This window comes from Erithacus rubecula (assembly GCF_903797595.1).
Source record: "Erithacus rubecula genome assembly, chromosome: 2".
In the NCBI taxonomy this organism is placed as follows: Eukaryota; Metazoa; Chordata; class Aves; order Passeriformes; family Muscicapidae; genus Erithacus; species Erithacus rubecula.
Genome location: NC_136685.1, coordinates 60,639,145 through 60,711,233, shown reverse-complemented (window position 1 = coordinate 60,711,233; position 72,089 = coordinate 60,639,145). Strand labels below are relative to the sequence as shown.

The 72,089-nt window shown below is 38.5% G+C and overlaps 1 long non-coding RNA gene across 1 annotated transcript; it reads left to right on the top strand.

Moving 5' to 3' along the window:
• Window positions 1-41,321: 41,321 nt before the first annotated feature.
• Window positions 41,322-41,797, top strand: LOC306798932. Its single transcript, XR_013773512.1, has 2 exons — window positions 41,322-41,445; window positions 41,538-41,797. It is a non-coding gene; the product is annotated as an uncharacterized lncRNA (long non-coding RNA).
• The last annotated feature ends 30,292 nt before the right edge of the window (window positions 41,798-72,089 follow it).

Below are 72,089 nucleotides of genomic sequence, written 5' to 3'. Positions count from 1 at the left end.
TAAGCCTTGAGGACATGTCTTTTTGATTCCTTTCTTGAAAAATATCCACCATTCCTAGACTACTTTACCTCAGGACTGCCTCCCAAGGGACTCTCTCAACCAGTTTCCTAGACAGGCCAAAGTCTGCCCTTCAGAAATCTGGGGCAGCAGTTCTGCTGATGCCCTTCTTATTTCTGCAAGAAACAAAAACTTTAATAATTTTGTCCAAGATCGCCACCACCCATCCACATCACTCACCAGTCCTTCTCTACAAAAACCAGCAGGTGAGTAGGAAGCCATGCCTAGTTGGCTCCCTCACCAGCTGTATCAGGAAATTACTTCCAGACTCCAGGAACCTCCTAGACTGTATCCTCTCCACTGTGCTGTGTGTGCAAAGGACATCCAGTCAGTTGATGCCCCCCACAGTATCACAAGCTAGCAATGGTGACACTTCTCCCAGATACTGAATATTTTGTCTACCTCTTATCTGGGCTGGGTGGTCTGTAACAGGCTCCTGCCAGGACATCTGCCTTGTTGGTCTTCCTCCTGACTCTGTACCCATAGACACTTACCCTATTGTCACCATCGTTAAGCTCTAGACATTCAAACCTCTCCCTGGCACACAGGGCTACTCCATCACCTCCCCTTCCTTGCCTACACTTCTAAGAGTTTAATCATCCACTGCAGCACTCCAGTAATGCAGGTCAACCCACCATGTTTTCATTATGCCAACTGTGTCATAGTTGTCCTGGTGTGCAATGACTTCCAGCTCCTGTTTGCTGTCCATGCTGTGGGCACTGCTGTAGATGCCTTTCAGTTGGCCAATTCCTTCCAGTACATTTTCAGAGGGAGAAACTCTAAATTCTACATGACCATTCTCAGGGACTTCGCTGATTCTTGACATATTCTCTGTGTCTTTGCAGTGCCTATGCCTCCATCTCTTACCTCCACTGAGTTCAGACTGTAGGATCTTGCCAGCACACTGTCCCTCAAACACTGGTGTGCTGACCCCAGGCTTATCTCTACTGAGCCTGGTTTTATCCTTCCCCCCCTCCAAATCTAGTTTCAAGCCCTTTCAATGTATCTTGCTAGCTCCTGAATGAGAAGCATTGTTTAATATATTTAATTTCTCTCTCTTTTGTTAGCACAGGAGAGTCAGGGGGATGACTGCTTTGTCTGACCTCCTCTCCATGGGAATAGTAACTATAATGGGTTTAATTAACTATGTGGTATTGACGTAATTAGTTATCCCAGTGATTAGACTTCTTTAATAAAAGCACTTCATTTGGGATGCACTTCTCTTCTGCATATGCAGAGCCCTACACCTATATTTCATAACTGTCTAGACATCAGAACTCTGTGCATATTTTAGCATCTGCCCTTGAGAGAGGGGTTATCTGGTATGGCTTGAAATAATTGGGAAGAAATTATTTTGCCCCCTGGTTTCAGATCCACTTGCCTACTGAGAGTAATAGAGATGGGCAGAGGGACAGTAGTTCAGTTTGGGGAAACCAAAATGGTGAGAGGGGAAGTGCTGGGTTTGGAAACTGCATTCCCAGTCACTGGCTCTTTCTAACTTCTCAAGTCCAGAGTCAGTAACACTAAAGGGAATGGAGAAAGTTTAACTTCTAGCAAAGTAAATGCTGTATATCGGGTTTATTTATATGTATTTATGTACATAGAACTATTACTGTAGATGTTTATGACATAAAGCTACATCCATTGTTAAATTTACAAATGCCAAGTCTCAGTAACTCTGTTATTGCTATCACACAGCCAAGTCAACAATAAGGAATGAATTTTAGTTTTCAGTTCAGTTTTGCCTTTTGTTGGCTTTTTTTTTTGCTTTCCTGGGAAGTCACCGTTCTTTGTGTTTCATCCCTCTGGCTAATCTTGAAGAGCAATGCTACAAGGAGGAGAGATTACCATATGAAAATGTCATTTTGTATCATATGAATACTGAAAGAAAAAAAAAAACCCACAACCCAAAGGTATAAGGTCTAAGGGAGGAGATTAATTCACTGTTCATGAATCAATCTACCACAAAATGCTATGAGTGAACTCCTTTAGCTTACATCTCAGTTCATAGCTGGGGGGAGGGATTCCTATCTGATAAAATATACTCAAAGATTAATGCATTCTGCACACAGCCTACTTCATAGGTAGGAGGTGTTATTCCTGTTGCTGTTGCTGTGTTTTATCTAACATTTTAAAAGTTTTTTCCTCTCTCTCTCCCTATCTGCTCTTCTTCATCTCTTTAGTTTACAGAACTGTGCTGCAATCCCTTCAGTCATTCTTGCTTTCCCTGTTGAGAGAGACAGACTGAAATCACTGCAGGCATTTGAATGCTTCATGCAGCACAGGAGTGAACTCTGTGGGTCATTTTAACAGCCAAATACATAAACAAATTCTCAAGAAATGGGGAAAGCCAAGCAAATGAGGAAGAGCTGGTTGTAAGACCTGCAAATATGGCTTGTTCTCTAATCATAAGGAATGCTCCACTGAAACCTCCATCCCTCATTAAATCAATAAAATCATGTGTCCTTTATTTTAATCCTGTATTCAAGAACCAAGGATAGAGACTGAGGCTTTTCATTTCATTGTTTCTAAAAAATCACTGAGATGATATTGACAAAGGTTGATTCTTTTACCTTGGCGTTTCAGAAAATGTCAGTATGGAGGCAGGTGCTGGGCATTCAGCCACTTCTTTCAAAAGCAGAGAAGGGGATCTGTGACAGCCTCATTGCAAATACTGTAGCTTTCTGAGACATTTTGTTTGGTTTGATGTTGTGCTGCAATGACGAGAGAGGAAGGATCTGTTATGTACAGCTGCATGAATCTCTGGATTGAAGTTTTTACAGCCTCAGATCCTCTTTTATACAGTAAAGGAGAGATGAAAGCAAATAACTCACATGCCATGAAGCAGGTACTATGGGATTCTGAAAGGCTTAGCATTCCTGGTAAGCATTTGATCAAAATTCAGACAAGGGAACTTTGCACTGTCATTTGGTGGAGTGACAAACATGGTAAAAATACCTCCAAAATCTTCATTATTTTGTCAGCTCCATCTTGATTGAATTAGCAAAGAATGAGTCACAGCTAAAAAAAGAGCCATTCTCCCCTGAAATGTATTAAAGTTTGGGTGGTAAAGAAACACATGTTTATTTCCTAAATGAAATGCAGGCAAGAATATGTATCAAGCCATGGAAACAGTAGTGCTACTTTCCTATGCAAGGCATGTTCAAAAATTATCTTTTTCTTAGATCATAAAATGGCTCCAAATCTCACTGTAAATGGGGCTTCTGTTCCCCACAGTTATTTATCCAGTGTCAGATCTTGTATATCTTACATGAAAAAATGCTTGGGTGAAATGCTGAATAATGTAAATACAGTCTGGTTGTTTACTGAAGATTGTTCATCTTCAGGGAGAGGTTTTGGGTTTTTTCTGAAAACTGTTCTGTATGTATTTCTTTTTTGAAAGATGCCACCAACACTATTTCTCTGGTCAGTTTAGGTAGGACTTAACCAATATATATGTTAGTCATGAATCTGATACAACATGTGATGTTACTTGTGGCAGCTTCAGACATTTTCTGAGGTTATTGTTCTAGTCTGCTGCTTACCTAATTTTTAAGAATGTTACATGGTAATAGACTAAAAAAAGAAAAAAAAGCCCCACATTCAGGGAATGGATTTACTGATTCTTGGATAATGCTGGGTAATAATAATGAAAGCAAAACAAACAAACACACAATAAAAAGCATCAAAGAAGAGCCCCTTAGAATACTGTGCATCATTCTCACCTTCAAATAACACATGCCACCACACAGCCTTTCACTTGATCGATGAGTAATTGTAGTTTGAAGTCAATAAGACCCTAGTGAAAATCCTTGAAATGTTCTACATGTGCCATGTTCACAATTGCAGACCTATTAGACACTTAAATAAACTAAAGTAACATGAGTCAGCAGAATGCTTTGCCCACAGATTAGCTTTAATTAGTAATTTGCTTCCAAAAAGTCATTTAGAAAAGTGCTTATGATACATTAATTAAGTTAGAACTCATGCAGTCAAAGCTGATTGCTGTAGCACTAATGTGTGAAACAAAAGTGCAGTTTTACCTGTAGAAGTAGTGACAACCCACAAAGATGATGATGGGTCCAGGGCATCTGTTGTATAAAGAGTGTCTGAGAGAGCTGGGACTGTTCAGCCCCTGCTCTCAGGAGAAGAGGAGGCTCAAGGGGGTCTTACCAAAGTCTATAAATACCTCAGGTAGAGACTAAAGATGAAGGACCTAGGCCCTTTTCAGCACTGCTTATGGCAAGAGGCAATGTGCACGAATTAAAACATGGAATTCCATCTTAACACAATGGGACACAATGCTTTCACTGTGAAGGTCTTCAAACACAGGAACAGGGTGTCCAGAGAGGCTGTGGAGTCTCCAGCTGAGGAGATACTCAAAATTCACCCATGACTGGTCCTAGGCAACCTGCTCTAAAGAGACCCTGCTTGAGAAGTGGGGTTGGGTGAGTACAACCTCAGGAGGTCCCTCTTTACCTATTGAGTTTTCAAAGTATGATTTTAAATGCTTAGCATAAAATTAAAAAAAAAAAAAATTAAAAATGGACGTTGGAGCAGAAGCTCCTATGCAATATTCTTAAGCAAACCAGACCAATATGATACCATGAAGAGATATGTCATTATTTGCAGACCCTAACATATTGAAAGATCACCTTTCTTTAAATCAATATAATACGGTACTCAGGGATATTTGTTTCTGCTTATGATAAACCCATTTAGTATGTTGTACCTCATGGTAAGTCACTGTCTTCCTGTTCTGTTGTCTCCTTTCTGGGGATATTAACTAGGGATGGCTGGAAGAGCTCTGGTTGAATAACCAGAAAATGTTAACCGCTTATCACAACTCAGTATTTCTTTGAAAATTTTTGAAACTCCACTTTGAAGAAAAAGGAAATGGCAAAGTTGTGATGGTCTCAGACTGTCTTGTTTTTGATAGTGTCGAAATATAGTTCAATGTCTTCACTCTTAAATACTTTACATGTGCATTGTAGACATTATTAAGCCAAATTTAAATTATTTAATTAAATCAGTATTTATTTTATTTTCAGTAGTTTAAGTTCTGATTTGTCTGAAAGGTGCAGAATATTTAGATAATCCCAGTGAATTATCTGAATGAATTGAAAACAAATTCAAAATTCTCTAAGGACTGGAAATCCCCATCTTCAGAGAGCGCACAGAATGCCTTCTATATGCATGAATCAAATCAGCAAATCAGTTTAATAAGGCTAAGCTGCATGTTGGCTGTGGAAGATATACAGGACTCTGATGCATTTCAGATTGTGAAAGATGTGAATATGAATAGTGTGAAAGATGTCACATAACAGCAAGGATGATACAAGTAACAAAAGACTGCAGATATGGTTATGCAATACAGTCTAAAGCATAACTGAAATAGATATCTACTGTGCCAGACTCTAACTATTGATAGTCATAGATTTGCATGAGTTAACTATAATCTATGTTCCATTAAAGATTATGGGAGGAAAATATTATAAAAGTTAACGCTGCTTAAACGATGTAATTGCAGGCTTCAGTCATGCAACTCTTTTACTAGCATCACTATCAGTGATGTGAAAGTCATCACTGCAGAAGGATAGAAGTGGGAAACCATATTATTATCACCCTCATTACTTCTGTATTTTTGGTTAAGAATCATGGGAGCATTCCATTCTGGAGAATTTCAAGATCTGTTTCACTATTTAAATGGTATTTTCTTATTCAACCTGTTTGAGCCTTGACTTTAGTCCATTCTGTTAATTCACATTACTGGCATAGAAATAAATCTGTATCTCTATCTCCTCTCTCTAGCCTTGAAGAGCCATTATAACTGTTACAGAGAGACCCTAACTTTTCCTGTTAAGCCTATGATCAGAAAAGCTAATGGATTTATTTTGTCTTTTGGCTCTGCCAAGGAAGGAGTAGCCTTGCACTGGTGTAAGACACTAACATTTGGCTGCAAACCCTTACAGTGGACTAGGAGCCAAGAGTCCCAAAAGACACTCCTGATAGTCAGAACCAAAGTTAAGTTGGAAAAGCTGCCTGTTTAAAAATGTGTCTTTTTGAAACGAGAGAACAAATGTGGCTTGGCAGTTCAGAGGCTTTGGTGACACAGCACCAGAATATGTACACTCATCTGGTTAGAGCAGCATGCAGAATTAATATACATTATTTTTTGGAAACTGAATTAGAATCACCTGAAATATAGGAAAGAGACTGATCCTGTCCTGTGCAGCTGTAACCATAAGTACAGGAAAGTGCAGCAAAAACCCTCTTCTAAATTTTCAAAACTAGCACTGATACTTCAGTCAAATTTTTCCTGTATCTGCATCATGGGTGAGAAGTAGTAACAGGAATCTTTTGATGTGAATTGCTTGGTCCATGCAAATCCCTGGCTGTGTTTTCAACACAGGTACTAAATTAATATCTAAAACAATGTTTTGCAGACCAAACACCAAAGTTTGGTGAGCTTTACAGAGTTTGTCAAATCCTGTCATGAATGATTTGTCAAATACTTTAAGGCCCAAAACAAAACAAATAATCAAATAAATCATAGAAATATTATCCAATGAACTCTGCCTTTATGAATTAGTGTCATTCTGTTATGCTTCAAAGCAGCCAAGCTTCATGAACTATTTAAAGAGACCAGAAGTGAGGGGAGTTCAGTGGGAGCAGAGAATGGTGATCTGCCCAGTCTAAGGGTACATCCCAGCTGGGCACAGTTCTAATAGAGGAACAAGGATCTTATAACCAATACAATCCCAGTCAAATATAATGCAAAACACTCTGGAGCCATCAATATAGTAAAAAGAAAATAAAAAATTCTTCAGTAGCCTGGGAAATGATGATGCACAATTAAAGATGAAAAGAAAATAAATGAACTTTGGAGGCTTTTGGCTGTATCAGCTTTGACTGCATGAACATCTTCTAATTACTTTTAATATGCCCTCAATGCTAAATTACACTAAAGAGCATTAGGAATGCAAAAGTTGCATGCTAAGAGTTGCAACCACTGATTCAAATATGTTATATTAAACAGGAAAGATATATCAATAAATACTCAGAGAACTCATAGACTCGCTAAGGGACTAAAAGACTGGGATCATGAAAGTTTCTAGACAGATCACAGGCCTCTGAATTGTGTACCTCTTACTCCCTGTACTGAGCCTATAAAACTCAATGTTATCTTTCCCTGACTTGAGCAGTTAGCCAGAAATCCAGATTCCATTGAGTAGTTTAAGTCAGAAGGAAAGAGAAGTTGATGTTAAAATCCTATTTATATAAAAAAAACCCACAAAAGCTTCTTTTCTTCAGTACAACAAATATCAAATGTGGCAAGATGCTATCTTTCCTTGAAGCTCTGAGCTCTTTTCTAATCAGCACTTATCCCATGCAACTCTCTCTAGGCTTGGCAGTGGGCTGTGTTCCCAGTTTGTGTTCTGGCTTTGTCTGCTGCTCTTTTAGTCTGGTTTTTTTTTTTTTTTTCCCACCTAAATTTCAGACACATACTAATTCATAGATGTCATTAAGTCACCGTTGCACCAAACTATCTAATAAAAAGTTAGCTGATTTGTTCTAATAATTTTTTTTTTTTTTTAGTTTGTATCTTCCAAAGAGAGAGCTACATTTTCCAGAAGGTACCATGATATGAAGACATCAGGAGACTGAGTATTTTTCTTCTCTTGGCAGGTTGTTTATATGGTTGATCACCTTCACTAGCAAATATCTGTGCTTGATTCATCACTTGATTTTTTTTCTTGAGAACAGTTTTCAGCTTCTGATGTTTTTATTCTTTCTTTGCTACATTTAAAGGCCTTCAGTAACTGCTGAGTCCTTCTTATGAAAGTACTTATACACTATGATTAATTAATTAATCTCTTGGCATGCTTTTTGATGAACTAAATAGAATAAGCTCTTTAACTCTCACTGTAAAACATTTCCCTCAGTACTCAGACAGTTTCTGTGACTTCCTTGTACCTTTGCCAGTTCATCAATGTTGCAAAATGTGGACACCAGAATTGAAAAATAAGTATTATTTCTATTGGTATCCTATATTGAGCTCAATTACTTGTCTCTGCTCTGCTTTTCTGCATTAGTTTTCTAGTTATACATGCAAGAGCAGAATTAACTTCTTTGCAGGAGCTCTGGGATTCATGCTGAGTTACTTATCTGGTGTAGGTTTTACAGTCTTTTGGAAGGCTTCTGTTTTGAGTGATGTCATGACAATTCTAGAGTAATGATGTTCTAAAGCTTGAAGGGTTGGGAGAAAAAATGAAAATAACAGTCTGCTTAAGTTATGACTGGTAAGTGGTATAAATGAGCAAGTGCACAGTGCTGAGTTTCCCAGTAACTGTGTGCAGTGAGCAGCTGTGCACTGAAATGGTCTGGTCTGTGCTGCATGCAAAACTGGGGAGCTTAGATGCCCTACAGAAGGCCTTGACACAAATATCCACGGCTGGGAATTGTGGTCTAAGCAAAATCTTATTCCATTGCAGAGGCTTTAAAGAAACTGTTCTGAATAATCAGCCTGCTCAATCACCAACTAGAGAAAATTCTTGACTTCAGGGTCATGACATAATTTGCATTATTTTTTGAAGTTCGATTAAGAGTAAAGGGAACACATCTCTCACTACCACCAAGGAAAATATACAGCACTACACAACAAAGTGGCCAAAGGATAACATAAATTGGAAAACCAGAAGATTACTCCCCAGGGACCTAATTTTTTCAGTGGGTTATTACAGCAAGAAAAGCTAGTTTGTTGCTTTTAAATATCTATTAAACATCTGGAGAACTCATGTGCCAGGTGTGGCCTAGATGTAAGTTAAAATGTTGAGGGGAAGATATGGTCCCAAAGTTTGTATTACCAGCTCCATTGTGCTAACTGAGAAAACAGAGTCCACTATTTCCACCTCTGGTCTGGAAATACAAGCCCACAAATCTGAGTAATATGCTTTTTGCTGAGGTCTTCCACTTATCCATATTAGGTTTTAGTTTTTTCATTCTGTATTCTGGACTATCTCATGCAAAATAGGGCTAGGTAAAAAAGATAACCTATACAAAGATTTGATGTCTATTTTGTCACATTTTCAATATGTAATCCAGAATGTGCAACTGGTCCTCTTCACAGAACTTTCAGGCTAACTCCATTATATTAATTTGAATAGGAAATCCTCTTAAGCATTGCAATTACTATTCAGCTGTACCTATATTTTAACAGAAGTAATAATTCTATTACTGATTGTGTGATGAAATACACACAGGACCATTTTTTTTTTTTTCCACAGGGAGAGATCAGAGATACATATAAAGCTAAGTTAAAGCAAAGCTAAAAATGAAGCTAAGTATATGGCCCTTCATCTGAAAGCTGCTTTATCCACATCCTCAATCCCCATTTTATTTCTGACAGAGCCTCTCTGAAATCCATGGCTTTGGCAGAATTGAAGGAATCCAGGTTAGACTCAGTTTGAGGTATGTATTTAGCCATTCTTTTTTAAAAAAATAGTTGGTTCTTGATGTATTATCTTTTTGTAGAATGTGTGTTGGAAAACAAAAAGATTTACAACAATTTTTAAAGTGGAAGTTCATGAGATTTACAGACTGAATACACTGATTAGCATTTGAGCTTATTTAAAAGGGATTCCACAGGCTTTGCCAGTATCATATATTTTGAAAAATCCATATCAAAGTACTGTTATTAATACCTTGGATTTTTTTTTAAAGCGTACTACAGTTTACAATTAAAAATAGAGTAAATTTCCACACTTGAACAGGCAAAGCTATTTTGGCAATATCAGAATCAGGGTTGAAAAGGGTAAGATACATCAAGTTAGTTTCAAACATGCAATAGATAAAAAATACTTCCTCAATTAACTTTGTATAGATGGGTGAATTTTTTTTTTTGGCATATCATACTGATATGGTTGACAAATATTCACGTTTTGCTAAATTTGTAAAATTACTTTGAAAAAAAAATAGAAAAATTATTAAAATGAAGACTTTTTACTTCTGAAGCATTACCTGGCCCTGGTTTCCTGCAGTGGGCACGATCCTGAGCCCACCTAAATGTTCCTGTTCCATGTCAGCTTCATCCCATCCTTTTCCCCAGGGAGGTGACTGGTGCAGGGTCTCAGCCTGCCCTGGTGCCCCCAGCTGTTCTCCTCCTGACTGGGATGCTGGGACAGCACCCTGGCTCTCAGGGCTGTGCCCACCCCAGGGCTGGAAAACAAAGGTGGCAAGAAAATTAGGGGAGGAAAAAGTTGTTTCTGACCAAACTCAGCCACAGAAAGGAAGGAGGTGGGAGCAGGGCAGGTTACCCAGGAGAAATACAGAGACATTGTCCAGGCATTCAGGGGTGGGCTTAGAGAAACCAAAGCCCACCTGAGGCTGAACCTGCAGGCAATGTGGAGGGCCACAGGAGGGGCTGCCACGAGTAAAGCAGCAGGTCTTTACTGCTGAGGTTTGCCAGTAAAACCATCATTCTGACTGGGTACATGAATTAATAAAAATAATTTTAATAGGGTTTTACAAGGAGGGCTAATTTTTTTCCCTATTCCTACAGAAAAATATAGAAAAACTACAGAAAAGCTTTTTATAACATATCTTTAAAGTATACAATGGCTTATGAGACAGGTAAAATAGAGTCTAATGCATCTTTCTAGATTATGCTATAACAAAACTGCCCAAGCTGGCAGACATTCAAATAGAAATATTAGAAGCTATTTCCAGATTGCTAGAATCATTTTTTAAAATGATATGGTATACATGGGCAATTTTTAGGCATGATTCTATAAAGGATACATTATTCCAAGCAGTTGAAAAAATTTAAGCTAGAAGTTACAGTGAGATCTCTTGCAGAGATGGCGTCCTGTTTGTGCAAAAGAATAAACCTTACACAAAAATCCAAATGTCTGACAGGTGTACATAAAACAGGGAAGTCTAAGGAAAACAATGTTACAATTAAGGAAGTATTCCAAATGCCAGCATTTTTTTTTGCTGCAGGTTCCTTAGCTCCTTAGTTTTTTTGATGAATGACTCATGCAGTGTTCTCCTTTAGGCCTGGATAACTCTTTGTAAGATACAAAATTATATCTATCTAGTCTAGGATTCAGATGGACATGGCAATAACAAAAGTTCTTATGTTTTTTAATAATATGTTGTTCTTTTTCACTTATGAAAAAATACAGGTATTTTTCACAGACATGATATAAAGTCTTGCTTAGATTTATGGTGTGCATATTGAAGCTATTTTTATTTGAAGAATTTTCTTCCTGTGGCTCCCAGAGTAACTGAAGTGCATGTTTTCATTGCAACACATACTATGCATTCCTTTCTTGGTGAGTTAACAGTGAATGACATTATCTGTGACTCTCCAAAACATGTTTATTCCAAAAGAGTGGGTTTTCATAAGTGAATAGTTAGTTTGTGCCATGCTCAAAGGACAAATGTTTTATCATGCTTGTGTGAAATACTGCTTGGGTTCACAGATCTTTATTAAAAGAGTGATTCTCTGTTGGAATGTACAGATACAATGGCAGTGATTAAAATAATTATCTTTATTCAGAAAATAATAAAAATAATTATTTTTCAGAAGCAGTAGCAGTTGCCTTACACTGTGCCCAAGACTCCAAGGGAAGATCTGTAAGAAGCCTACACTACAAGTAAGTGAAACCAAATTGCTGGAGAAAAATAGAAGAATCTACAACGCAGTAAGGCAGACCTGTACAACAGCTTCATCTTACTGGTACCTAAACCCTTAACAATTCTTTCTGGGAACTGAATGGCAAAAGAGATTATTTAGAAAGAATTAAAACTGTATAATAAAATGTATTTTTTAGCTGAAAACTTCTCACAAACAGAAAGAAAACTATGGGAGAAAATGTGAAGATTTTAGTGAATTTATAAGGGCAGTATTATTGGAATGGGAAAGAGCAAAAGATATAAATATAGAATAGAATACATTAATATAGGAATAGTGTCTCTAAATAGTGCTATACTGTCCAAATTCCTGGGCTGCTTTCAGTATAGAGATACTGTAATGCAATCTCATGCACTTGCTTTATCTGTGTAAGCAGATATCTGCAATGTAACACTGGCCCTGGAGATGTTAGAATTTGAGAGATTTAAATATACCCTGCAAATGAAGACCTAGGGAGTGATATGAGCTGCAGATACTTTACACATGCAGAATGGTGGTCCAGTGTGCATGGAGGAAACTGTGCTTGAGTGAACAAAGAGTCAATGTGGGCCTCCTGTTTGACCTAAAAAAGATAGACATATAGCAAAGAGACTGCTTTGTGAGGTGCTTGCTCAGAGATAGAAACTGAAAGAATGTTTGCTTAAGTGATTACCCAGGCTATAGGTGGTAGCTGAGTTAATGTTTGCAGAGGAGATTACCCCGAAATATGGTAGGTGTAGTAGGATGGCTATTTTTGCAGTTTAACATTTTAATTTTAGAAAATGCTACCTTGTAAAAAGACCAATGTTTTATAGAGGAAATTATTGTTCAGTGTCAAGAATCTGACTGGTAAGGATTACAGGAATTTTGACATATGAGAACTGAATTTTAGTTGATTTACCAGGATTATATTTGGAGAATATCTGGCAAGAAATATACTTTTTTACTATTCTACTTCTGAATGCAAAAATTATTAAGATCTCAGTGAAGTAGAAATCTTGGTTCTTATCTAGGCTGGACTCTGTGGACCCTGTGCTGACATGAAGGTGTTTCCTGTGTTGGAAATGTCAGTCCATACATGGAAAATATGGAAGAAGTGGTGGTTGTTGGACAAGGAAGAGATTATTTCAGATTTTATTGAGTGATTTCCACTGAATGGATTCTCTGTTGTGTGTCAGTGCAAGGAAAAGATGATTGGATTGAAAACAAGGTCATGTCTCATGGACAAAATCAGTAGGACTCTGTGAGACCACACAGACAATGCAGCTGCTTTAATCCCTATGAATACTGATTTCAGCTGCCCCTTACAAAACCAAATAAGGAATCATATTTGGCTGGGTAACTTCATGAAACCTATGCCAACCTCTATTTAATCTCAGCCAGCAAAGGCAGTAACAGTATTTGGATATAAAGAGGGCAGAACCCTTTCATGCTGGGTTCTACCTGTTCTTTGCTAACCAGGGTATGTGTAGGAGCTTTTCTTGAGTCCATGCAGGTTTCTGGTAGCTCTGCTGAACTTCAAAGCAGAGCTGGAACTGGGTATCACTGCTCCACCTCCATTTTTCCTGCCCAGAGGAAGAAATGGAATAAACAGGGTTGATATGCAGACATACCACAGCTTTCTAAAATATACAGTTTTCTCGTATTATACTCAATTCTACTTGAGTATTATTTTATTTTAGCTAATTCTTGATGTTTTCATTTTTACATAAAGTTGTACAGCAGATGTGATGGGAAAAGACAAATCATATGCTGAGTAAATACTGGAGGAATGGTGCAAGCTCTCTGTTTTGTGATCACTAGAAGCATGCAAATTTGTCCTAACTCAGCTCTTGCTAGCCAGCTTTCATACTGAAAATCATAATCATATGAGCTGCTCATGGTACAATCACGAGAAAATCGTTTGTGTGTGAACAGCTGAGTGTGCTCACAGGGGGAAGAATTCAGCCCAGCAATGCTATGCATTTAATAGCTTTATCCATTCAGCTTTATAGCTTGCCATTGGGTGCAGATGTTTTATGACTTGTAACAGTTTAATGTGTCCTGGTGGATTACCCTCCAAGTTTCTCTTCATCAAAGCACTTGCTCCAGGTAACTGGAATGTCAGGTATAAATGAAGTGCGATGCGAGAATGGGGATTGTCAGATTTTAAATGAAGCACACAGTGGTGCTAGCTAAAGTTTTAAGCATGGTATGACATTTCCATGGCCTGTCTCACGGGCTCTCTACACCTCTTCTTTCAGTGTGCAAATTATTGTAGAGAAGGAGGTAGAACAGTCATATACTGCATTCTAGTACAGCAAACTGCCAAGTTAAAAAATATCTGAAAAGAGTTAAAGTTTCTTTTGAATTCAAAGTCAGACAAAAGGTGCAACAGACAGGGCAGCACCGTTTCATTCCCCAAGATAACCAGACCCCTGATGGGCACACTGCTCTTTACAGTAATGGTGAGCATTTGCCCCACTCCTCCTCTGCTCCTCCTCCTGTTACCATGTCCCTTGAGGCCACTGATATGCCCAGCCCTGTCTTTCCAGACATTTCTTCCATCGTGATCTTCCAAGCAGGCATCCTTTTCCTTCCCATCTGACCCCACCCCCTTCATTGCTCATCCCAGTTGCTCTGGTTTAGCACTGGTGAAAAAACAGAGTCCTCTGGAATGCTTTTGTAGCTACACAGAACTGGGTGGTCAGGGGATCCTTGCTGGCAGTCCCTAGGGTCTTCCAGTGCCTTCTTTTTTTCTTTTTGCAGAAATTTACTGAAGCAATAAATCTAGTGCAATGATGGAGAAAAACTAAGGCTGGGGAACTCTGGAGACAGGGAGAGGAAAGAAGAACAGTAACAGTGTAATAGGGGTTGTGCTTTTGCCTGCCTCACATCTTACTGTTGTGTTTTTCTATAAAGCTTATGTACTATGAGGAGGGAAGGGAAAACAAAAATCCTTTCTGACAGAGGATGAATTGCCACAAAGGTCCCACATGGCAGTGAAGTCCAAATTTCTCAACATTTGGAGAGCCAGCATAAAGCAGGTTATCTGAAACCTAAAGAGTCACAAAGGTGGCACCATAAATGGTATCTTTTCCTGAGGCAGAGAATGAGGTAAAGACAATCACACTGCCAAAAAGACAATGCATGTCATGCTGAAACAGATAGAGTACAAACCTCCAAGACCTCAGAGTGTGTCACAGAAGAGATCTTTAGGTCTCTCTGACAGGTTTTGCATGTTTGACTATTATTAACAGAACAAAAGGTTGCACATGGTTATTACTGAGGTGCCAACCTCCTCTGGTTCACTCTTTTTGTTTGTTGTTCTAAGAGGAGTGCAAAAGAGTCACTTATTTCCTTTCTTTGTACATTTAGGCTGTGGCAGCTGGGGGAAAAAAAGTTTTCAGATTAAAAGCCAAGATGAAGAGTCAGAAAACACTCACTCACCTGAAAGGAAACAAATTACTTGTATTTTCAAAAAATGAGTGAGCTTTGTAAGTCCTCAAAGTATCACTCTATAAATACCACTGAGAAAATAATTTGCATGGATAATATACTTTGGTTTTCATTACCAGAATACCTGAGGGCAGTATTTTTCATCCTTCTAGCTATCACTGTTGTTTGCATTTTGTAGATGGTGAGACAATCTTAGGATCCCAACTAACATTATTGTTCTGCTTCACTGACTACTTTTTGTAATTTATGGGTCTGCTGGCCTGAAACAGCTCAAATGGTATTTTAACATAATAATATTTTAATAATATATTATAATAATTTAATAATATATAAAATACTTTGAGGTCTGTGAATTGTGTTGTGTTACATTTGGGTCTGTTAACCGTACTTCCTCATACATGTGGTATTGTTTCTATTTTCTAGGTTGGATGGAGAGAACTCATAACAATGTTATTCCTATAACTGCAACAAGCAGCAAAATTAAGATCTGAGGGAATTTCAATGTATGACCTCCAATTCTGCTTCCCATGAGTATTTCATTCAGGTTACATTGAAACTGAAGAAAGAAGGACAGGTTGAATGTGACTTTATGTAAATCTGTTGAGAATGTGGCATGAGTATTCACAAAAAAGCTTTTCATGCATTAGTTATTTCTCCATTGTTAAATATATGATTCTCATCAACTATGGCAGGTAAATGTGTACCTGCAGAAAGAAATCTGGTGAGAATATGATTGTGCTTGCTTGGCTGAAGCACAAATTACCAGTATACTTGGGTGCAGAAGTTAATCTTGTGATGATGATGACGATGGCGATTCACTTGGGGGAACTGTGAGCGGTTTGTAATATGACTTGCATCAATTTGTAGTTATTACATATATATTGAAAATATTTAGATGGAGTGTTCACAGTAGATTGCCACAATAGGAAAAATCAGTGATAGAGGAAGTGGTTTTTTTCTGTCTCACTTATGTATGTAACTGTTGTCCAAGACACTCTGTACACTCCATAGAGAGATAGAGACACTTTAAGGAAGTGACTCATCTCAGTTTTAGACATCTAAAATAAAGCAGATGGAACATTCTATCTCTCTCCACAGAAGAACTTTTAGCCTGAATTACATTCTAACAAGCAGGCCCACTGGTTAAAGAACATGATCACCTGCAGGCAAGCACAGTTCATGTCTCACCACTCTGCCACCAGCACGGTCAAATACAAAGTGCTGGTGCCTGTCTACATAACAAATTCCTTTCCAGCTGCAGCAGAAATATCTGATGAATCAGCCACAATTGTGCTTAAATGTGTAGTCAAATTTACACAATGCAGAGCAGAGTATTCCAGTCTACCAGGAATTAACCCCCATCATGCCGAAAAGTTTCAGTTTGCATTTGTGAAGTTTGTATTAAGGAAGAACGGTTCTGGTGTGGCTGTAAATTCAGGTATTTTTTCCTTCAAGTAATTGAGTTGGATTTGGATTTGATTTTGCAAAGATGCAGAGCATTTTCTGGATGCACATTTCCCTGACTCCTTGGAAGAGAAGTACAAGGTGCCTCATGAGATCAAGTCCTTGCACAGTGCAGAATGCATGTATCTGACCTGCTGTGCTCCTTAGATGTGTAACATTTTGAAATGCCCTGCAAAGCTATCACTTACCCTCCACTACTGCTTCCAGATGCCAGACAGAATGAGTCAGGTGTCTAAGCTTGGCTGATTGGCCAAACTCTATCTATAATTGATGGAGACAAGCACTTCTGAGGGGAGATTCAGCTGGTCTGTGGAGACTGTGAATCACATTGCCTATCTCTTGCCCCTGGTTATTTCTTGGCATCCCTGACTTGTGGCACATTTCAGTTGCATTGATACTGCTCTTTGTGTCTGTGGCATTCACCAAGTAGCTTAAATTGTTTGGGTTAAAAAAAAAAAAACCAACATGAAACAAAAACTAAAAAGCAAGCACTCCTCCCCATACTACCAGTTAAAAGGAAATCTATTCCCTGTCTGTAACTTATTGTGTATTGGTGTAGAGTTTTATGAAAATCAAGTATTCTTAAAACAGCAATGACAATCTATCCAGGGACCTAATTTAAATAAAAAATGTGCTTTTGTTGTGTCTTATGTGCTTTTGTCTAGGCATTAAAGAATAAAGGGATGTGTGTTAAACAAAATTACCTGCTTTGTAGTTCTTTTTCTTAACTCTCCAGTTCTTTCCCTGACTGGTTCAGTCCTTCTCAAGTCCTGCACATCCTGGGGGAGGGAGTATGTACTAAATTCCTTTCACCCTTGGTAAACATACTTTGCACAATCTAAACCAGGGTAGTGTTACACTGCTTTGCTGGACCTTTTGAGAGCCCTGAAAGGGAAAAGGGAAAAAAAAAATGGGGGATGGTTGACATCTGCATTTTACTGGAGTTGCTACAAGCACTGTCTGTTATGGAAGAGAGGGAGAGGGACAATGCTCAGGATTTTGTATTGAGAGGATCTAGCCTGGATTTTTGGGCCTCCTGTGTCCCTTCCTTCCTTGCCTGAAGGGCACTAATCCTACCCTGCTCCTCACTGAAAGGGAGCAGATACTCCATGGCAGGCAGGCTACAGGAGGGACATTTTACTGCAAATAAGAGACAACTTTTATCTCACATTCTAAATGCAATGTTCTTACAAAAGGATTAATTTTAATAATATATAGGTCTTTTTGTTGCTGGCCTTATTTTCACAGCCTTTCTCTATGAAGTAAATGCTGCTCCACACAGTTTCTTAGGATCTGTGATAGCACTAGTAATTACAATGAAATGCTTCATGTTTAAATAAATAGTTAAGACTAGATTTACAGTTAGGGTCATGGATGCTGCTTGTGGAAATCTGAGTCCCCTGTAACTGCAATTTTTGTTTTACAATTTTTTTAGAGAGAATGAGATTTCCCCAAATATTGTTTAATGCTTTTTGAGATGGTCTTTGGTTACTAACACAGAGAACTCGGCTATTTCCTTTGTATCCAGGATGTCTGAGAGCAGACTCTCCTTTTTAGTTATTTTGGTCCTCCAACTGCATTAATTATTAAAATTACCTACCACAGTCTCCTCCTATACCCCTTTTGCTAGCAGCTTGCTGTGAGGGCTTGATATTTAGAACTCAAGCTGTTGGTAATCAGCCACAGAATTGACTCTGTGTCTATTCCTTCAGTGGCCAAACATAGCTAACATACAGGAGAGGGCTTTGAGAATCCACTAAGGATTTGCTTTTCCCTGAGAGAGATAGCAGATAAACAGGATTAGAGTATTTACACAGTCTTGAAATCTGGGTCGGCTGGGTCTCGCTCCAGGCATCCTTTTTATTTAGCAGCAAGATTTGATTGACTGAGTGCAGTGTCAACATTTAGCTTTCTATCCTCACTTCACACTAGCTAATCATCTGAATACAGGTGGCTCAGAATGCAAAAGGTGTGGTCAGGTTTTTCACTTGGTTTGTGAATTGGCTCAACCCATGGATGGGTTTGGGAAGCATCATCTATATCCTCTATCAAATGGTATCCCAGCTCTGCTGAAGTTCAAGCCTTAGTTTTGTTATTGATCTTGTCTTAATATAGATGGGAATTATATTCAGCAGTAGATTTGCCTGTGTGAAGGGTCTTTGTTAGGGCTTATCTTGCCTGAGCATGGCAGTGTTGGTAGTGCTGAACTCCATGGGTGTCTGCAGCTGAATTTGTGTGTGCAAAACCACATGTTGGGCCTAAAGCTGCTCAAGAAGATTCCACTGGTGGCAGCTCTTCCTCCCACCCTGTCCCCAGTGTCCTGCTTGCTTTCCTACTCTGCTGTCAGCATATACTCTTTGCACTGCTGTAGCTGCACTCAACCAGGCCGCCCAAATCATCTGCTTTAAAAAAAAACAAACAACCCTTGCCTTCTTTCCAGGAAAACAAAACAACCTTCCAATGAAGATCTTTTCTTTGTAGCTTATGCTACAAAACAAATAAGGTGGCACAAAAATGAAGGGTTGTAGATGTGTAGATGGAAGGAAGCACGTTGTGTAGCATGACAGTAACTTAGCATCAAAAAATCTGTAAACATAGTATAAGGCCATGATTTGGTGATAAAAAATAAGTAGTGGCAGTTCTGACCTCAGTCTCCCTGTTCTCTGTTGGTTTTTTGTTTGTCTGTTTATTTTTAAAATTAAATCAGTTTCCTGATTTGGTGGAACCCTACAAATGGTAGTGGTGATGGAAACAGGAACAAGCAGCTGGGAGCAAGGAGGAGGGACAGCTTAAGCTGACATTTGGTGTCATTGGCCACAGCCACAGCATTTCCCTGGATAAACAGTAGCACAGTATCTTCCCATCTAGTGACATTTCACAGGTTATCTTCATTCTAGTTAGATACACTTGTCTCTGTATTTATTTTTTTCTCAATTGAAACTGTGCTATGAGCAAGTTAAAATAAAGATATCAGCCTCAATTGTTTTCTGGTATTGCCCTCAGCTTAAGGAGAACAGTCTTTTTTAGCTTTTCTGGGCAATTTCTTTGTTGAGCTAATACTCAGAAAACTAGAACTGCAAGGAAGCAAGCAAGACACTTAGCTTTGAATGACCTGGGTGGACTGCTCACTTGGGAACAAGAATGAAAAAAGCAAACCAGAATTTATCACAAAAGATCTTCGCCTTACTGCAGCAGTAAAAGTGATACAGAAAAACATATTGATTCTCTGGATGAGTGATAAAGCTACAGCACTGAAAGGATTCATTGCAGTAAATCCGAGTTTAATTTTTCCATTCAAATGCCTTGAATAACGCAGCTTTCATCTGCTGGTCACCTGTCTGCAGTGCTGTTCAAGATGATGATAGCACGGTTTATCCAGGATAGGATCCTGAATTGTCCTGCCCTATCACAATTCCCCGGAGCTCCCTTGCTGAAGAGTGTTGCATCACATCTAGAGTGATTATCTGAGAACTTGCCCCTTGCACATCAATAGAAAGGCTCTTCATTGTTTGTTTTTTTCCTAATTTTTGGCTGTTACCCTCAGCCTGGTGAAACCACTGCTGAATTTTCATTAAACCAGCACACTTGCATGTGCACATGACACACACACACGCCCTTTAGGCCGCCTGGCAATCTGAACTCATTGCATATTCATCGTGTTTTCCTTGTGGCAGAGCCTTCTTAACCAAGACAGCTCGGAAATGCATTATTCCACCGAAATGTTCCTCTGGTGCTCTCAAGGAGCTCTCTCTGTCTCCGAGCATCTCTGCCTGAAGGGTGTCATATCCCACAGCCCTGCCTCCCCCTCCGCTGGGCAGGATAATAATGTGGTGGAAAACTCGTGTCTGCGGGGGGAAGGGTTTAAAAGCATCATACTGAGGCTGGGCATTCTGCCAGGGGGAAGGGACAAAAGTGAAGTGCGCCTGGAGGTTTTCTTTTTTTAGACAGTGATTACTGAAGGGGAAAGAAGGCCAGTCATCATAGGACTACAAAAAGACAAAAAAAAAAAAAAAAAAAGTATTTACTGTGGGCTATTGGCAAATACTTAAGTCTCACTTTAAGCAAGAATTCCTCACCGGAGATGAAAAAAGGCGCAAAATGATTGTGCTTGAACAAGAGAGTCTAGGCTCACCAGCTGTTTCAAAATTAGTGATTAAAATGAATGATATCTCTATGATTTTTCTTTCACTCCCAAACATACACAGATGTATTCATACTCATAAAATGTGTGTCCTTAAGGTCCCAGGGAGTTGAAGAAAAGGAAGGTGCAGAGGGGAGTTCTTTGAAAATGAGTGACTTATTTTTACTTAAAAACTGAAAATTCAGTGTATGTGAGTCCCTTTGAAGAGGTAAAATAACAGAGTTATAGAAATAGCAGGTCAGAAAGTCTCATTTGCCCTGAGCTCTCTACAGACTCATTCAGCTTCTTGTTACAGTGAAATACAGAATATTTATACAACTCAGAACCTCTGGCATCAGCAACAAAAGCCTCATGTCTTGTTGGCAAGGCAGGATTGACAAAAAAAAAAAATCTATATCTGGTGTTTTGATTTTTTTTTTTAGGAACAAAGAGGGGGGATGAAGTCTCCACCAGCCATGTGAACCCTGCCATTGTATTAGCACTTGTGGACAAGAATATCTACAAGATTGCACTGTCTTGTCTGCACCTAAAGAAAATCGTAATTATAAGCTTTAAATTCATATTCCTTGTTAGATGACAGCATGTTTAGAAAGCTTATGTCCCTGTTAAGCTTCTGACTTTTGAAATTAAATTAGACATGGCAGAGGGAGGGCTTGGGGGATGAGGGAATATTTTTTGGCAAGTGAATGCAAAACTGAAAATCCAGATTTGCCAAGCATTTTTCCAGGGATGTGTGCATGATTTGCATGTCCCCACTCAGTCTCATAACACATCCTCAGTGTGAAACTGATGGGGAGTGGTTGGGGAAATGGCAGTGGTGGCTGAGGGCAGCATGAAAAATATTTGGGTGTAAACAAATGGATCCTGGTGAATCAGTAGATTTGTTCCCTTCCTCCCCAAGGAAAGTCTTCTTTTTATTTTTTAGTAAATGCTTAAAAGTGAAACTGTGATCACTGCATTAGCACTTGTTGGTGAATGTCAGAAGGAGGTATCAAAACCTTTTGTAGCTAATCCAAAAACACAACAATGCATTTTATCTTAGAAATCAGAGTAAAAATCTTTCAAGATCAAATTCCCTTGAGAGATTTCCACTTTAATACGTGCAGAAAATATCATGAGGCTCTTCTTGCGTATCACATCATTGCAGTAATTCTCACTGCAGGAGTTATAGTTATACGTGAATATTAAAGTAAATAAATAGCCAAGCTAAAAAGTTTTGAGTTCATTTCAGGTTATAGGCAATGACTTTCTATCGTTGATGCACTTTCTAAACTGCTTCCTTTGTCCTTAGGCTTTAATTTAGCAAACCACTTTAAAGCATACTCAAATATAAGCATCTGGGTTTTCCCATCAAAGTCACTACTCTATTCACATATTTAAAGCCAAGCAGGTGTTAGAGAATTATTTCTAGGTAGATGATGCAGGGAAAGATTTTCAAAAAAGAGTCAGAGCCCTCTACAGAGGAAGCAAGAGACTCTGCCCCAGTCTTCTTCCATTTACTGAAAAGGAGAAAGTCTTACTTATTGCTCTGCCCAAAAACCCAGTGTGCTGAGTGAGGAGGTGGCTCTGTCTCTAGCAGGACTGTGGTGATTCTGTGAAGATTTACCCCTAATTGCTCAGCTCTCCTTATATGGCATCCACTTGCAGGATGGTTGGCAGTATCAGGATAACAGGTACCAAATCCTCACTTGGGAAACAAGTCAGTGCCAAATCAGTGAAGCTCAAAAGTCTCATAAATTATTACATTGGATTGAAATATTTTTTATACTGTGGAAACATGTGAAATAGTTGGAATTTTGACTTTAGGAGGAGAAGTAACACCCTGTTGAAAAGCAGTGTTCTTTGGTGGTGTTGAGCTTTATTCAGATATCCTGTAAAATTTTTGGCATGGAAAAGAGCATACATAGAATCATGCATTGTTCTCTGGAAACCCCCTAACATCAGTGAAAATGCAAATAAATCAAATTAAGAACATCATGAAAAGACAAGAAGAATTGCTTTATGGCAAAAGATTAAAATAACCAAATTTATCTAGCTTGTCCAGTTAAATATCAAATCATGGTGAATAAACACTAAGACTGTGAAGAGCAAGGACAGACACATTATTCAGGGGCTTTTAGAGACCCATCTCTGGAAAAATCAGGATGAAAGTAAGCAGCAGACTTACTGGGTATGAGTAGAAATGATCTATGATAATATAGAAGAACAAAAGTAATAGTAAGTCAAGAATTAAAAGTGTATTGACAAAACATTGAAAAACCATCAAATCTCTGTCTTAATATCTCCTTCATCATTATGATAATACTCCTTTTAGAGAACACAATTTCCCTAATACAGAAAAGTGATAGTGGTCTATCTTTTTCTTATTTCACTAACTCTAATTTCTATTTCATTTTCTGCCTCTACTGTCCTTTTCATGCTGGGAAATATGCATTGGTTTGATGCCTAAGATTGAGTGCATAATCAGTGGTGCTCATTTGTTACTTTTTTCTCCCCTTCCAAAGAGATTTCTGGGGGCTCTATGGCACATGATTTTGTCAGTATTATTTTGCTCCATCCTGTCTGGTGCACCTAACAAGAATGCTCAGGAATGTCAGGATGATTGGTCAGACTCCTTCTCCCTAGGCTCATAGCTGGTGCCATGCTGCATTTCTGTAGTCTCACAAGACTTCTCCAGTCATGAAGTCCATGCAGTTGATTTCACTGTTCTGATCACTACTAAAAACATATCAGACTTCTTCACTGAGTTGGTTTAAAAAATATCTAATTTGAGGTGACTGTAGAAGCCATCAATGTAGGCATTGAGTTTAGTTTTTTCCTGCACTGGCACATTCTACTTCTGTTGGACTAAACCCCCCATCATGCTTCCCAGTTGCTAAATTTTATTACTCCCCTTTTAGTTTTTAATCATTTTTTTAAAATTCCCTAGGAAGAAGAAATTTCACTGTAAAATGCATAATAATTGCATTTACCTTCATGCCCATTTCAGTGTGCTCTCACAGGTACCTATTTCCTAGTGCAGCATTTCCATTTCACTAGATAAAAGGACCTTGCAGAAGCATCTGTTCACTTGCCCCAACTGTCTTAAATGCTATGGTGGAGGCATCCAAAGCAGCAGGACTTCAGGGAGGGCAGCCAAGCTTCAGTGATGATCCTGGCAGCCACAGGCAAATACTGAATCAACTCCATGTGCAGGGAGAAAGGGCTGAACGTGCTGGTGAGGTGCTTTAGCTGTGTGCATATTTAAGTTTGTGCATGCAGAGGAGTTGCAGAAGGAACATAAATGGCTGTCCTTGTGAGTGGCAAGGGTAAGTGGGACTACTATTGGAAAGCCACTTGTGGCTCATCTTGTCACTGTGGCAATGTGATTTCTAGAACACGCCTGTGTTGGAGCCACATGGAGCCATTACATGGTGCACAAGCTCAACTGAAGCATCATTCCTTCACCCTAGGCTCCTCAAACTCAATAGATATCAGCTATTTGGTGTTCTTAGCACATCCTCATTTGTTCTTTCCCCATCCTTCCTGGAGGGGCATATTTGGCAGACCCACAGGTAAAACTGGGCTGCAATGAGCCCTGTAGGACCCAACCAGACAGAGAAATCTCATGCACTGAGCTCAGAGCCAAGTCATGGATTTATACAGAACTTATGTTCATATAAGAATGATAAAACAAGTTTCACAGTAATTCCTGTGGTACTCTCGACATGAATCTGCCCCTTAAGACACCACTTACATCTGTGAAATAGGTCAAGGCTCCAACATTGGCATGGTAGCTGGTACCTGCCATCACCAACTGGTACAAATTCAGTAGGAACAGGGTGGGAGGCAAATTTTCAAACAAGAATATGAAGAGTGTTGTGGCCAATGTTAACATGAAAATAAAATTTCTTTCTGCCTCTGTTTTTATGGTCTCTTAAGAATGAGGATTTGTTTATTTCTGAGAAACTCTTTCTCTGGAAATTGTAGAATGTAACAGAGAAACCCCAAATCTGCCTTTGTTATTCCAGAAAAATACCTTTACTGATTTCTAAGTACATATGGCAAGCAAATGCATACAGCTATTTTTGCTGGTATCTGAAGTTTGGAAATCACAGGCTTTATGGAGGAAAAGTTTTTTTCATTACATAGAGTATGGCTGGCCAGTAACTATCTGCAGCTCACTGTGCTTTATCTGAAGCCAGCAACAGATCTCTTACACTGAAAAGCTGTTGCTGGTTTAGTTATTGGTTGTAGCACATTTGAAACAAATGGTTTAACTGCAATTTATCCAAGTCTATAATTATTCAAATTGCTCAAGGGGCTCTGTAGGTTCCATCCCAGCTGGAATTCTTCTTACTTTTCTTTAAATAACATAGAATGTGTTAAACAAAATACACATTGTTTTTAATTTCAGAACAATCTCATGTACTGGTTCAGCTGTTCCCATTAGTCTTTCCAGGCCATGCTACTGCAGCAGCCTCTACTAGAGGGGTTTTTTTTTAAAGTTTATATATCTTTCATTTTTTTTTTCCCCTTTCCATTTTTTCTTTCCACCTCCTCCTTTTTTTTCCCCCCTCTCTCCCACTTCCCACCACCCCTGCCTAACAATTGGCCTGCAGGAACCCACTCAAAGCTGTAAACTAAAAAACCTCTTGAATTTGGGAAGTTGGCTTCATTTCTGTAAGTGTTAATAGTTTAGTATTTATAATTTTCCTGATATTTTGTCTTGGAACTTGGAAAATAAATAAATAGAGAGTTGTTTAAAAAAATTGAAAAACCAAGGATCCTTTGGATTTCATAATAACTTATTGACCTATCTCTCTTAATCAGAGTACCACTAATTCTTTAGGTGTGGAACAACAAAATATGACATGCAATAATGACTATTAAGTAGCTCCAAAGCAAATATTGATAGTATATTAGTATGTGTATATATATATATTACTGATAGTAATATTCCACAATTTGTGGCAGAGAAAGTGTATCTTAGTCTCGTTGATGTGGGGATTGCATTTTTGATTTGTGTATTTAACTAGTGGCCATCTATATCATCATGTCTAGTAAATTAGCAGAAATAAAAACTTGTGCTATGATTCAGTAAGACTGGGGGTTGGATAGTAGTGTATGGCACTGTTTGCCCCACTCCCTTTGGTGCTTCATCAGGCATCTGATCAGGAATGGTACCATCACAGTTACCATTTTTCCATTTGCACTCACACCTGCTTAGTGCAGCCTCTTTCAGTCACACTGGAGGTGGTAGATATCAGTGCTAGGATCAGGATTACATAGTACTAGATCTGAAGCTTGTTTGGAAAGTCACACTGTACAAAGTGTTTATGTCTGGCTTGCCTACCTGTAAGAATATTCCCTGCAAAACCCATTCTGTGCTGCAAGTTAATGTAGAAAAAATGATCAGTTCAGTTTTGTTTTGTGCCTCAGGTATCATCTCACTCATCAAATCAGAAGAAAAAGGAAGTTTGACCTTTCTGACCACTTGCAATGAGGACATAACAGCTGCCATATGGATCTAGCCTGAGGTCTCCTTGTACTACTGTATGTTTTTTGACAAAGACTCATATGTAGAGGGATGCTGACAGGTTTACTTGTAGGAAAACACATTTCTGGATTGATTACAGGCAGAGCTATGAGATGATCTAGAGCACTCTCTCTGGGGCCCTCTTCATCCAGTTTTCACAAGGTGGTATGAGCCTTCCTCAGGATCATTTATAAATAAATCCAGGAAAGTTGTTTTGCCAACTATTCTTGGAAAAGAAGGTATTAGGAGTGGAAAAGTTAGAATTGCTCATCCTTTCCTTTTGCTTTTTTTTATTTCTGTCTGAAATACTATTGCTTTCAAAGCTGGGGTTCAGTCATCACTGAAGCCTGATGTAGTCTGGTAGCTTACCTAACACTTGGCACTTGATGTTTGCAGTGGACTGGGAACAGACTCTATTTGTAAGGTTTCACCATTTCATCCTCTCCAGCAAGACTTCATCAGCCACCATGTACCTTCCAAGTGGTGCTGAACTGAGCAGCTTCCACCTTAGAGGGAAAGGCTTTACAGTAGAATCAGCTGTGATCAATGAAGTGTAGCCTTTAGCTGTGTCTACAGCATGCAGTGTTCCTGTTATGTTAGTAAGGAGGGTAAAAATTCATTTGGGGATATATGGCAAAATTAAATCAAAAACATTTCCTGCACACAGGTAGATGCAATTAATTTTTCCCTAGTTTTTGCATAATTATGACTAAGTGTTAAAAGATCTGCTGCTTTGGCTTCTCATACAGTTTCAGAAATTATTTTATGGCCTTATTTTAAGACTCAGGCTTGTGCATCCTCCAAGTTCTCTTCCCAAGGGACAACATTGAAATCAATAAATTAAAACATCCATGGCCTTTGTGTAAGCCTTGAAACTGGCTAAAATTTAAAACAAAAAAGCTCCATAAACGAGTTCTCAGATAAAAAGCTGATGTAACTTAGCTGAGAGTGGGATCAGAAAAACTCCTGTTATCCATTTTAATTACACAGAAAGATGTAAGGACTGATTTCAATTAAGTTTCCTATACAGTGAGCTGTGTTCAATACAATTGCATCCATTTCCACTAGTACAAGCAAAAGGAAGGCTGGAACCATTTTTACTATGAATATTTTTAATAGTTTGGTAAAACTAACACATCTAAATCTCTTATTATCACTTCACTATGGCAGTGTTTTATAAGCAGCAATGAAACTCTTTCAGCAATGTCCCTGCTGGAAAGACTGTTCCCATCTCACAGCCAGGGAGCTGAGGCATATAGGTCAACAACCTAACCCAAAGCCTAATTTTTAGCACTCTTATGAAAGACACTTGGCTTATTTAATCGTGAATTGAAGGTAAGTTTGCTTACATCTAAGGCAGAATATAATTCTGTAATTTGTTCATAAGGCAGTTGTGCCCAAGCACAGCACTTAAGGATAAGGCAGAAAAGCCTTAGCCATAAATTTCAGTTTTGCAGAACTTTTTTTGTTGCAGCCCTGTGACTCTTCCAGCCTATTCACAGTCTGGGGCACTGAAACCAGTAGCATCATGGAGGTCAGTTTCTGAAAACACCAGTAGGGCTAGCACAGAGCTGGTTTTGGGGCTGTGCCATCTGGAGAGAGACGTTGGTGGCTCCCACCTTCTGGCTCATTCTGAGAGCAGCAGGAGCTTCTGCCTTGTACAGATGCAATTTAATGATGATAGAAAATGGTAGCATATTGTTTCTGTAAGAGGCAGTCTCTCATGGATCCCACAGCGTTCTTACCAGCATGTTTAACCTCTAATCTGGGAAAGAAAAATACCATCTGGTACACACCATCCTTGAAAGTTTGCTGTCCCCTGCCTTGATGTGTACCTGGAGAGCTCATCTAAGTGCTGCACTGAGTATCTGTGCTGCATAAACCTGTCCAGGCCCCAGAAGAAGTGGAGCAGCATTAGTGTGATGTGCTGAGTCAATACAGCTGACTTTGCAGCAGGGCTTAAAGACATGCTGCAGAACACCATGTTTGCCTGGCTAGGCTGCTACTAGTAAGGGGGCTGGCTTATGTAGTGCTCTCTTAGAGATCTGACCAGAACTGCACCAGGCCATGTTAGCAGATCCAAAAAATTCTATGTTTGATGAAGAATATTTTGCTTCTTGATTTTATTTATCTTGTCAGGGAAATGTCACACTTTCTGCCCTTGTTTGCCTATTTATGCAGTGTTAATCCTTTCTTCACTATAGAGGTGAGAAGGATTCTGGCACGAAAAAGATCTTGCTGTTAAGTACAAGCCTGATTCCCTGCAGTCTATGCCTTACCTCTGCATTGTCTCTGTAGCAGAGAACACAGGAGGGACTGTGTGTACACTCTCAATCAAAATCTGCTGTCAACTGGCCTATGGATTTGAGTCATCACAGTGTCAGTACCTGTCCCTGGCTAAACTGGACTGTGCTGCCTGGAACACAGATGCTCTGTTTCTGGTCCAGTTGGGTTCTCCCTTCCTTAGACCCACTCACCTCTGGAGAAGTTGGGATAACAGGCATGGCCCACCACACCCAGTTTCCTCCTTAGAGGTCAAAGATTGCCAATGCTGGTTGAATTTCTGGTCATGAGGGAAGGATATTGGAACAGTTTTCAGTGATCAAATACCTTGCCTTGGATTGGCCTTTCTGGTGAAGACACCACTGCTGTGTGGACACACAGCTTGTTCTGCTACCCCTGTGAAAGAAATGAGGTGACACTTACAGGCGTGACCTCATGAGTTCCTGCTGAGCATAGGAATCAGAACCCCAGCCCAGTGGCAGCATAAGTCCCTTGCAAAGAACTAATACTTTCTCATCCCAGTTCTGCATTTCTTTAGTAATAAAGTGTCTCACAGGCAAAATGAAAGTGTGAGATAGAAGTTTTAAGAAGGAGGCTGGATTACAGACTTTTGTGTGCATAGGAGCAGACCTAACTGGTTGCTGCTATGGTTTGGAAATCTCAGTCCTATTACAGCTTTCATTCCTTCAGCAGGTTGAAAATGGAGCTTTTTTGACTTAAAAAGATTCCTCATGTACATGCTAAAATGTGCTTATTTCATTTTTAAGTCTGTAAAGTACCATGGAAATAATTGGTCCTGATGTTTAATTAGGTAGTGTTTGAAAAGCACTTTGAAAATGAAAAATGGAGTAGAAGTGCTAAATATTCTTGCCTAAGGTTGATTAATTACGGACAGTAAATCTTACATTAGGCCATGTGATAAATGTGAACTAGAAGACTGCATAATCTATTAAGGAAACCCAAGCATATACATTTTTTCTTCTGTATATGGGCCTGGGGATGATTATCTGGAGGTTGGAGAATTGTGTCTGCTTTATAGCTTCTCATCCCCTTTTTCGTTCAATACTGTGGAAGACTTTAGCAGAGAATTCAGGATCTGGCTTTTCAGAACTAGCAGAGGGGCAATCCAGGGCATGAGAACCCGCTGGGCTCCTTCAGAAGCTTCCACTTTCACAGGAACTAGTTAGACAGTGAGGCTACATCTCTATTAGTAAATCAAACATGTCCATCTCTTTGCTGCTGAAGTCACCTGGCCCCGGATTGCCCTCATCCACACAATTAAATGCTTTTACCCTTTGAAAGCAAGGTGTTTGCAGCCAGGTGCCCTAGTGGGGAGAATCCCTGGTCTGTGCTAGCTCAAGCAATCTTCCTGCAGATTGCTTGGGTGAGTGCAAGTCAGCCCCAAGTCAAAATGATTCTAGAAATGTAACAGTGAAGCTGATGGAGGCTCAGTGCCAAAGCTGGCCCAGCACTGTTTATTTTACCAGTACAGATGTAGCTTGAGGGGCTGTAGCCTCACCTAGAGCACCTTTGTTGTGTTCAGGGCACCTTCCACTGGTGGAAGAGTACAAATCTGCTTTCCTACAGATCATGTCACAGTTAGATCAGATGTGCATCTTGCCAGCCTCTCTGAGCTGTGGCTGTTTTGAGGCTGCAATAGTGATATCTGGTCTTAAAGGGCTGATGGAACCAACCACCCAGCTTCACTTGCACTGCAGAATAGATGATATATTGCAGGACCACTTGTGTCTTTGACAGGTTTTAAGTGAAGCTAATGTATAAAGAGCAAATGTTCTTATCACACCTAGACCAAATATACGAGAGGTCTGTGCTAGTTCTTGCAAATATGGTAAGTGCCTTGAATAAACTGACAATCACTTACCTCAGATAAAAAGTCTGGAGAAGCCTGTAGAATGAAAACAGAAAGGAAGAAGATGAATCCAGAGACACTGCATGAGAAAATACAGAGAACATATGTGCCTTTTAATTTTTTTCCTATGTGACAATTTGCTTATGTGCTATAGAACAGTGAACTTTTAAGACTGGAGGAGCAAGTTTTCTACTTGAAATCAGCGATGAGGTCAGTTGTTAACACTGGCATATAGGAGTCAGTGTTGAAGGATTCCTGTGAAATTGTTGCTTTGAGAGTATTACTTTGAGATATAAGGATAACCCATGATCATTACTGTTGTTGACTTACAAAAAGAGGCAGGAGATATGAATCACAGAATCAATTAGCTTGAGAAGGACATCCTAGATGATCAAGTCAAACCTATGACCAAACACCACCATGTCAACTAGACCTTGACACTCAAAAAAACCCCTTGAGCTTAAACACCTCAAGCCTTAAAACACCTCAAGGGTCCTGACTACACACATAACAATTTCAGCAAAAGTTCTGGTTCTTTTCATCAGGCTTTAGTGAACAAGTTATAGTGTGAAGACGTAGGGAAGATCAGATTTAGGCATTGGAAAGTTGAGACAAAAAGTAGGGGCTTAGGCACAGACTTTGCAGCCCCCAGAATTTCCCTTTCTTTGCATCTATTTGCCAGGCACAGCCTGATGGGAGGAGCTCTGAGATTCTGTGTGTGATACCTGGTCTGCAATACAGGGGAAAGGCTTAGGTTGTGAAGACAGGACTTCACAAGCTTCTGGAGACAGGAGGCTGTTAGATTGTCACAGGTGTTCTCCTGAAAAGAGGAGCTTGCTGCTTCTTCTCTTATCCTCATCCTCTTGCATCACTTTTCCATGCCAAAAACATTTCCATTCATATTTAGGTAGCAAGATGATACTTTTTGACATGAAAATTCATCAGGTGGATTGTACAGAGGTCTTCAAAACATCTTTGAGAAGACTATGAGCTGGTCGTGGAGGAGCAGATGAAATGGCAAGTCACCCAGTGGATAAGAAGTTTGAATGCATGGTGTTCATTGAAAGGAGGAAATGGGAAAGAGAGATATTTGGAAAATACAGGTGAGGGCTGAGGAAAGAGAACAGAAATTTGGAGGGCAGGATCTTTTCATGTTTAAATGGAAAATCCATCCAATGTCAACTCCCCTGTTACTTGGACTCATAGAAACTCCTAGAAACTTCTGAAATCTAGTTAACTGAAGGCATGCTATTTAGCACCTCGCTTTTGATTGATCCTTCTCTCAAGAATGTGTGAATGAGATGCTGAGGTGTGAACAGGGACCATGAGATATACATCTATGGTGAACTACACACACCCATTCTATTAGCATAATTCATTTGTGTCAGGTGTTTTGCAGCATATAATTTATTTCATTTATTTCAGCAAGTTTCTCTCTTGCACGAGAAGCTTCAAAACACAAAAGCAAGAGATCTAAAATGTTTTCCTTATTTTTGCATCAGTAATTCTCGATGATATAATATGTGATGGTATCTGTTTCACAGTGCTATACAACTTGGTTGCAAACTATCGCAAGTGACCTATAAACCAGATTTATCTGACACTAAGTTCAAGCTGAAAACAACTTTCCAGAACCCTAGAAAAAGCAGTGAAACTCTGCGTACTCACTCCAAGGAGGCTCGTACATGCTTTCAAATATGCATACTTTTATGCACAGATATAATCATGCATCATATTCTTGCTGACCATCTGTTTGCTTCCTGTGAGCTCTGAAATGATTCAGTTGCTATGCCTTGGGGAAAGCATTGGGTAAGACCTGCATGTAAATGTGAAAGGACACATCTGACTCCTGTGTGCTGGGACCTGTCATGTCATGCCTGGCTCCAGTTATCCCACGAGCCTCCTGGCTGTGCAGCCAAGATGTCTCTGAGGTCCATCACCAAAGCTGCAGTGGTGGGACCACCTAACAGCAAGGATGGGTGTGAAATGTAGACAATACAACACCTACTTCGTTTAGGAGCCTGCAGGAGCTAGTGGGGCTCAGGAACACACAGAAAGCAGATGGCTTTAGGTACCACTAGTCTGAGACAAAACCATCTATCATCTATCTATCTATCTATCTATCTATCTATCTATCTATCTATCTATCTATCTATCTATCTATCTATCTATCATCTATATCTATTTCATCCATATCTATCTATATCTACCTATCTCTATATCATCTATATCTATCTAGACTGTGGGACAATGCAGACAATAAACCAGAAGCATACAAAGAGGAGCTTTTATTTAGGTGGGAATGATCAAATTGAAAAAAAGAACATCCTTAAAAGGAGAGACACCGAATGCAAATTTTGTAACAATTATAAGAATACTTCCTTCGTATATGTCACTCTGGTGAAATGTGGCTGTCAGATGTAAGGCAGATTTATCTGTCCATGAAGGAAGTTCTGTAACAAGTGCAATATTACATTAAGAGTACATCTTTACTTATTTAAAGTTAGTTGAGAATTTCATATAGGTCTGAAAAGACCCCACAGCTGCAGTCATGAAGATTTTGATTCATATTTCCTCAATTCCATGTTCTATGTAATGTTTTCTGCATTCTTCCCAATGCACAATATACCTCTGTCAGCCTTTATAACCAAAAGTATATTGCTGTCCCCAAAACCTACACTGCTTTTTGTGTAATGGGTTTTATTTCTGGCCTTATTTAGGAACTTACAAAAACATTACCCTGACACAGGAGCAGAAAGCTTTACCTTACACAGCTGTTCTGTTATGCTTTATTTTAACCAACCATATTAAAATCTCGGTTGCTGCAAAAAACTTTGCTACAGTTCTCTGCTCTGCAAAGGGCTGGCACAGGCAGACCCCACAGTTTTGTGCAATCACAAGCAGAATAGAGGCCTGGATTTTTCTTGTCAAGTCAATTCACAGTTGCAAGCAATTGAGATTTGATATTTTGATTAGAGTTTTTTCTTATTTTTATTCTTCTGAGTCAATGATGAAGGAAGCTCTCAGATCCTCCCTTGTATTTTTGTCCCAGTGAAGTAGAGCTTTCTGTGGTATTTTCTTTCCTCCAGAACTATTCATCACTAACACTGTGTTGATAATGTGATGACAGTTGTTGCCAAAACTTTCCTGTTCACCCTAAATCTGTTTTTCTTGGTATGAAAATAAAGATCCTAAGCTCAGCAGAGAGGGAACACTCTGTGGTATGAGAGCTCAAGGTGACTGGCATGAAGGTAGTTATCCAAGGACAAAACCCAGAGGGGGCGGGCAGCATTTTCCAGATTCCAGCGGGAAGGGGAGAAGAAGGCTGTGAGGCTAAAAGGGGTGGGATGGGTGGGATGTGCCTGATGGGGGCTGGGAAGAGAGACAGTGCTCCTCTTTTAAAGGAAAATGAGCAGCCAGCAGAAACGAGATGCGTCTCACCATGGGGTGAGGGTGGAGAACCCACCAACTGCTGAGACAGTCAATAGGCAGATTATTCATCACACATTGCTAGGAGATTAACTGAGCAAACGCTCTGACAAAACTGATTAGAGCCTTCATCCCGTATGGGGGAACAAAGAGACACCAAGTTATTACACCCCAGCCAAATGCCAGATGATGACTACACGTAGTGGAAACACAAACTATGGAGTGATTTCCCCCCCACACTGGGATGACTCTCCCTCCCTTTGTCACTGGAGTCATCACAAGTTGCAGTTTGCAAATACAGCTACCTACAGAGCATTTCAAAAGACAGATTGCTGTGATGTAACAGATAAAGGACCCCCTCCCCCCCAGTTTGCTTCTCTTAAAATGTTATCTCAGAGTGTTATCACGTCTAGAGTCGTCTCTTTTGTAAACGGCATTCTTTCCCAGTATTATCACCGCAGTTTACAATTGCAGATACTTAAAATGAGCAAAATACTTGACTTACCCTTATAGTAAGGTTTGGAAGATACTCCCTCAGGCAAGTGTAAACTTTGTGAATGCTTCCAGTATCAGTGTTTGCTCAGTGCTAGCACTGGTAATGGGGGAAGTGGGTATGGTTTTTTACTGTGTTAGCTAATTACCATATTTTCTAGCCTTGCCACCTCCTAAAAAACGACAAATTATATCAATAAAACTCAATCACTTAATTGCAGAACTCTGAAGACCGAGAAAGTAATGAGAAGCAGCCTGACAAGGGAATTCCTTTCCAGACAACTCTGATTGTTTTCTTCTGACAGTCAAAATTTTAATGAGTCATGCAAGTAATCAGACTAAAACTGCCAAATATCTATTACCTGTAACAAGTGCCTGCTAACAAGTGTCTAAAACACCGCACTGCTAAAGCCTAAGTACCAAACTCAGCATTGGTGTGAATTCACTGTTTCTCAGGCACGAAAAGTCTCCCTCCAAGTTGTCCTGTTAATGTACTGACACTGTTTAAAGGTCTGTTAGGACTCTGAGATGTAAAATTAGACAGCCCAGCCCCCTGGGGAGTGAGTAGCAGGAACTGAGCAATGCCATTGGTGTTTCTTCCCTCTTTAAACCCCTGACTGAGTGTAAGGACATTGCAACTAATTACATCTTTGGACTGTGCTGACATGAATAAACCATTTCAGGCTAACTGTCTTGCTCCTTAAAATCATAAAGCCTTCTTTTCATAGAATTAAAGCTTTATTACATAAAATAAAAAACACAATATTGTGTAAAAACATTCCCTTGTGCTGTGTTAGATCATATTAGCTGGTCTAAAAAACTTGGTTTACAGGTAGAGTTGGACTCACTCACTGCGGTAGTGTCCAAGTAATCTTTTATTATAAATGTGGTTTTTAATGTCAGAAAAGTGGTTGTCAAATATGCAGTGACTTTTCAAAAGCTATGTCTTCTAATGTAATAAGAGAATTCTCTGAACATTAGGTAGAACACTGGGATGCTTAGGGTTGTTACGAGATTGTAAACTAAATTATCATTTGCTACCTCATGGGTATTTTTTAACTTGCATTTACCTTAGCTGTGGATATCAGTGTCATTTCTTTAACTTCAGCAAAGAGGAAGGAGACAGCAAGTGACAAAAATGTCTTTCTATTTAATACTGTGGACCCTAGCCAATGAGTAAAAGAATGCTTCACATATTAGAAGCAGATCTGATAGAAATTTTATTAACAGAATCAGAAAAATACAATATACACAGGAGCACAGTAGTGTGCATACTATAGTAATATGTAAATATAATAGGAACTGTTATGCACATGAACATTTTATGTATCCAGTTGATGTGTTGAGGTGCAGCAGTAAAAAATTAAGAAACCTCCGGAGATTGCACATAGCTTAAAAATTTATAGCTGATTTTCCCCTAAGTTGTTAAATAGCTTTATCTGGCAAGACGTTGCATGTATGATAGCATTTCATAGGTAACTTAAATCTCAAAAGATGCTGCCGCCAACTGTTTGGGGTTGATTTTTGTTTGCTTGGTTACTTGTTGGGTTTTTTGTTTAATAATTTATTCATCATGCAAATGATTCTCAAATTTTATGGCCATGCCAATCATTAGATGATCTTTGAAAAGACAAGCATATATATACATTTGGATTGCTCTGGCAAGGCAAAGACTCTTTGAAATGAACGAACAGCTTCTCTTTTAAGAAATGTTTTATATCCTTGTAAAAGGCAATAAAATTTATATCAAACATAGATGATACTGACTACTCTTTACAGTTGCTATTAAGATTTATGGTCCCTGAAGTTAAATATTGACTTTGGCATCACCTTGGTCAATATTTATCTCTCAGATCAATAAATCTCAATATTGACTGCAACTGAAGTCACCATGCTTCCCAGAGTTACCTCTGAATGATTTATATCAATATATTTTCCTCTCACCTCAGTATATATTTTACTTTCCTGTGTTCCTATTTGATGAGATTGGAGGACCTTTTTGAATGAGGAAAACTTTTCTCTGCATAAATCGTCATTATTCCCGTCATCTTACTTTACTCCTTTCCTTATTTCTTTATAAGTTCTACTGTAACTGCATAAACCATCTGAGCATGAAAACATTTTTCCTAGTGCCTAACTAAATATATAACTTCTGAGAGCATACTAGGCTGGATCATTTTCATTATGATGTTACATACAGGAGGTTATAATCATCATAATCATCCTAATCAGTATTAGTGCTTTCTGCTATTATCCCTAAATTCCTGTATTAACATGTGCTTTCCTGCTTCTCAATGTTTTCCTTCAACTATTAGAGTTACAACACAACTGAAAATTATAGTTTATTTAAAATTTAATTATTTAGTCCCACTTGGCAAGTTTTTATTATCTTATTTCCCCAACACAATTCAGTTCATGAAGAAGTTGGTGACATGATCACAACTAGCTTTCCATATATATAAGTTTCCTAATGTTAGTGGATTTTTGTGTTAACAGACCCTTGAGGCTAATTGAACAAAGCTCCTTTACTGAGTCCAATTAGAAGTGAAGTTCATAGTGAACTCCTCTGTATGTGGCACACAGATACTTGTTAAAGCAAAAATAGGTTTCTGGCTACCCTCATTGTACTATCCTAACATGAACCTTTGAAAGATTCCAGACTTTTTTTACATAAGCGATATGCATATTTTTTCCTGAACTATATTCTCACAAATTGAAATCTACAAGCATGTTTGGTGGAAGCAGGGACTTCCCCCCCCCCCCCATTTCTTTCTGTTCTGTTTTGCAATGTCTAAAAAGCCTTCTTTCTTTTGTTCCCATGTGAATTCTGCCTGTGCCCTGACTATGTTGTGCCTGCAGTGGCTGCTCTGCAATCCCATCCAAGGGACAGAACCAGCCCAAGCTCCCTATGAACCAGAGCATCATCTACCTACCCTGTCTCTGATCCAGTGCTGCCCTTTTTCTGCTGTACAGCTCCAAGCAGTGATAGCTCAGTTGAGCAATAGTAATATAAATGGTCTTTGCATCCATGCCAATTCCAAGAGTAGGCATTTGAAGACAAGAGGATACTAATATCTTTTACATATAATTCAAATGCTTGAGGCTGTAAAATGTCTATACAGTCTGTGCTCACACTTGTACAAAGGAAGAGTAGGAGTTTCTATAATTTCCAAGTTTTATTCCTGCAACTGGAATAAGCTGGAGGAATGCTAAAGTTAAATAACTGAATCAAGAGATCTAACCTGCTGCCAAACAATAAACTTTTTATGTTGCTGTTGTGTTCCCATGTGAGAGTTGCACCCTACAGAATAAAATAGCTCTCTTCTACTGAGAGTGTCATGGAAAATTTACCAAAGAGAAACAAAGGCATTTATTCCACTTCCGCCTTCTGATATAAACGGCTGCGCTGCTGCATGTGATAAATTATCAGAATGGATAAAAATCTTCCTTTCCTTCTGTTTTCTTTAAAATGAGATCAGAGTACTCTCATGAACACAGCCTCTCTCCATATCTGAGAAACAGAGTGAAAATGGCTTCTGATGACCTTCTACATTATTTGGGTAGCTCAGCTAATTAGGGACACAGCAAACTCCCTTGTGACTTGCCCTATCATGATCTTCTCCAACTGACACAGTTCAACCTCTGACTGCACCAGCAAAAAGCAGCTTTAGTATGCTCCTTGCAATCAAGAGAAGAAATAAGTTTCCTCTACTTGGATGGAAAACAAAGTGGCTGGAGGGGAGATAAAAAAGTAATTCAGCAGTACATTTGTGAATGCAAAATGAAACTGAGCAGAAGCTTGAAGTTTAAATACAAATAATTTTGTGTAGACCTTTATAAATGAGTCTATTCCTTATCATTTATTAAGGTCCTAATCTTCTGCCATTAGCAAAACTGAATAATTTTCTCTACTTACCTTCAACTCCAGTAGCTACTCCAGTAGGTTTGATGTTCACCTACCAGCCTGTTGCACTGGAGTCCAGGGGAACCTGTGTTTCCCTGGCTGTGAAAGGCCATCTCTGCAGCTACTGGACTGCCAGGGATCACAAGCAGTGCTCCACAAATGCTCTGAAACATCAAGGCCAAGCAAATTATAAATAACAGATTATTAGCTCTGTTTGGTATTATTAACATCAATGCTGTTGGTATGACAGATATCATTGACAATCTGTTTTAGGAACAGGAGGTAAATTTGATATAAATATCCTGAACAGTAAATAATTTGCAAGCTGTTTAGAGGCAAGAGTTAATATCAGTGAAGAGTTCCTCAGAGTCATGCCACGATTCCAAACAGGATGGTAAAGAAGCATTCCCTAAATGCTGGACTAGTGACCTGGCTAACAGCATACCTTGCTTCTCAGCTTGCTAAGAAAACAAGATTGAAAATGCTGGTGACTTTGCACTGCCACCCAAGCCAGATTACCCATCTTTCTCTCCCACTGAAGCTGATGTTTGCTGATGAGGACAAGAATGCTAATGTGGAGCAGTGATGGATGCTTTTATCTTCTAGTGCAGCTCACAAGGTTAAACCACCTCATTTGATGTGGCTTCTGTTTCCTCATCTAACTGCAGCAGAGCTGGATGAGTGAAGAGGATGGTTATAGCCTAGAGAAATTGTAAGGAGAATTTATCTGCCACTTGTTTGCTTAAGTTGGATTTCTTCTTTCTCAACCATAAGGCGGAAATTCCTTCTGTAAGTCCTACAAATCAGATTTACAGCCACTTAAAAGCATCTGGACACATGTGCTATGCTTCAAAGTCCCTCTTCTGAAGTTAAGAGAGATATACCAAATATTGTGATGCTCTGTATGTCAGATAAGAGTATGAGGGACTGATCTGAGAACAAATTAGAGCAATCAAATATGTTTACTTTGGATAGACAGCAGTTAGTGGGCTGGGAATATACAGCATAAAGCTGACAAGTTTGAGAAGGCTGTAAACAGCAAAGACAGCAACATAATTCTGAAGGTTCAAGTAGATTCAGCTAAAGAGTAAGGGAAATTCACTGTTATAATTATGCAGCATAATTATACAGCATAACTGTAATTATCCTGGAATTATTCTGAAGGAAGAGTGTCCACATGGGGAGTTATGCTGATATAAAGATACTACTGAATTTCTCTGTGTAGACAAGCCTCAGCAAAAAAAAGGATTGTTTTTGTGTAAAGTCTCTGTGTGCTATTGTTACTAGTACCACAGTGCAACACAAAACAGAGAATGTAAATTGTAGTCATAGCTTTTAGTTGATTTAATCTATCTAGTTCAAACCTTGTCCCCAGAGAGAGACCCCCTACCAGCATTGGCTTGTGTGGCACATATTCCCATTTCATATGAAGAGTCTTGGCACTTTTCAGTTCCCTGATTCATGTAGCCTGTGCCCTGCTCTGCAGTTTAGCTCAGCTAAATAGCTTACATGACAATAGCTCACTCTGCCCCTGTGGCACTGTCATCCACAGCTGTAAGTCACCTCTCACAAGCAAGATTTACTCCAGTCTACTCCTAGTGTGTCAGTATCTAATAGGGGTTTTTTTCATACTTCTCTGGATTTCAGTTAACAAGCTTTGAGCTTCCTCTGGGAAACAATATCATATGCTTAGGCCTGTCTCTGCAAAATGCTGTTCTGCATTAATGACACCAGAAGAGTGATACATCCCCCTCAGTTATGGATATTCCTATACAACCGCATCTGTAACCATTTCCATTATTTTGTTGTCTATCATCTCTTTGGACTAGAAAACCAGGTTAAAAATGTGTGCCTTCAGTGAACAAATTCCATCACTTCCATGCACCTATGCAGGAAATGATGCCACTCCTTAAGGTGGAATAATGAAACTTCAGGATCGTTGGAATGTCCTTCTTACAGTGTATGTGCAAGTAGATTTATTCCTATGGTTTGTTTAAGATTTCAAACTGAGCAATCCAGAGGAGTTTAAATATTTGAAGGAAGGTTCAGAAAGCAAACAGTATGTCGAGAAATCACTGGGATAATTAGTTTGAGTAATAACGTCGCTACTCTTGTTTTGTCTATTCAATAGGAAGATTGTCATAATCTTCATTTTATAGATGACAGACAAAGAAAGGAAGTGGCCTACCCAAGGTCCCATACCACAGCCCAACTGGGAGAAGCAAACTGGTGTGCAATGTCTGTCCAACAGGCCATAATACACCAAGGACAAGTTAATAATGAAATGTATTTTAAATACTTTGAGAAGCTGTGTGGTTGAAGGTAAAGGAGAAGCCACTTTGCTTCTGACAGAGGAGGCTGGGAGGTTTCACTGAAATAGAGAATTTTAAAGTGCAGCTATGGGATGGATGAGATAGATGTCACAGAACTGTGCTTTTCTATGGCTAAGCCTTTTGCTGTTCCTTGTTAATATCTAGAGTTTTGCAAGCCTCAGTGTTCTGCTTACACATTGCTTGTTCCATGCTCCTTTATTTAAAATTTAAACCTACCTCTTACTCATTTTTGTCTATTCAAAATGAAGAGGTACATTTTTTTGTCTTCAGCTTGTCACAGTGATTCCTCCTTTATTTTTCAATTGCACCAATTTTAAACTAAGAAAGCACAGCAAATATAACTTATCTGCCTGCAAGCTCTTCCATGCCACAAAGGTTATGCCCAAACTGCAATTTTAAAATGGGCAAATGACCTTTATGCAGCTTTTCTCTTTCCCAGTTTTCCTTTCCTATTTTACTCCTTTTTATTTAATACCTTTTCACTTAATTTCTACATCACATTACTACTCTGCCAATTTGTGGACTTCAAGTTAGATTGACAAAATTACTTAGGCATCATCTGGAAAGCACTGTGACCTCACAGTCCAGGTTGTGCCTCTATGCCATTAATGACCTGGCTCCTAGAGGAGGAAACTTGACTGTGAGCAGAGTTCACACAGGCTAAAAGTCTGACCTGTTAAATACAGCCCTGAGGAAAAACTTAGGAGAGTTCTACCCTCTCTACTGCACCTTTAGAGAAAGTGGTGCTTAGCTCTTCCAAATGGGTTTGCTGAGACCTGTGTGCCCATACTGATGTAATGTAAGGCATGGGACAGGTTTTGTCTTTGTCTAATGCTCCAGTGAGTACAATACTTCCCTAGGATACGGGATGTCCAGCTTTGTCTTTGTTTCTTCCTTAAGAAGACTGGAGTAAATCTTCTCCTCCTCTCAGAATACTGTCATCAGCACCAGGCACTAGCAGGAGACCTCCTCTGATGAGGCTTATAGCCTTATTGCTCCCCTCCTGAGGCAATTCCTTAATCACCTAGGTATTAGGAACGAGTTTAGATTCCTCTGCAAAGCATGTCTCCAGGATGAAGCATCTCCGAGGTTAAGCAGCAGCTGAGTGGGATTTAGAATTAGCTTTGGAGAGTTAGATGGTTTTACAGATTTATCCTTTTCTTTCTTTAAAACTGTTCACCTTATCTTCAATTCTAGCTCTATCACTATTGTGTGGGTTCAGCAATTACTAGTCTATCGTGCAGAATTCTTCTTTTTCTAAGCCATTATTACACTTACAATCACACCAGCTTTTAAAGACAGGGTGGCTTTGTCATTATGCAGTGTTAAAGTCAATGTTGATTAATTCAACCTAGCATACACTTTCTAGAATTTCACAAAGAAAATGACAGTGGGTCTTTAAACAGGGTAGGCAGTTTGAACTATAAACTCTAAGCAGCAGAGCTTAACTAGCTCACCACCTTTTATGTTGCTGCTTTCTACACACCCAGAAAAAGGGAGACTCTATCAACTAGCATATTCTAGCAATGCACCTGGTGCAGGCAAAACTGAAGACTTCTTTTAAATTTTCTCCCTTTGAGGACAAGGTTAAATTGTCTTTTACACACATACCTGCACCCACAGCCTCACTCATCCTCACACCCATACCCACCCACCCACCAATCCAAAAAGGGATTTTATCCAAAAATGGGACTAGTTTTCTCTTTGGAAAATATCAGATGCACAGTTTCAGGTGGAATGAAAGCATTTTGGATCACTGCCTTAAATTTGGCTTTCCAACACTTGAAAGATACTTGTGTTGGAAATAGTTTCCTCTCTGCCGGAACACCAAGGCACTATGGTATAAATAAAAGATTGTTATTTACTGCTGCCTAACGTTATTAGTAATAGATTTTGCTGTGGGGAAGAAGTTGTCGAGCCAAATCTCCTCTTCTAATTGTTAATTATTGTTGTCCTTGTCCAAAAGAAATTCTGTTATGAGACCAGGCAGCATTATTCAGTTAAAATGTTCCAGGAGGATTTGACACCAATCACATTTAAAAGTAAACATTCAATAAGAAAATTAAGAAATATACAGTAGCATATCTACTGCATGTTTTTCCTCTTGATCTCCAAACAATGTTATCATGTATTCCCTGTCTTTTAAAAACAAATGCTGTGTTGATGGAAACTGTTCATTTGACTGTCCTAGGGAATGAACTCTGCTTCTGCAGGTAATAGTGTAGTAATGCATGCTTTCTGCATGTTAATGGATCATTGTTTATAAAGCCCTGCAAATACAATCTGGTATTCATTTGATAAGAAGGTTTAGCTGCAAACTGGTTGTAATACTGACTTTAATAAAATAAGATGCAAGTTTAAGTAACAGTGATCTCTTCCCTCATAGGGACCTTTTTCTAGTTATGGAAAAGTCAGAAATTTTGTCTTAGTATAAAATTTTACTCACAAGCCCCAAGTGTGCATCCACTAGTTGAAAGCCTTTTAGGAAGAAAGTCTTTCTCTTTAAGGCTAGGTCCCACTCATACCAACATATCAGTGTTTTCTGACAAAATCACAGCTCTCTACACTAGCATTAGTAAAAAGCAAAGGTCACACATATGAATTTGCTATGGTAGCATAACAACTTGTCAGGTGTCCATTTATTTGTGCTAACTGATGGTAGAATTTAGGCACATGCTCTGAGTCTGCTCATCTGTGAAGTAATAAATTCCTTAGCTACTTACTCTGAGTTGACCATGCGTACCACTGCTCAGCTGGTGGGAGATAACTTGTGCAGCCATAACTTTAATGTGTATCTATGCTTCAATTATCCTTTCTTAGATTCTTTTAGGATTGCTGGTCTCAATAAGAAGTATGTCCAATGGCTGGAGGTTATGTAGGCTTTCGTAGGCCTGTATGGACCTAAACACTGAAGCCACCAAGGCACTTGTTCATCCTCAGCTGTCTAAAGACAGTAATCTATTTTACTAAATAATCTGTATTGCTAAAGACAGTAATCCTTTCATACCTCAAGTGTCTGAATAAGACACTAACCCCTGTGGTAGGCATTGAGACTTTACTAGGTTAGTATAGTAGAACAGTATAGCAATCAGCCCATTTAGGTAATGACACTGTATAAACATAATTTCTGCTTTATTCTCAGCAAATTTGCTCACTGTAATGCCACTGATCTCCTCAAGCATGCAGAATCTATCTTTCTTTTGTTGGTCCACATCATTAGCTATTTGTGCTGTAGATCATGATGAAACATGCTGACATACATGGAACATATGGCAAATTCCACATTTGAAGCACCTTCTTGTGAAGAATATCTGTCTGAATTGTGTTTAATATCTGTCCTTTTTTTCCCCTCAACATCAGCTTAAACCCACATGACTCCAATTAATTCCTATTTATCTCAAACCGTTTATTGGCAGCAATCTGCTCTCAGTATTGCCAAAATACATAAAACTGTTACAAGTCCCATGATTTTTCATGGTTTTCTTTACAATTCAAATTTCAGATGAATACCTTAACATTACAATGAGATGAAAAGAAGTGAAAATTACCTTTCAACTCAGAAAAACAAAACAAACCAGAGCTTGGATCTAATTAACCTTAGCAAAAAAAAGACATCACTGAGAATGAGAATCTCTCCAACTCAAAGAGACCAAAACAAAACCCTCTGAAGTCCTAACAAAACTCTTGAAATAGGATTTAACTGGTACATCAGTGCTGCTCAGACTGATGTTGATTCTCTATATGGGGATTAATTTTACCCTATAATGGAGGTTTCCTGCCAAATAGATGCAGTCTGTTTTATTTATGACTTAAGTCCAGAAAATCCTGGAAATTCTCTTCTTGCTCCCCTGTATTTCAAAGAATTATGTTATGGCAAACATTACAGGGAGTGTTTCCTCATGCCTGGATATTTTAAGTTCCAAAATTTATGTAAGGCAAAGATTTCTGGGGCTTTGTGTTTATTCTTAACTATCACTACAGCAAAATTTTCAGGTTTAAATACAGTTGGTACAAAGCTGGATAGGTATTATAGTCAGCTCATCTCAAGGGGACAAATAAGCAAGACAATATGAGCAAGCCTCCAGAGAAGAGTAGATGGCTTTACCTTTTACTCCGGAAATATACTCTGATGGTTTGCTTAAGAATAGAGAATTAGAATTAGGGACAGGATTTTTGACATCCCCTTTAGGCAACCAGAACATTGATTCCATCTCAGTTTTAACACAGGTAGAATCTCTTCCAACTGTGAGAAGAACTGTTGTTTGTAAGTATCTTAATTTTGTAAGTATTTTTAATTTTGTAAGTATTTTAATTTTACTTCTTGGGTAGCTGAATTACTTTGGGGAATGAGAGAATAAAAACAAGGGTAACAAATCAGGTTATTGGGACATTTGAAACAGCATTATTAGCTCCCCATCCTCTGCAAATGCATGGACAAAATACTGTGTAGGTGGTATTGGGGCACATACAAAGAAGGACAGAGGTGTTTCCCTGCAGCCCAGGCTGAGGTCCAGTGCTGCACAGAGCTGTGGTATTGGTGGCAAATTCTTTGTGGAAGGTGCCAGAGAGGTATGTATGGAGATCTTGCAGACTGAGACCCCCAAGCTGTAACCTCTTGTTGGAAGCTATAGCAGGTTCATTAGCTTCAATAGCACTTTTGTGTGTGAATACTTTGCCACTGGATGAGTGGCTTTCTTCACTGTATTTCTCAGCATCACTACAAGCTGCCAGAAATTGAAGCTTCCCTGCAGACATAAGCCAAGCCTCAGATTATGTCTCAAAAAAAAAAAAAGAAATGGGCATAGTGTTAGAGCAGCTTACAACACTTCTGACTGTCATTATTTCTGCTGCTGTTTCTGCTTTGCACCATGCCTTCAAAACCACATGCTTCAGTGCTGGAATCTCCAGTGCTTCTGTAAAAGTATTGGAAGAGCAGGGTGAGATAATCATATTCCATTTTGATTTGGGATTGCTAAAGCTGAGCAGGCAACAGGGAATTTACTGCAAGATCAGAACTGTTCTATATAATAATTCCAGATGAAAGCTTCAAGTTCAGCATCTATTGAGAGTAATATAAAACATACCTGAAAGAGTATAATTTCTCTAGATATCCTGTGAGGCTTGATTATCCATTCTTTTAAAAACGTGATGTCTTATTGAAAGTGAAAGAACTTTAGTATCAAAAGTGACAAAACTGTGTCTGGACATTGGTTACAACAGTGGGTTTGCCTGGCTTGGCTATGATATCTTCCTCACCTCAGGAGCTAGATAACTGCATGGCAAACCTGTTGCATTGATTAGGAAGAAGGATTTTTAATTGCTTTTTTTCCAAGCAGAAATTAAAGGCTGTTAAAGAAATTATTTGAGTTAAAGAAGATAGTACTGTCTGTACCTTGATAGGAAGAACACTGCTTTGTGCTGTTCTTGAGGTAAAATTGCATAAGATGAGCTGCTCTAAAAATTCAGAACACACAGGAAAGGTCCTGCAAAAAGGGTCTCCTACTCAAGTCACTCACCTCCTTCTTTCAAATCATCTCTGCTCGAGTGGGGAGGTCTCTTCCACTCCCAAACTTCTCACTTGTTTCTGATTTGGCTCTGACACTCACTAGGCCCTCTCTTGGGACAATTCAATTTATTAACCAAGAATAAAAAAACAAATTTTTTTTTGATTTTTTGTTTTTTGCAACATTAGAGAGATGCTTTACATAGGAGTCTGAGAAACACCAGACCTGGTGCCAGAGTAGAAATGTGTGGATGAAGTGAATGGATAAACATATGGAAGATTCCTGTCTGAGGGGCGGGTGTCAAGAGGATGGAGGCAGGCTTTTACCAGTGGTGCTGAGCTGTAAGACAAGGAGAAATAGGCAAAAACATGGACACAGGGAGCTCCACCTGAATATGAGGAAGAGCTTTACTATGTGAGTGACCAAGCAGTGGAACAGATTGCCCTGAGAGGTTGTGGAGTCCCCCTCACTGGAGATATTAGAGAATCATCCAGATGCAATCCTGTGCCACTTAGACATCCAACCTGTGTGCTCTAGAATGCCTCTGCTTGAGCAAGAGGTTGTACCAGATGACCTCTGGTACTACCTTGCAGCCTGACTCATTCCACAATTGGTTCTGTGAAGTGGCTGAACCTTTCCCTTTTGGCCACAAGGACCCATTAGATTTATTTATTCACCTTTTATGGTTCAATCTTATCTAGCAAATGGAAGTGCTAAGAGAAATTAATGATATTTAGTTTGCACATGGGATGTCTTTAGTCAAACAGATTTTGGAGAGAGGTGCTCTGTTTTGTTTCCAAGATACAATTGGACCTCTCCTACAGTGCCTTTCTGCAGAAAGTTTCCAAAAAGAAGAATTCAGCACTAGCCTCACATGTTTTACATAATTACCATTTATATTTTCTAAAGTGGGCTTTGAGGGGAAAAAAATAACTGTATGAAAGCTGTTCTAGAGGGGAAAATATACAAACATGCTCCAAGTCAGCAAAAAATGCCTGCAAACTTTCAATGAAGTGTTATTCTGCAGAGACATCTACAATTTTATAGGATGCAATTTCACAGTTCAAGCTTGGTTTGCCATGTGTGGAAAGCAGGCTGATTGCATCAGGTGGTGGATCATTGTTAACTCATTGCCACAGAGGACATAAATGGCCTTTCCCCACAGAAGTCACTAACAGTGACATGGTAAACTGGTTTGGCCAGACTTTTATTGGTGAAGGGAAAGTTCTCCAAGCTGAAATACAAAATGAGTGGAATGAAAAACATTGATTTGTTTTTTCCTAATTAAGATCTTAGGATTTTTGTAGCAATTACATGCTTTACAGTTTAACAATGATGACTCTCTCCTGTCCTGTCCAGTAACAAGACAGCATTTGCAACCTGACCACTCAAAATACTCCACAGTTTCCCTTCCAAGTGCTTTTTAAAGTCCTTCTTCCCTTCCATCCTAAATATCCATTGGTGGACCACTGGTAAACTTTGAATTTTTAACCAACTGCCAGTTCCAGTAATTCCCGTATCCTGAAACTTCTCTTGGTGGCATCTTAATTTTATTCTGCATTTGCACAATAACTTGCACCTATTTTTGTCCATAAATATGATGAGCCAGACTAATGCAAATAATAAATAGGTATAATTGTAAGCCAGCAGTACTGGCCTGAAAGTTTATCTCTGTATTATTAAAATACAGATATTGACATATAGACTTAGTGTAATGAATCATCACATTTTGACAAACTGCATAGAACAAGATATAGCAGTTGATTCTTATGAGATGAATATAATGTGCTGAAACAAGTCATTCCACTAATCTTCTACCTGACAGGAATTAATGGAAGGCAGATACCAGAGAAGATTTTTTGTCAAAACCAATATGGAGGCCAGCCTTTTAGTTTGTCCAGGAAACAGGATGCTGCAATTGTTACAAGAATTTGTGAACTCGCTTGGAGTGATATTTCTTTGTGTTAATATTATTGGTTTGCTTACCCACCTCTACTCTCCATTTTCCTCTTTGTATCCCAGCAACATTTCTAGCTTATGAATATTTCATATAGTATTGTAAATGTAATCTAAACCTGTAAGTTATTCTCAACATAGTGCTCAAAGCTTCTAAACCTTGATTACATGAACCTCTGCTGTTCAACTTGGCATGGGCTTGCAGTGATCCCAGTGATTCCTTTTGTCCAGGTAAAATAGTGATGTTGCAGTAGCACTCCCTTAAACCATGGAAATAGAAATAGGTAACTGCTATCCCTGCATTGGGTCATGGGCCATCAGAGAGATGACGAAAGTGAAGCTACTTGGCTAATGCAGTAAATATTACAAGATTACAGGCAGGCAGCCAGACCATTCTTAAAAGTGTCATGGGATGAATAAAAGAGCAGATGACAGAGCATATTAATGGAGGCCAGAGGACCACACAAACTTTAGACAATAGTAATAGCAATAGGAATTATTAATAATATTCTTGTTAGCATACTGGCCAAGACAAACCACAACATCACAAAAGCTAAGATAGGCAAGCCAGTCTACCTAGGGGGACTAGTTGTCTACAATGAATCAACTGCCTGACCAAGTGTACAAAGAGATTTCAGAGTTATTGCAGAGCATGGAATTCCACTTGTGTTCTGGAAGTACTCTAATTTGGAAATAATAATGAGACATTGTGGGACACAACCTATAACTGTTTTCAACAAGCAAGTAGCTACCCACTTGTCTTTCTGTCAACAAATTACTGATGAGAAAACATGGAAGCTGAGGACATGTCTGCATGTGACAACCCAATTTAATGTTGAAGGTATCAAGGCAGAGCATAAGAACAGCCAATGTGGGTTGAAATGAAGAACCACCTAAGATGCTATTGAAGGTGGCTATTGGAGGTTACTTTTGGATAAGTGATGGACAATACTATAGTTAATGAAATCATAGTTAAAGTAATAGTTAATGAATTTCTAGCAATCTGCAGTTCATTTTCCTAATCATGGAAATTTTCTCTGTTCTTAACACGTATCATTGTCTTAAATAATTAAATTAATTTAATTAATTTAATTAATTAGTTAAATGCTTTTGGGAAACCATTTTGTATTTATGATGTCATGTGTCAATAAGTCATTTAACTGTACCTTTGGAGAAGAATATCTCACTTCATTAATTTTCAACAATCCACCATAGCTTATCATTTGTTGCTCCCTAATTCTAAACAGATATATCTGTTGCAGTTGTAGACAGAATTCAACTGATGACCAGCAGAGAACAAGGGTAGATTTCCAATTTCAGATCCCAAGTGGGCACAAAAAACTTCCTAAAATACTTGTTTTTAATTTACTACCCAATTTTACCAGAAGGTTGTATAGGTATGAGGTCTGTCCAAAGAAATGCTTGAAAAACCAGCATTTAAGGAGGTCTGGAAAATGGTTTACATTTCCAAACTATAGAAACATCATGAAAGTGGGAAATGTATACAATTAATTTGGAATGGGATTCAGCTGCAGTTCTCAATTATGGCATTAATGGCATTCACCTAATTCAAGTTGTCCTGAGGTTCAGAAAGGATTTGACAATATTTGTGTAGCTGAACATACTGGATAGATTTTCAGACAATTGGGTGCTTTTGAAGAGAAATAATGGTACTGTGGAATATTAATGTAGGTAGTTGAACTGGGATTTAATGGAATTGTTTGTGTTGTATATATAGCTTGTTTTATACTAGCAAGAGGGAATTTTGTTGCAGTGAGGGAAAAACAAAATACAATCAGTTCCTATTCACCCTTTTGTGCTATTGTTTTCATAGACTTCTGTCACAACCTCTTTGGGCATACAAAAACGATTCCACATATTTGACCTCCCATATTTCTCTTCCTTGAAATTTTCCAGTTCTTGTATTTGGACAGGGGTCCCAACAGGGCACACAGCATTCAAGCTATCTGTCACGATGTATTTGTACATAATAATGGAATAAACATGACTTGCACTTTGTTCTTGCTGTCCTTTTTAGTAGATCCAACAAGTAATATACTTTCACAAGTCTTCCTGATAAGCAAATTAAGACTTTTCCCTTTCCGTGATTTGACTAGCTGTATCTAAGATATCGGGTATCAACGATTTCTGTAGAACCTCAAACAGAATTGATCACAATTTCATATTTCCCATGAGCAACCTCTAGGAATTCCATAGCATCATGCAGGTGGTAGAGTATCTGAATCATATCCTGTTTTAAATGACAATTGCTTTGTCAGAAGTACTAACTATATGAAATACAAAGGACACCTTGATAGTTGCCCAATTCCCACATTTATCTTCTATAAAAGTAAAACTAGATCAATATATGATTGTTGAGACATGGGCAATTTTGAACATATTGTACCTTTTAAGATCAGTTTTCTGTATGATTTTCTCCATGATTTTGGGTGGAAAAAACTCTTAATTTTAGGTGAGTTCCATGAGAAGAATGATTTCAAGTGAAGTTTGCTCTGAGGTTTTGAAATCATTTGGATCTGAAGCTCCCAGTGAGACTGAAAAGGGTAAAGTTGAAACTGTGTGGACTCAAATCAAGAAAAAATGTACAGATAAACTCCCCAGGAGAGCAACCTCTTGAGTTTCAATGAAATCTAGTGACAATGAGCTCAGATAGTTTCCAAGTCCCCAGTGCTTTGCCTGCAGCATGAAATTACCAACTCTATTTTCATTCTTACCTCAACTTGGTTTTCATGGTTCATTGTGCAAGAATGAACAATGATTTCTTTTGTCAGTCATCCAACTGAAAATTGTTTTGCTTATTATTCAATATAAATTGTTCCTCTGCTAAAACATAAGATATCAGCATGTGAGGATTTATTGCCCAATTTTACCTCTCACAATTCTAAAACATGAGAACAGTACTTGCTGCTTCAGTAGAGAATGAGAAACATGGTAAAAGGGGGAAATGTAGGTTTCTGTACTGTACAGACACAGTATTAAATAGCTCTAGTATTTGCTATAGTTCATAGCATTAACTCTGGAAATCCATTACTTTGGAAGTGGATCATGGAAAAATGCCATCTTCATATTGAATATGAAAGGGTAAGTTTTCCAAGGTGTTGTGCTGAAATAGAAGGCAACATCCTATTGACTCAGAATCCTTTGAAATTAAACTCCTGATACAGGACTGGAAAAGGTACAGCTGAAGTTATGTGGACTGAACATAGCATGTGACATCTGAGTGAAGAATGACCTCTGAGTTACAACTAAGTCTGGAAATCCAGCTCTAGGAATTTAGAAAAGTACTGGTCTTAAGTTTTCTCTTTACACATTCCACAACTAAAATCAGTATTATTATGGGTCACTTATGTGGAAAACTGTGAGATTGATCTGAGCCTGATAAATATAAAAACTTTTAGTTATAGTGAGGTAGCCTTTTGCCTTGAGCAGACCCAGAGGGCATAATTATAATGAAGTAAATGTAGATACCTTACCACTGCTATGCACTCCTTAAGTTATAGCTGTACCATCTTTGTGGTGTGACCACAGTGAGAGATTAACACTCCTCTGACAAAGAAATCCAATAAGAGCTAAAACCACTAAACAAAATAACTGTTTGTTAATCATTAGAAGAGTTTTTTAGTCTGAGCTGTAAGAGACACAAGGAGGAAACTGGTCTTATTTTCAAATATTTTTTGTATATTTTGCATTACGTGATAGACATCATAAACTACAGTCCAAAAGCCAGAACTGTTTGACTGAAATCTCCTATTGCTAGGATGTAGAATAAAGCCATTCTCTTCTGTCTTTCCAACCGATGTATTTTGAAGTCTTGTTCTTAAGAATGAGACTGGTTCAGCAAAAAGAGTAGAAGTTATATTTTTATCTAGTTAACAGTTTGATGACCAAATAATTTGAACTCCTCTGGAGCTGCATGGAAGGATGAATATAGAGTTTGAGGAAATAACCTATTTAAAGTAAAGGAGTTCTCACTTTGTCTTCCGTGCTGCCTGTCACAGTCTCAGGAACCAATTGAAAAGGGTTTTCAGAAAGAGTAATTTTGGGTTGGTCATAGAAAACATCTGTACTTTTGGATTGACTTTGGAAATTTTCTGGGGGACTATTTTTCAACTGACCACTGTCATAAATGCTTTCTGTTGGTGGGTTCCACTGCTCATAATAGCACAAACTGGTGCACAGAGAAAAACCACACTGGAAGATGTCAGGTAGGTTTTTGGGCTCAAAGCAGATACACAGAATTGGAGGCTATAGAAATTTTCACTGAAGTGAAAGTCACTGCTGTAATAAATGCCATGTTTAAATTGTTAGAAAGTCATATCTGTTTCAGGGAGCAGCAAGAACAAGTTCCCTCCAAGGGGGAGGACAAGTCAGGAATCAAAAGTGACCTTCACAGAGGCAGGGTGCTCATCAGTTAGCCATTGTCCCACAAGGTCTGAACAGGACCAGGCTGGTGATAGTGACAGGCTTCGCCAGGACAAAACTTATGGATGTCCTTGGGGCTCAGACATAGGATACTATAATCTGAGCAAAGCTGTCATGAGTCTAAATCTTACTAGTTTTCCTTTGTGTTTATTTACTGTGGTATTAATTTAACTTCAAGCCAGTGATGAAATATCTAAAAACTGATGACAATTTGTATTTGGATCCAAATACTCTTATCATCATGTGTTGATTATTTGAAAACAGACTGGAATTTTGTGCTTTGCTGCATCTCTTCAAAGCAAATGGAACCAACGTATCCTCAGGCAGGTTTGCAAATGGATGTCACTTGAAGGGTTCTTGGTTTCAGTGGCAACTATTCATGGTAACACAGGATGACAAAAGCAGTACCCAATCCTTCTTATTTAAGTTGCATACTTCATCACTGGGAATTTGTAAAAGAAAACAATTCCCATTACTTCTGCAACTCTTGAACTGAAATTATTTGTGCCCCATCTGCTGATTCCAAAGCAATAATTAACTAAGCACACTATTTCCTGAGCAATTGATAATGCTGGCAGAAACAAAAATGTTGTTTGGCATGACTAAGGTATCTTTTAGCAGAGATCTATTATCAAGGCCTTGATTTCCTGTAATCAGTAAAATTCTAAAGTACCATAGGTGTTTTGGCCTGATTTCACTGGTTAGGAAACACCAGCATAAGCATAAAGACAGCATATTACTGCATAGGTCTTGTTATATAAACTGTAGATATTAAACTGAAACAGATGTGTTGATTTCAGTTTGGCTCAAAACACACACAAGAAACCAATGTTTGCCAAATGGAAAAGGATAAAAAGCAGTTGATAAAATGCTATTTTCATGCATCTGCGATAATTACAACCAGTAGGCAGTGAAACAAAATTAAAATCTATAAAGAATAAACTGGCAGTAGCTGACAGTAGATGCTATGGAGGGAGGTAAAATCCTTCTCAGAGAACCAAGGCAGTAGACAAGTAGAACTGTGTAAGGAAAAATTGCATTTTCTATATAACTGATGACATAAGGTTTAATACTAATTTATGATGACTTTCTTGTCTACAAAAGGTAATAATGGTTGTAACATTAGCCTTCTTTTTCAACTCTATCCACAGTATTTCGCTTAATGACCTTGTGCAGTGCTGTGTCTCTCATAAGTAAATACTTCTCTTTCTAATTGGAATTTATTGCCTTTTAATTTGCAATCCTATGTTTTTATATGATGGGACAAGTTTAATAAAAAGAGAGATTGATCAGTTTATTGCTATACTAGTAGCAATTTTGTATACCTCCATAAAGTCTCCTGTTACTCTTGTTCTGTCTGGGTTAGTCTCTTATCCAATATAAATCCCACTTTACCTCTACCTCTACTCTGAAATTCATCAATCTCTGCTTTATCTTTCTTGAGAGTGAGTCAACCACAACTGAGTTCAATATTACAAGTCAGAATTGATCATTTTTATAGGGTGCTATATATTTCCTATATTGTTTCTATCCATTTTATAATGCAGTATTTTAAAGTAATTCTTAAAATGTGGCATTTTTCATTAAGGCAAGAAGACTTCTTAGAAGTTCCAGCATGCAGGCATACATGCAAATTAAATTTTTATTTTGTCTTTTCAAGAAATTTTTTTGTAGCAACACTTTGCTTTCCTCAAATTTGGAAACTAATGAGCTCTGTCAAATTGGACAGCATTGTGTCTAGGAAACTGTTAGAGGAAATGCTGATTAGTTAGTGAGCTAAAACTGCAGCCACAATTTGCTGTTGATTTTCCAAGGCAGGCAGAATGAGTTTATCTATAAGATAACTCTTAAACAGAATATATTTAGCTAGTTAGATTCAATAACATGGAATCACATTTATTCAATGGAGTGTGCAGAATTATATTTTGAGTGACGGTCTAGGGAGAGTAATAGAGTGGGTGCTAATGTTGTTAGTTTAGAAGGAGATATTTTTCCGGATTGGGGTTCTGAGTATACTCACTGTGATGTGGAACCAAATGAGTAAAGTATCTAGGTATTCAAATAGGACTCAAAACCACCTGAGATTCTAAATCAGTAGCAGATATGTTTGGAAAAAATTAACAGGCACTTGCATGCATCTTGAAATGGATAGATATGGGCTTGGGGCTGGTAGGGAGATCTACCTTTCCCCTGTGTGTCCATTTGCAGTACAGTACAAAATGTATGTATGTTAAGTCTCCTTCACCCTATGTCTTATACTGATTGCACACAGAAGGGCATGCCCTGCATGTACTAAATAAGCATAATGCTGGGTTTTTCTTTGCACAGCAGGAACAGAATAATACAAGGGTGCTGCTTTTGGATTTGCTGCTGTTCAGGAACTCATGGCTGAAAACTACTACGTGCAGAGTGTTTATCCTCTAGGATAGCAGGATAGCACTATATAGAGATGTTTTTTATCAGTGATCTGGCTCTGATGTAGCCACATCTCTGAAGGGTTTGAAGGCTTTTGTAGTTTTGTGATGGATGTTTTACAATAAGAAACATTTACATGATCAAGTGTAAATGTGTTGAGACAGATCTTATGCTGAGTCCAATGTGTAGTGTTACTGTTTCTTTCAGTACTTGGTCTACATTATGACAATGATTATCTACAAAATCAATTATTTCACATTGACCAAAATGTTATTTTGTTGCTAATATTTGCAGTCCTATCATATTTCTCAATTTATTCGATCTTCTTTTCTAAATCAGTCTCAATATAGCAAAATAGGAAAAATTATTGCAGAAGTTTTTTTGGTTTGAATGAGCTGCAGCCACAATTTTGTGCTAAGCAAACTGATATCATGATGAGACAATTCATTAATTGATGGTACTATAAAGCTTTACATTCTTTATAAAATTTAGTTCTATTTAATGAAAGCAACTTGTGAGCAGCTGATCATAAGAAAATGAATGATGCCTAAAAGCTATGTTGAAACAGTCATCCCACAGTCTCACATATTTTTTTTTTTTTTTATTAAATCTATAATTAATCCTCACTTATATCAAATGTGTGTGACTCAGACACACTGACAGAGGGCTGATGACAAAACATGTTATTGTTGATGCTGTAAAAAATGCATTATGAGCATCTTCCAAGGTTTGGAGAACACCCCCTTGTTCAAGCTGTTTACTCAGTAATCACAAAATCACAAGAACTGTCTCAATGCACTCTTCAAAGCAATTGTTTGGGGTTTTTTTCCAACTTTATTTATTTATTTATTTATTTATTTACAGGATTTATACAGTCCTTGATGAAATTCTGGAAATACTTCTTTCCCTCTTTGCTGGATATTGTTTCTATATTTGGGCAGCTGGTAAGAGTAGTTGGCTCAGGTAAAGCAGCTGATCAGCTGCACCTCACATCTCTATTTGCATAGAAACCCTGGAGGACAGAGAAGTCTTTTAATTGGTGAGTCAACCTCAGTGGGAAGGTGTTTTTAGGAGAAGAGGCCTGGACCGCTCCCTTCGCACCGGGCACACTTGCTCTGGTTGCCATGGCAATCTGCTGGAGCATGCTAGGTCCAATGATGTGGAAAACAAGATGGCTTCCTCATTTGTTTAGCCTTAAGGAAAATTACAGATATTAACAAATCATTGCAGGGCTAACAGACACTCTGAAGACCTGACCTAAATAAACAGCATCTTGTCAGATTGCTAATAGCTGCCCAAGTTTTACTTCCCTGACTCTCCTGAAAGTACTTAGTTAATGAAGATTTTATTACCCTAAATATATGTTTTTCTCTACCTGCAAGTGAAATCCTGTACTTTGAACGTTAGGGTGGACCTCTTATTCAGTGAGGTGCGTTTAATTTGTCAATCATTTGGAAAGATAATTGAATGTTAAAAAACAGCCGACACTTTTGTGCACATAAAGCCAAAACAATGGGATGTTCTTGTCGCTGTCCCCTGGGAAGGATTTCCCGTATTTCACAGAAAGCTCTTCCCTGGTGCAGAGCAGCTGGCACGCTCCTCATGCTGCTAGGGTGAGGTCTCAGCCTCCTTGGAGGCTGTGGAGGGTGACGTGTCTCTGGGAGAGGAAACATTACATGTAAAGTTGGTGCTTTGAGGATGGGGAAAGAGGAAAATTAAAAGCAGGCATGAAAAAAGAGTGTACTAACCAATGAACCCATCTGTTAAAAATATCAGAGGAAGTGACAGCCAAAATCTGTAACTGCAGATACAATGGTGGTAGGCTCATGTGGGGGAACCGCAAGGTCAGTAGAAGAAAGGATTATGTCTTTCAAGTTTTTTCGGTTAAATGGTCTGTAATTTCAAAGCTGCCAGTTTGTTGGTGCCATCCACTTCCTCAGAGCCTGCTCCCTGCGGAATGGGAGATGAAGGTGAGGAATTTAACAAGTTGCTGAAAGGAAGGTTTAAAAAAACCCCTTGTTTTGGTAAGCCTTCTGACATTCCATGTCTTTACTGGGGACTCCGAGTGTCCTCTGGAATCTGAATAATAGAAGAAAGCAATTAGCAGAGAAAACACATGGGACCAGTTTACATTTTCCTTGATTGAATTGTGTCAGTGGCAGATACACATATGAAAGCACACGCTCTCCCATCTAGCTCTGTGCACTCAAGTAAGTAACTGGGGAAACTATTCCTTTGGCTTCTTGGCTAGTTTTAAAATGCAATTACTCTTGTTTCCAGTTTGGTCCAGGTGTTTGGGAGATTCTGGGTGGAAATGCCTGCATTGTAATAAATTTTCCAAACTGTAGAAAATACCAACACAGAGTGCTCCTTTTCACATCTAAAAGAGCTTTCCAAGGACTGCAAGACCTAATTAAATGAGATGACCTCTCCAGGAAAAAAATTAACCGCATTCCTATATCATCATACTTGTGCTGAGACTCTGAATTGTTCAGACACTTATTAATTATTTCAACAGCAATTCTTTGCATCTCTATGAATTTCCTTGTTCTAAAATTCATCCTTGACACTGAAATAACAGCATGAGTTTCAAGTGTTTTTCAAGACAACTTGTGATTTCAGCAGTCAGAGCACACATGGGCTTAGCAGACTGAACAGGAAACATGGTGGATCTGGACACTTAATACAACCATCTGAATGCTGTTTATTCATTATGTTCTGGATATTTTATAAGCTTAATATGTTATGATACAGTACAACTTACACCAGGTATACTACCTGCATACATAATTGCACTTGCACTTTTCCTTTTTTTAAAATTATTGTGTATCAATTATGTAAATTTCACGAAACATCAGTGGGCACTGTGAGATATTTCTTTTCTTAGTGTACAAATTTACTTAATTCAAATATCCTTTAATAAAAAAGATAAAATGTTGTGTTTGATTTAATGCATTAGTTGTATCACTACTTTTATCCCAGAAGTCTCTTATTTTTTTTTTAAACCCCCATCTTTTTTGTGTGTTTTACTTATCAGGTGTAGCTGTGATAACACTGCATTGTGACTCTCTCTGCTCTGACATTGCAGATGTAAAATTTCTGATATGCTTTATGAAGCATCATGTTAATGTGTCATCTTTTGTTGAGAACAAGATCTACAAATTGAGTAGAATAAGGAGAATTCTGGTTTGGTCATGAGTGTACTTAAACCAATTTGATATACTCAATTATCTAATCAAAGGTTTGGGTTTACAGCTGAAATACATCCAAATATTGGCTGTTCACATGGAAAGCTACAAACACCCTGAGACAAATTCTAAAGTATTTTATGAGAATTCTGCTGCATTTTACCTCTTTTTCTTGGAAAGACAGAGCCCTTGACTCTAGATGTTCCTATGGAGCATTTGTCTTGTGTCACTAAGCATGTTAAGAGGTAATGTGAACATGTATAAAGAAAGAATTACTCCCTGCACAGTTTCAATGGTGAAAGCTTGGTTCTGATTCATTTAGGCATAACAAAAAGCTCTGGGTGCACTATTATTTTCATTTTAAATGATTTGTCTATCACAATATCATTGAGTTCTCAACCTTTTAGCTCTGGGAAAGTGAAATATTTGAATGGTATTCTCAGAGCTTCAACTGGCTAAAGGATGAAAATCACTCATAGTTCTTGCTGGAAGGTTGGTTATATATTAATAAAAAAAAAGAAGGAAAGATAATTTTAAAATGAATGGGAAAAGAATGAAGCTGAAGATAATGATAGTAATAGAAGATAATGATTGAAAAAGGAATGTGATGATTTAAAAAATATTTAGAAAATCATTCAACTACTGCTTATAAGGAGAGATGAAGTTGTTGGATGTAGCTTTGTGCTGTTATACTTTTTGTTAATCTTTTCTCTGCAATGAATCACCTCTTTCATTCTGTTACAGACAATGAGTCTTCCTCTAACCACATCTTCCTCCTCTAACTAGGCCATGCATTCATTCCTTAGTGCATTCTGGACCCTCCAGATCCTCGGACTCTTGAGACTTTGTAGAACTGAGTACTGTGGCTCTTGAAATTCTTGGATGATGGTAGCTAGGATGAATGTCTGGAAAGGACAAAGCCTGGCTACAAGTGTCTGATCTACGGAGCATTCTCTTCAATTTGGGCGAACAGCTTTGTCTTTTCTTTAGAGTCCCTATTGTCATTTCTACATTTCCTGTTTGTTGGTTTGTTTCTTTTTGTTCTTTTTTTTTTTTTTTTTTTTTTTTTTTCCTTGTGATGATAGATACTATGAAGAGAAAATGCTATTTTTATATTATTTATATTATTATATTATTATTATTTATATTATTTCTATTGTGGAAAATATTTTGATACTCCTTGCATTTTTGGTCATGTAGTGGATCATGGGAATCAGAAGTTTATTTAAGGTCAGTTAACAAAAGGCCACAGCAGCAACAAAGGGTATGAAAAAAGTGGGGGGTGGGGGGGGGAAGAGAAAGAAAAAAAAAAAGGAGAAAAATAAAGGAGGGCAAGAACTTTTTCTGTTTGAGAAACTAATATTTTCTCTGCAATGCAGAAAACAAGTGAAGGATGAAGTTACCTCATCACATGAACATCCTTGGGGTGGGGGGTGGAGGAGGAAGTGGAGGGAAGAAATTAGTATGGAATCACTTCTCAGAGCAGCCTAAAGCCTTTAACTGTGTGGGGATCCTTGTCCTGACTTATGCTTGTGCAGAAACAAATGAGATTTTCCACCCTGGGGGGCAGGTGGTAGCAGAGCTTTTGACTTAGCAATCTACCATATCAGAGCCAGGGTCTGTTCAAATCAAGGTTAAATTTAACATGGCTTCTCTACTGGTGTTTCTTTACCCATGTGTATTGGGAAATTATTACCTTTTGCCATGTCCAGAAGTAGATACTACCTCTGCCTGTATTTAGGGAATTCAAATCCTTATTATTTCAGGCAAAGTAGTCAGTAATAACTAGTTCCAATTGTAGTTCTTGTTATTATTGCCCCACCACTATTATAAGAAATCAATACCTTTCTGAAATTAGTTTTATCTGGAGTTCTTCTGGTGTAGTTTCTGTCCCAGTATGATTTTTATGTTATTATTTAAAACTTGCACATAAAAGATGGGCCATTTCTGAACAAGTCAAAGAAAAATTCCATTCTCTTTTGTTTCCTTTTTGCTATTTTTGCATTTCACTAAGAAGGAGATTTGAAAGGTGTCATTTGACAAAAAAAATCTTCAGTAAGAGGCAGTGAACCTTAGACTGTTGGAGAAATAAATATTTCCTGTGCTATGTGTAATTCTGAACTTTGGAATATGATCTAGCCATTAAGAAATGCATTGCAGCTTAAAATCTCTAACCTCACAGGGAGGGATAAAGTTGAAAGTAGTTGTGGAATTCTGGTGATGGTAATCCCGTTCTCTTCAAGGAATAACTGTGCAGACTTCATTTTACATTTGTGTCTTTTTAAACCTTTAATTCATGTTACTGATCTTTCTCTCAGTCTTTGCTCTCTCCTTTCTTCCCTTTCCATTATTTGCCTAATGTCATGGTTTGCAATAAGAGCAAGTAATTTTTGTTCTTTTTCCTCTTTATATCCTCTCCTCCTCTACATTTATATTCATTTGGTTGTCTGCCCATTATAATAGATGCATCACTTGCACTCACAGCTGAATGCCAACTGCATGTGGACATTAGCCACTCTTCTTCTGATCAAGCCTGTTTGTTACACATCTTTTGGTATTTACTCTTTCTGCAGTAATTGTATTTTTTGTTGTTTTCTGTGTACACAAACACAGATTATTCAAAATCCCTTCCTTCTCTCTCCAGAGACCAATCTTCATCATATGTTTTCATTTTCATTACGTATTTCCTTCTCTCTCTCATTGTCTTGTTTCATATACATTATGGTATGTTAGTTGGGCACTGATAGATGGTTACCAAAACACCAGAATGATACTTAAATTACCGTGGTGAACATCAGGTGCTTTTACCTGAGAATGTAATTCCTCCCCTTTGTAAAAGTATCCACATATTTCTGCTCAGCTTCATGGATACTAGCAATTCTTCTATAAGGAATAATTTTTCTGAAGTCTTAAGTTTTATCAAAAGTGGTCAGAGACACTACAACAGTCCAAAGAGGTTTTCTTCAGTGCAGGTCTTAGGGGAGGACAACATCAATCCAGTCTGGAGCTAAGAATGGGAAGACTTAAATTATGGCTAATGAGTGCAGAGATTGCCTTAGTTCTTGGTTTTTTTGGTTAGTGTTGTTTTTATTTTTCCTCTCTTCAGATTACTCTTGCAGACCAAGGAAAAATGTTTGCTGACACTTTCAGAAAAAACATGTGGAGTCTACTTCCAGACACTAAGATGAATATATTTTAAATACCCTATAAATATTCATATTAAATCAATCTGTTAAGCTTGATGTACATCCCACAACCTTTGCACAGAGCTTTAAAAAAAATGTTGGACTGGCTCAGTGCTTGCCAGTGCAATACTAGATTGATGCTGCAAGAAAGAAGCAAAAATCTGATTGCCTGGAATTGTGAAGGAAAGTTCTTCCTGGGTGGCCAGGAAAGAACTACACTGCTGTCAAGCCAGATCAGGGAGTGTGGAGATATGACATGGAAATGGAAATTGTTCTCCTCAAAAACCTGCCTAGTCACAGGAATCTCCTTTTTAGCAAGAAATGGCCCAAAGGGAGTGACCAGAGTGGGTTGCTGATCTGGGAAAGTACAAAGTGTACTTTGGTTTTCATCTCACTCCAAAGTCCTGCTTTTCTGTATCTTTATTCTTCTACTTAAAGCAAATCAAAAAGTTGCCATAGCTTTGCCTATTGGTGTCTGTCACTTTCTTTGGTTTCCTTTCCTGTCATTGCTCTCCCTTGGGTCACCTCTGTACTTGTGAGATTCTGAGAGCTGAACTGTGCTTCTGACACTGGCACACAAATACAAACATGGGCAGTTTGAGTCATGTAGAAACCTCATGGTGCATTCAAGTCATGCAATCCACTGAAGACTGCTCTTTTTTAGTAGCTGCTAGTCTTTTCCCAAATAAGGATGAATAATTGTAAAATGCATTGCACTTCCTAGCTGTAGACTTTGCTTCTCTGGCTCCCTTTTGAGCAAATATTTGGAAACTCTGGTATGTGCCTATGTCTTTATTAGAGCTGCAATTCTAAACTGTGTTGGAGGCAGTGTTATAGTACAAATTTATTCAGGGCCACATACTGAGGAAGTTGTGCAAACTAGTGAAATTTTGCACAGTAAGGTCATGATCTGTGCTCTGGCTATGTAGGAACTACAATTTTCTAAACAAGTTACCAGCAAGAACTTGCAGGATTTGCAAACTGAGACCTGAAACAGTGCTCTTGTGCAGTCTTAGAAGAAAAATAGGCCATGCACATTTTCAATCTGGCAAAAAATTTGGCAATAATATTTGACCACTTGTCTCTATCAAAGCATTCAGAAACATTTCAAAGTAAACAAATCCAGCTTGCAGCAGACTACAGTTGATCTAAAGTAAAAGCAAAATCCAACAAAATTCTACAAAATATACTTAGTCATCATTAAATAATTTATTTTATTAATACTAACTAATAATGGATGCCATAAGCCATTATATATAATGCCTTAGGTTAGCACACTGTATCTAAGTGGATTTGAATTTTCAAAATCTTTGAATTTGGTTTTATTCATGCTTTCTATATATGCTTCTATTACATATGCATGTACATGTACATTTTATATATATATATATATATATACACACACAGACATATATATACTCATGTATGTGTATATATATATCGCAGTGAGGGAAAATATTTAAGTAGAAGACTCATGGGTTTGTTCATCTCATCAAGAGAGAATGAAATGAAAGAAGTTTTTATTTTGTTTTTTCTAGAATCCTAATGAATTGTACCAAAGTTTAAAAAATTCCAAAGCTGAACCAGACATGCCAAAGCAGGGTTTGAGCTGATGAGCAGCTTCTCTTTAGATCTTTGTTCACCCTGAGAGGTTTAGCAGTGGAGTTTCCAGAACTGCCAAAGTACTTGAGAAGCAGAAGTCTTATTGAACTTGATGGGATTTACCAATACCCTACTAAGATGTGTGATGCTTTACAGCTGACTAGTTCACAGACAATTTGGAAAAATTGGAAGACTGGCTTAAAAACACTCCCTCCCACCAGGAATATGCCTCCACTAGAGAGGCTTCCTGTTGGTGTCTGGCAAGGAGAACAGATAGGATCCAAAGTGTTGGTGTAAGAGGTGGCTGCTTTAGGTTTATATATGTAATTTTATCTGCCTGACAGCCACTTGTGAGATAAGGCATGTTATGGGCTGGAAAAAAGTTTGTTTTGGGAATAATGTCAGAAAGTGTGTATTAGACAGTTATTGTTCAATATTCCTAGGGAGAGTATGGATACTAGAATAGGGCAGTGGCTTCTTCTGTAAGTATGTGAAAGCTAGAGGTGAAAATACTATTAAAGTAGCTCCTGCTAATTTTTGAAATATGAAAACCTGTTTTAAGAGTCTTTCTTAGGAAAGAAGATTGATAGATTTCTTAGAACTATATGTATTTTTATTTAGAGGAGAAAAACCAAGAACTTCAGAAGTTAACTGACACAACTACCAGAGAGCCAGTGGGAAAGAGGAAGACAGAAGAGTAGAAGTAGCTTGAACTGATCTTATTATGTGGGAAAACTTAAAAGTCTCAGAAGGGGAAGGAAGTGTTACCACAGGAAAGAGGAAGAAACTGGCTGAAGCAGCTTTGCAAAGCTGGCTGTAGGATTGTCATACTTCATGGTTTGGGTAGTGGATATTAGCCAATTGTTTTACTTGGTTTTCCCTTCTCACTTTATTAAAATATTGTTGTTACCATTGATTAAAATTTTCAATTGTGGTAATTATCTCACTAAGCACCAATCTTGTAATTAAAATTCCTGGGTGAGAAGTTAACCTTGGGTTTCATTGGGAGCCCCAATTCATATGGGATCAATCCCTTGCTGCCAAGTGGAAGGAGAACAGCTACAGAGCGTGGCCAGCCTTGTCTTGCCTGCTGTTCCTGGGCATAGCAGGCTCCTGAGGCAGGTGTGTGCTGGGGGGACTGTGCCACAGGAGCATGGCAAAGCTGGCACTGGGGCAGCTCTGTGCACCTCAGGGTGGCAGAGAGGCAAAGACACTGTCCCACCTGCCTTTGGAAATGCAGCCCTGGGAAGGACTGTGGATTCTGTTACTTGCTCTCATTCTTGTGGAAAGTCTTCCTCACCAGTTGTGATGCTTCATGGTCAGAGACATTCACACCCTTTTGTTTGCTAGGTAGTGGAGATACCTGGGGAACCTGAGGCATGTTGTGATCTGTTCCAGATTTCTGCTCTACTACCAGATAACCAGAAGCAAATGGAAATGAGAGATGCAAAGTTTTTCACCCATAAAATATTATGGGTGCAAATGAAAAAGTTTAAATTTTTTCTAGGAACATTGAGTTCTCTGCAAAGAAGGAATTCAAGTACTTGTAAGAAGGTGAATGGACAGGACCCAGTTTGTCAGGAGTTAAAACTGCCACAGTCAGCTGGAGGTTTACCAGCCACTAGCTATTAGGATAGTCATTTCCCCTCAGGAAATACCTGCTGGTGTATCAAGGGTAATTGCTAGCAGTCAGCTGTATCCCCAGAGGGTGGGTATATAAAATAATCAGGAAAAGACTGAACTGCTCCTAGTAGGAGGCAAGAGTAACTGTGACTCTGTGTCTTGGATGTTTATCTTAATGAAGAATCTTAATGTAATGTAAGCTTTAGTTTCAGTTTTAACCCTGGTTGTGACTCATCTTTGGGTTTCTGCTGAAGCTTGAATTTTACAGTCTTCTTTTCTTATCTGAGGTAACCACTTGCAACACTGGCTGGTTTGTCACAAGTATTCTCCAAAACAGAGCAGATAATTACACCTTCCTGAATGGCTTGGTGTCACTATGTGGTTTTGTTTCTAAAATACTTGAAATAGAATTCCTAAGTGACCTTCATTTTGTTATGCTCCTGCCAATCTTTTCTCTCACAACAGGAGTAAAACCTTCTTGCTTTACTGAGTCTTAGTTAAATTGTCTGTGAAGCAGGTAGATCAAGCAATGTCTAGTGGTTACCCTTTAAAGTTCATTCTAAAAATTTACAGCATTATAAAGATGAAAATCAAGCCAAAATTTTAGAAGCACTTGTGCAGTCAGTTTACAGATCTGCTCACTCTCCTGCCTAGGCAGAAGTCTCCCTGGAATATCATGTCCATCAGTGTTAGCTTGTCCATTAAGCTACTCTTTTCCTCCATACTTTCTGCAGTAATAAATTTCCAGAAGTGCAAAGAAAGCCAGACATTCAAAATAGGTCATCTTACCTGATCCTTATCTCTTCATTTGGACATATTCCCACATAACCAGGCTTTTAGTCATGCTTCCTGGGCTTTTTTCCTGCTGTCCAAGAGAATCCTGCAGACAGCAAGTTTTTACTTGGCTGTAACCTCACATGGAAGCTCTCTCTGCCTTCTTGTCCCCTCTCACTCTCCCTTCTGCACTCCCACATCTGTTGTATGTGAGTTTGAGTAGGACCCTCTGCCTCCTTGCCAATGGAGTGAATTTGTCAAACAATGAAATCAGCTTCACTTGGTTGAGAAGTTAGGTGCCTCTGGGAGGTATCAACACTTGCATGCTCTCTGAAATGAATAGTAATCCTCTTCATGATTAAGTTATGAACTAACCACAGACTAACATGGCTTTTGAACTAGAATAAATGTCAAATATGTAATAGATTTAAGAGAGTTCATGAGCCATTTTTTAGTAAGTCACAATTGGGGAAAACGGAATTAATTGATGGATAAACTATTCATATTGCAGGTGTTTGACAAAAGCAGTTTCTCAGCAGAAAATGACATAGGATTCAGGAGTAAACCATTATTTACTCTGGTCTTTCTATCTTGTGTTTACTTCCTGAGATGAGGGAAAATATCTCCTTTTGGGCTGCTGTGGTTGTCTTAGGAGTGGCAAAGTCTTCTCTGAACATGTCCAAATACTCAGTTTATAATGAAATCTTAAACCTTTGCATGTGCATGGGAAGTATATCTGCTTCATTATTCTAATTTCCAGAACTCATCAAACCATGAAGATGAATTTTTAAAGAGCTCTTAATTATAAAGTTAAAACCACTAAACTAGTTATTAATAACATCTCCCTCCCCCCTTCAAAACAATGGGGAAGGAAATACCTTCACATCCAAACTGTTCAGATGATGCTAGTTTTTCCTTTGCTGAGCATTCTCTTCCTGGGACACTTTGAGGATGATCGGAAGAGGCTTGAGGAAGGCACATGATTTGATTGCCTGGTTAATTTCCAAAACACTGTGTTGAAACTCTTAGTTCATTGCCTTGTTGCCCTTTGTAAGTGGACGGGATCTATTGATGGGAAGAGATGAATTCTCTCTGCAACAGTGCAAACCTTTGTGAAAATGGATCCCCTTATAAATGGCCCAATCCTCTCCCTGAAAAACAGATGCCAGGAGCAGTTGTGGGACATTATGTTACAGTTCTAGAGACTTCCAGTTCTAAGAATAAAGTAAAGGAGTCATTATTTATCTAAACAAGGCCTTTATGCTATGGTTCAGTGGCTGCTGGACAGCCGTGTGATCTGTCTTGTGTAATGCCCTCACCCCCTCCTTTCCCCGTTTGGAAAAGAGAAAAAAGGGCTTGTACCAGCTCGGAACACACTTGCACATCCCACTGTCCATTGTGCTCTGTCTGCTGTGGTGCATTGCAGCCTGGTGCTGGGCAGGCTCTCAGTGCTGATAACATGCTGTGTTAGAGGGGAGCAGTGCATCTCAGACTGGGTGGGATGTGTTTACACACACATGGTGTGCACCCTCTCCTCAACAGCAGAGAGCTCCCAGCACAAAGCCCCTCTCTCTGAGGAGACAGGTGGGTTTTGAAACCACAGTCTTTTATCTTTTGGGATGGAGTTTTTTCATGCTGCTTCTCAAAATATCGCCTTGTATTCCTGTGACTGAGGGTAAATGACTTGAGGTGCAGATTCCTGATCTTTCCCTTCTCCTGTAGGAAGCTGCATTTTAAATGCAGAAGGAAGGAGACAGCTGGCTGAACACACTTTCTGTGTGTTTCTGAGTCTGTCAAAGTTTCTGTGTATATGAGGCAGATGACTTGTCTCAGGACCCTAGTGGTCAAACAAGTTACATTTTACAAAAGAATCTCATTTTTTCAAAAGTGACTTAGGCACTTCAGAGCCAAGATCTCTTTATTTGATAATGGGGCTGAAGCTTATCTATTCAGGGAGTCAATACAGCTTTGCTGCATTTGGTGTTGACCTCCCAATATGTACACAGCCCAACACAAAAGCTCCTCTTGTACTCCTGAAAATGTCAACCAAAGCACACAGTGCTCTGGAAACCACATTTTGTGTAGGGCTAGTCCAGGATCAGTGAGCACAAACTTGCAAAGAGCAGACAGACTAGGCTTGCCAATGTGAGAGGGCAAATAATCAGGAGCCACTTGCTCCTTGATGATACAGTGCAACAAACTGAGCACTGAGACTGTCTAAATTGTGAGAAGTTAGGTGTTCTCATTTTGCTTGTGGGAGAGGATGGGGATTTTTATCTGGGTCCAAGTTAACAAGCATTGCAACAAGGCAGAGGCTCAACATCCCAATGTACTGGCCAAGCCTGTATTGAGCAGATGTTATGGTCAGACTGACCACTACTGCAAAATTACAGTGACCAGCCTGAGGTGACCATGGCACATTTCCTGCTATGTGCTGCACAAGCTGGACACTGAGTGCATGTTCAGAAGTATAAAAATTCTGTTGATTGCTCTGAGCCTTCTTGAGCAATGACCAGGCTCCAGTGTGTGGTAATTCCCCAATACAAGGAAATAAAATAGTGTGTCCATTAACACATACCTTACATACTATCCAAATACTTTCTTTAAAGCACTCAGATTGCAGCCTTCTATGCTATACTACACAGCAAAAAATGTTGTGAATGTGATGGTTCATTACAACACAATGAGTCCAGTGAGTCGTTCATTCTTAATACGTTTTTGCTCCATAATTGTGATGTTATTAACAGAACAAACAAACAATTCAGCAAAACCTTTAAAAATTTCAAAGTTGTTCCCATGGAAAAGAGCTCAATTTTTCTTTCAAGATTTTCTTGGCAACTCATGTGTATGATATTTTTAATTAGCATTCTAATGTAAGATGTACTAGTTACAGTATTTTGATTTTCAAAGTATTGGTAAACAAGGCAACCCGCATAATATTTTTAATCTCCCCTTTATGATTAGAATCACAAGAATTACACAAGAATTTATTGAAATGGAAAAATGTTGGCAATGCCAATACCTTCTCGTGAGTATTTTAGCCTATATTCAGCATTTAAAAATGGATGCTTTTCATTTGATAATATTCAAAGTTTATAATGTTCTCAATTTTGTACGCAGTACTACCAGTACTCTCAGTTCTATTTTACTTTTCCTTTTTTCTCCATTGAATCCTTTTGAAATCTGGCAAAGATTTAATGCTTATATACAGATTCTGTTTCCACTGCTTTACTACTTCTTGAAGAGTGCTAAAGTTATCTTCTTTACCTGAATTGTCCACCTGCAAGATTCCTTTTATAGTGTGATGAGGAATCATATTAATAGCATGCTTTAATTTCCAGTAAAAATTTTGGTTGCAATCCCAGACTTCAAAAAGCAGTGCTTTAACTTGGTCTTATTTCCTGATATTAATTTTTTTTCTCTTCCTTTCATCCACTCTGCTTTCAGTGTCAAAGTATATCCTATCTTTTTTCTGGTGCAGGATTGATTGAAACTCAATAAGAATAAGAAAACATGACACAAGTATATACACAGTGAAATTCAGTCCTTGGTTGGAATGGTGCAGCATTTACACAGAAGTCCCAAAGAATGTAGGGTGTATTTTGAACATTTTTGGCTATCAGAAACGTTCTGGTAGTTTCTATTAGTGTATCAGATGTCTTCACAACTGAGTGAAGTTGATCATGGAAGTGATATCTGTTATTTATTAAAAAAACTCTATCCCTTTCTATACCTATATCCAATTTGTTTTACTTGCATATTAATTTTTCTACGTAACCACCTATAGTGAATTTGACTTATTTTTATATCAATGTTTGGGGTTTTTTTAGTATACAATTTTTTTAAAATGTGCAATTATGTCAATCACAGTGCAGATATGAGTTAGGTGACCCTCTGAGCAGGAAGCCTAATGAGATACATGAGAACCAGACATTTCTAGCAATTCCTGGTGGTTATCTCACCTTTTCTCACGTAGTAGACATCAACCAGAGCAGCAGCACAGAGAGACTCTGCCAGGTCTGCTCTGTTTCCTTCTTGCAAATGTCATACGGTGGAGAGTTTTAAGACAGAATCATAGAAAGGAGAAAAGAATGAGGAACGGACAGAAAATGCGAGAAAATAAGGTATTCTAGCCTAAGAGGGACCTGGTCAAACTAGAGATTCCATCAGGTCATATATCAGGGATATCTCCAAAATATCTCCAACTGGGCACTTCTTTTGCTCTTATTCTCTGATTTACATTTAATTAGATGTTTCTGATGGTGTGTTTTAAAGCAGGAGTTGTTTAAGGTAGAACACTCTTCTCAAGGGCATTTAGCATCAGTAGTCTTCTTCTAACTCTGGCTTCTTCATCTGGCCTCCTGCAATGGTTATAAGGTTTAGACAGAGAAGAGAGCAGTCACACATGAGAAATAACTCGAGTGAAAATCTAGCTGTATAGAATGCCTATGCTCCTCCCCTGCCTCTCAGTATATCACTACGTAGTAGTAGGGTACAGGAAAGCTAAACTGAGTCATTCATGCACAGGAGAAGTGCAGTCCTGAAAGAAACAAGCAATCTGAAGTGCTAGTGAACCTATGCAATCTAAGAGTATAAATCTTGCTTCTCCGCAGGAATTTGGGTGAAGAAGGGTTCAACTCTATATGCAAATACATTCAGAGCATATGATTCTGTTTAGATAGAAGCAGTCAGTAAAACATTACATTATTTCTGGTTTAGACATCAAAGCAAGATTTCTTCTGAGCATTAGGCAGTGGCAGCTATTGCAATAATTTCTAATTTGGTTATATTTTCACATGATAGCACCTCATACAGCACATTTTCTTTAGAGCTGTCCAAAATTAGCATTGCTTATTAAAAAAAAAATAAGAGTGGTGAGGGCAGTAGAGTGGTGGGGTGGTGCAGTGGAAAAATACAAGCCAAAATAAATTATAAAATATCCTCTACTCTTCAAGTTTATGAAATATTACATTGAAATTTCAGTTCCCAGCATCCCATTGAATTCCTACATTCCTAGACTCATATGGGCACACACAACCTTCATACCCTTTTCCTTGACCATGTCAAGTGCAGATCAGCAGCAGAAGGAATTTTCTGTTTCATGCTGCAAAGTCTACATGACCACCATAGAACACTGACTAGAACTAGTATGGGATTGTCTGCAAAGGTCAATAGTAACACCAGGAACATGGTCTATTTCAGTGATAAGTGTAATATGCTGTTGATTAAAGACATATGTAAAATAATAAATTGCTTTGATGATAACTCTAGCCACAGTTGTTATAGTTCTGGATGGTTGTGTTGATTTCCTGAGTATTTTTCCTGGTGTAAGCAGCTCCTGTGTGCCAGTGGAGACCAAGTGTTTGATGATGGTGACTCTTCTCAAGATTGGTACTTTCATGCAGTTTAACAGCAATGTTTCATACAAATATCTGCAATTGGACAGAAAATATCTGCAATTGGAGAGAAAATGTTGGAGATAGTTGGGCAAAAAATGCTGTTTATTAATAACACCCATTGAAATGCATTCTTCAGACAAAAAAAAAAAAAAAACAGAATCTCAAGTGCACAGATTCATCTTCTGTGCATTTCTTACTAGGTGAATAGCACCATCTTGACTGCAGGGAACAGCTGTGTACTCTGGTGTAGAGCAATCTCTTGTTCAAATTTAAAAATTCAGGATTTGGCTTCAGGAGAGTTTTCCTTGATTGAGGGCTTTGAGATCTCATTAACAAAGGCCAACCATTCATCAATAAATTGTCATCTTTCATCAAATAATGTGTTTAATAAATCAGTTAGTCTGATATTCAATCAACTTTTTTAGGCTGCTCATAAAATGTGATACTTGTCACAGAAAGCATTTGTCAAACAAACATCGTTGATAAATTTCTACAACATACACTCATGTCTAGCCTACAGGTGTGCCTTACAAAGCTCTTTCCATTACTTACAGTCCTGTCTTCCTCCTGCATGGTTCCTCCTCTCCCCCCAAAGTGCAGCAAGAGGAATAAATATTTTCCTTGTCATCACTTCAGTGTTTCTTCACAAAGTTTTGGAAGAAGAGGAAATAAGAAGCAAAGGCAAAGATCAGAACTTTTTATCTTTCATTGAAGTACTTCCTTCTAAAAAGACCACAATTTTAAGCAGAAGTTTATTAATGACTTCAAGAACCATTGGAGATGCTGGTGGAAATGGAGGATCAGTTTAATTCCATTATAAATTTGTAGCTACAGTAGTTATATGTTACAGTATTGTGATTTGATCAAATATCTGGGAGAAATTTACTACAAATAAGAGACTGGAAAATTAGCACATCTGATCTGCCTGTGGGGATGGGTCAGGCAAAGTATGGGTTGTAGAGCACAGATCAGCAGTTAAGAGGAGCATGACAGAGTCTAAGGAAAGAAGCTCAGTCTTGCAAAACAGAGCTCTGTTTCCTGAAGGCTGATTCTGCTGAAGAGCTCTGAAATATTCCTTGTAACTTCAGGAGGCTGAATTTTGAGTGAAGTTGATCTCTGTGTGTGTCCACATGTGTGGAGGTGGTGATGTGGGGTAGGTGAAAGTCTTCCCAGCAGAGCTTTGTGAATTCATTGTTCCTACATGCTGTGCAAAAATCCTGAAAGTCCCTCCTTCTTATTCCATCACAGAATTGACACATTTCTCATCACTTAGTAGCTTTGTCTTATAGGCCACATGGAAAAGAGACCTTGACCACTAGGAATCCTAATTTTACTGGGAGTAGAAATTGTCTGTGGTATTTTATCCAAAGTTTTTGCCTAAAGGGCCACAGTTG